Raw genomic sequence first — 72089 nt, forward strand, 5'->3', positions numbered from 1 at the left:
GCTTTGGTCAGAATGTCAGCATGTTGTTCTCCATACCTATAATGCTCCAACTTGATTGTACCAGCCTCAACTCGCTCCCTCACAAACTGATACTTGACAGCAATACGTTTAGTAAGATTATGATCCATTGGATTCTTTGCAATAGCTATGGCAGATTTGCTATCATAGAAAATCACAGTAGCATCACCTTGATCAAACCCAAAATCTTCCAGAATTCTTCTCGTCAGATTGTTTGTGATGTAGCCCTTGCAGCAGTTACATATTCAGCTTCTATAGTGGAGAGAGCTACACTCTTTTGTCTCTTTGATGCCCAAGCATAGACACCAAAACCCAAGTTGAACACAAATCCAGAAGTACTTCTTAGGTCCTCTTTGCCCCCAGCCCAATCACTATCACAATTGCATTGGTTTACCAGCTTCATAAAAGACTCCATATCCAATAGTTCCCTGTAGGTACCTCGACACTCTTTTAGCAGTGCTGAAATGAAGTTGACTGGGCTCCTGCATGAATCTGGACAGGAGACTTACTGCATATATGAGGTTAGGTCTGGTGGTAGTTAAGTAAACTACCCACCAGGCTCCTATACACATTGGCATCAACCTTCTCATTTCCATCCTCCTTCATAAGTTTTTGATCCATAATAAGTGCAGTTACAGCAGAGTTACAACCTAACAAGTCATGTTTTTTAAGCACAGAAGTGGCATAGCTGGATTGACAAATAAATATGCCTTTTGGAGTTTGCTCAACTTCCATTCCCAAAAAATATTTAAGTAAACCAAGATCAGACATCTCATATGTTTGCATCATCGTATCTTTGAACTTTAGAATTATCTCTTCATCATTCCCAGTTAGAATCAAGTCATCCACATATATGGATACGATGAGAATTGAACTTCCTTCCTTCAGTGTATATAGAGTAGTCTCATTTTTACTCCTCTATAAGCCTTTCAACATAAAGAATTTATCCACTTCTGAGTACCATGCTCTAGATGACAGTCTTAACCCATAAAAAGCTTTTTTGAGTTTGTATACTTTGTCCTTCTCCCCCTGAATTAGGAAGCCTTCTGGTCGTGACACATAAACCTCCTCCTCAAGACGACCATTGAAGAAGGCATACTTGACATCCAGTTGATGCACTTTCCACCTCTGTTGAGCAGCCACAGAAAGCAGAAGTCTTATAGTCTCCATTCTTGCCATAGGGCAAATGTCTCGTGAAAATCTATTCTTGGTATTGGAGTGAAGCCTCTTGCCACTAATCTGGCTTTGTATTTCTGAATGCTCCCATCAGGTTTCAGTTTCATCTTATAAACCCACTTAACTCCTACAACTTCTCTGTTTGTTGGCGTGTCCACGAATTCTCAGGTATTATTCTTTTCAATCATGGACATTTCTTCTTCCATAGCCCTCACTCATACTGGATCTTCCTTTGCTTCACAGAACTTCTATGGTTCTTTCATTGCTATATTTCATGACTCATAGACAGCAGCAAGAGATTTAGATCTTCTAGTATTAGACTCATCTTCACTGTCTGAGTATAGCTCTTTATCACTTTCTTCTCTCAGAACATGATTAAATTTTGCAGCTTCTTCATCCAAGACATCCTCAGTTTCCATAAGCAAGGGTTCATGCTCATCAGTGGACTACTAAGGTTGTTCAGTGCCTTGCCCATCCAGCAAATTGTATAAGCCTTCATCATCCACCCCTGTATTTAGTTCAATCCAATCCATGAAAACATTCTCATCAAAAACCACATCTCTGCTTATACATAACTTCCTAGTCTCTAGATAAAAAATTATGTATGCTTTGGAGTTGCCAATGTATCCAACAAAGATGCATCTCCTGCTTTTCATGTCCAGTTTTGATCTTTTTGCATTTGGAATGTGCATATAGCTAACACTTCCAAAAACTCTTAGATAATCCACAATAAGTTTTACACCAGACCAGGCTTCCACTGGATTCATTCCTCTAACTGTCTTAGTAGGGCTCTCAGGTTCAGAACATGAACATCAATATATACTACTTCTGCCCAGAAGTTCTGAGGCACTTTCTTCTCATGCATTATGGCCCTAGCACACTCCATAATTGTTCTATTTTTTCTCTCAACAACCCCGTTTTGTTGAGGGTTGTTTCCAAATGCCTTCTTCAACACAGAATTTCTCAAAAGCTTCAGAAGTGTATTCACCTCCCCTATCACTTTTGATCCTCTTTATCTGTTTACCACTCTGCTTCTCAGTCAAGGCTTTAAATTGTTTAAACACAGTGAATGTTATAGATTTTTCTTTTAGAAAATACACCCAAACCATCCTGGAGTAATCATCAATGAAGGTCATGACGTATTTACAGCCATTGAAAGAAGGAACCTTCATTGGCCCACACAAATCAGTGTGAACCAGCTCAAGAACTTCCTTTGCCCTTCAAACTCCTTGGTGTTGACAAGGAATCATGTTGTTTTTCCATGACGCAACTCTCACACACTTCCTTCTCTGTAGTAATCTGAGGTAAACCAATGACCATTTCTTCACTATATAACTGTTCCAAACTGCTCGAGTTTAAATGGCAGAACCTCCTATGCCACAGACTGGAGATCTTACTCTTTTCTGTCACTACTGTAAAGGCTACAAGTTCTTTAGACTTAAAATCCAGTAGGAAATTTCTATGGTCTCTCATCTGAATAACCATGAGTGGTTTTTCTTCATTCTCCTTATCATGAATAATACAACCATCATTCTCAAAAACCAACTTGTAACCTTTCTCCATCATCTGCCCTAAACTGAGTAAATTATTCTTCAGAGCAGGCACATACAAGACATCACAAATACACTTCTTTCCTTCATCAGTACTAATTTTAATTTTCGCTTTGCCTTTCCCTATAGCTTCCACAACCTTGCCATCTCCTATTCAAATTTTAGATGTAAAACTATGATCAATGAAATCAAATAAGGCCTTGTTACCTGACATGTGGTTACTGCAACCACTGTCTAGGTACCGGTACTAGGTTGACTTCCTGACTCTACCTGATTTGCATAAAATAAGTTCTCTTATGTATCATCTGAAATCTCTGCCAAATTAGCCCTATTATCAGTCTTATTTCTACAGTTATTCTGGATGTGTTCAAACTTTTTACAGTTGTGGCATTGTGGTTTTCCCTTAAACCAACAATTAGCTGCTACATGACTTAATCTCTTGCATATCTCACAGGGTGACTCAGACAGATTATTAGAATTCATACCTCTTTCATAGTTCCTTCCACTTGGTTGTTTCCCCCCTCCTAACTTCATCTTTCAGGAATAGTGGTCTTCTTTGTTGAACACCGGCAAAAGGGACGACATTCGTTCACTATTAGTTGAAGTCATTTCTCCAAACAAGGTTGCAATCATAATCTTGTAAATAACTTGGAGTTTTTTTGTTTCTCTTTTGACCTTCATTGATTAATTCTTTAACAGATTGATTTTCATTAGTTTGCTGAACAGTAGAATCATCCAATCTTGAGACTGGATTTGTCAGGTTTTTATTTTTGAAGAGATATTTGTCTTCATGAAAGACAACATCCCTTGACACCAAAATATCATTGGTGTGCAAATCTAGAAATTTATATCCTTTGACATTAGAAGTATAACCTAAGACGGCACAAACTCTAGCTCTAGGATTGAATTTTGATTCTTGAGGTTTTAAAATCTCAGCATAGCATAGACATCCAAAAACTTTAAGAACATCATAATCAGGAGCTTGTCCATAAAAAATGTGATATGGACTCTTGTTGTTTAGAATTCTGGTGGGCAACCTATTTATCAAGTATATGGTAGTAAGCATACAATGACTCCAGTATATATTCGGTAAAACTGTCTGAATCTTGATGGCTCTACATACATTTAGGATGTGTTGATGCTTTCTCTCCACCACCCCATTTTGTTGGGGTGTGTATGGACAAGTTTTATGGTGTACTATACCTTCATTATTATAAAAATCATTTAAGTTAAACCTTTCGGTCGATTTGGCAACTGTAAGTGATGTTACATCTTTTGCCATTTATGATAATATGTAAATTTGATTCACTCATTCAAGCCTGATTGATTGAGAACGAAACTTCTTTATCATTGTGGTGGTCTTGGTAGATATTCAAGTGCATTTTCCTTCACAATATAAGAATTCAAGGTACTGTTCGAGTGCATTTTCCTTCACAATATGGGAATTTAATGTATTGTTCCGGTCGTAGGACTTCGACCTATGTTGGTTATCTGTTTAAAGTTTTGCAAATGTTAGGTGTAAAATACACATATTTTTTTGAGTTTAAAGTTGTTATTTTTCTATGTTGATTAGTGCAAAATACGGTCCATATTGATTTTTTTATGAATAGGTACTGCTGGAGAATAAAGCTGTTACTGGACAAAATTTGTAACCTGTTTTGCAACTTGTTGCGACAGCGGAACGCGAGAATCAGTCTTGCACGTTTAAGTCGTTGATGTGACAAATACAGTTGGGCAATCTTAGGGTTTAAAGTATACATAAATAGGCTTATGTGAAAAGAAGAAAAGGGATGTTGCTGTTGAAGAAAAACAGAGACCTAATTTGGACAAAGAGTGGCGGCAAGAAGGAGGAGATGAGCATAAGAGCTTGGGCAATTCAACTCCACTGAAAAATCTCGAGTCTTCCATTGATTCGAACATTGTTAATAAGTATTTTTATGGTTTTTATTATGATTATGTGTAACTAAACTCTTTTTTAGCTAGGGTTTGGTAATTCTTCTACCATAAACCTTGTGCACATATTTGATTGACATTCAAACTAAGTTTAATTCTTTGTTCTCTGAATTAATTGTTTATTTCCTATCGTTATGCATGCCTGATCAACATCATAATTCTAGGAATTGTTAGTTAAACATATTCGGCTGACCATGACCCAGTGTTTGACGAGTAACAAGAACTTGCGTAAGATCCAAGTTTTGACAGCTAGGACATAATTGATTGGGTAATAGACCATTATCCTAGATTGTGCAATTATCGATTTCCTGGTGCTTATGCTTGTCTGAGGAAACTCTTAGGATATACCAACCAAGACTCCTTTGATAAAAAAAAATCTTACAACTGGACCAAAGTCAGGATCGTTGTTTAGGAAAATCTAATTGACTGCAGCTGGACAAAAGTCTTTCAATTAACATTGTTAAACTTTTAAATTATGTGATTGCGTATTAATCTGTATGCACAGGTGGAGGTAGTTGACACGCCAAACCCAAGCTAGTTTTCATCCATTGATATTTAGTTCAATTTTATTGTGAGTTGATATTTGAAGTATTTGAGATTTATTTTATACTATTATTAGTAGTTATAGTTGGTAATTAATATAGTCTTTCTGGATTCGACCTCATTCACCATTTATTGTCTTTCGGCAAGTACACTTGTGAGTGGGTTAAACCCATCGGTATTGAATTGTAAGTATTTCTTGTGATAAAAAGTATCGATCACCAAACCATGTCTAAATATTACCAATTGTTTAAGTTGACTACAAAGATTTACATTTGTACCAAATTTGTTAGGAGTTACCTTTTTTTGGTTGGTGTGACTTTCTGTACATTTTGCAAGGCCATTTCAAAATTGGAGTTCCTTGCAAGTCAGAATGGCTTCCTAAATACAATTACGTAAGGGAAACCCTCTTGCTACTCTCATCTGTCTCTGAATTTTTTATCCAACCATATTTTATTTCAGAAAAATTGCAGCTTCTTAGGATTGAAGAAGAGCTGGGATATGCAACGGTCTATGCTGAAGCAAAATTCAGAGCTCATATGGAACCCTACTAAGGCCATGATTGGCATCACTCATCGGTTTTTTAGTTACCTTCAAAAATAATTCGTATTCTGAAATATATTATTTGAATAACTTGAAAAGTACTACTAGATGGTTTGTGCATTGAGAGAGATAGTTTTTTTTTATTTTTTTATTATGTTCCTCAATGTGAGTATATGGATTCTTAAAGTATGAGATTTGGATTGATTATGTAATCATAATTCATAACCTCTTTGTAAACTGATCTTTATTAATGAATCTCATAATTTATATAAAAGAATGTGAAAATTTCATTTCTAATTGAACTGTAGTTACTTTTGTATCTTATTCACAACTTACGTATTACAATTCCAATTCTTACATATTAGATTTTTTTTTTTAACTTTCAATATAGACAAATACTATGAAGCTTCTAATTATAGTTACTTTAAAAAGCTTCACTTATATACATATGAAATTAAAGATAAATAACACCAACGCAACGCAAAGCGTGGATTCACCACAATGCATAGAAAATGGGTAGCCATATACATATATTCATTAATTTATTACACAATTATATATATACAAGAATTAATTATCCTATGAGATCCTAAAATGAGGTACTAATTTCTAGAATTCACTTTTAGTGTTGAAAATATTTTTAAAAAAATTAGAAAACCATATTTGTGTTTTGATCGGTTTTATAAACCCAAAGATTTTTTTTGTTTAAAACAAAAATCAAATGTAACCTTAAAAGTGTATTAAATGTCTTCTGTTTTATATCCAATGATCCAGAATTATCATGCACTTTTCATTTAGAATTTGTTTTTTGTTTTGGACAAAAAAAATATCATTGGGTTCGTAAAACCAATCAAAATGTTTTGAACCCTAAAATTAGGATCTCATTATTAGGACCTAATAGGAGAATTCTCTTTCTCTATATAGTAAGTTCAACATCTAACATGTCACTCACTATTAGTCCACCACACTATAAGAAATTATTGGAATGGCGGTGAATACCCTATGCAAGTTTGTTCTTCAAAAAACATGTAGAGATATATCTAAATTTTGTATCTAATAATATTTTTTGTATTTGCAATAACCATCTTATAAATATTTATCTATTTTATTATTTTATAGGGCACATGGATGCATGCTTTTGGTCATCAAAATCAAATTGATATTTATAATGCAAAATTAAAACAAGAAATCATATTTTAGATTTCGAATTTCAAAGTTGTTTCAACTAACAATCAAAAATAAAAAAAGGCGCAAGACGTATGTATATCACTGCTTTTCAATTTTCAAGATCCATGGGCATTTTGGTTCAACTGAATATGTTGGGCCTTAATCGGCGCGTTAAAGGGTCCGTTTGATAGATAATTTCGACAATAGCATATATGGTAGTGTTAGGCTCAACTTTGAATCCTTTATTACATGGTCTGGGGCTATTGACAACTAACCAATTAAGAATTCTCAGATGTACTAGCAAGTGCATCTTTGATGTAGTCATTGATTCTCACGAGAGTCCACAATTACCGTGAGCAAACATATAGGAGGACGTTTTTTCTATGCTACTACTATTTGTATTTGCTCTACCATTCTGCCCCAGCCTGGTATTTATTTATCTTTATTTTGCTGACAAATTATGTACAGTGATATTTTACATTTAATTGTAAAAGATGCAAAGAAATGGTAAAATAAATAATAAACAATTTAGAAAATAAAGATAAATAATTATATTAATTATAAAAAATAATTAAGTCATTTTTAGCCATTTTTTTTAAAAAAATTAAAGAATAATTAAATACCGTCCGTCGTAAAAGTCTGCCGACGGAATTGAGAGGCCCGACGGGAGTGAGAATCTTGTAGAAAAAATCTGGGAGGATAAAATCTGTCCAATCCATAGGAAATGGCGATTAAAAAATAAAAAAAAAATGAAAGGGCAAATATGTAATCCTTCAAAACCTCCAAATTATGAAATCTCCCAAATTTTTTGCGGGATATAACAACCAACCCTTTCAAAACCCTTCATTTTTCTCTCCAAAGCCGTTCGATCCTTTCTCTCCTTAAAATGCCCTAAACCCTGGTCTTCGTCTTCTCGGTTCGAGTCGCGTATACCTAAATATAAGTAGTCGGTCGATCGGGTGGGTCTTTGTTGATTTTAATAGTGTTGTAATTCTTGAGATGGTCTCCGCTGACGGTGGGTCTAGAGTCGAGGGAACTACGCAGATACTGTCAGCACGAGTGCGCAAGACCATCCAGTCCATTAAAGAAATCGTGGGAAATCACTCTGATGCTGATATTTACGTTGCTCTAAAAGAGACAAACATGGATCCTAATGAAACCGCCCAGAAGTTACTTAACCAAGGTCTGGTCTTTTGCTCTTTGTCCGTCTCTTCTCTAATTATACTTCCTATCTGTTGATGGGTATGCCTTTTTTAAATGTTCTTATTCAGTTTTTGCGGTGTTTAATCGGGTGCTTATGGGTAACATTTAGCTTTTTCTTATTTTTATAATTAGTTGCATATTTTGGCCTGTTCTGATTTTGGGTTTGGGAATATGAGAATCGGTTTGTTGAATGGAGGAGGGGGGTTGGAGTTCATATATGGCTACTGGGTGTTGGTTTTGAATTTTTTGCACCCCTGGTGTCTTTTAATGAAGTAAATACATTTATTTTTGTTTCTGGGCTTGCTTAGTTTGGTTGTCATAGTCTGCAGTTTGTCTAAGTTAATGGATTGTGTATGCTTTCTCTTGTGCAATTTATTGCTAATCCAAAAGTGGCCTTGACTTAATTTATTATTTGTTTTGCTCCTTTTGTTTCTAGAAGTTTTAGACTTTAGTTACTGTACAATAATGAGGTTTTGTTATTTTATCTTGATTTAGAGTCTATGCAGTTGGCTCTCAGCGTTTGTTGTGATTTTATTTTATTCTCTATTTCTTTTTGAAATTTAAGTTTACATTATTTTCAGTGTTGATTAATATTTTCATTTTTGGCTCTCTTGTGATGATTTTTGAGTTTACAAATTCAGAAATGATTGGTGAGCTTTTGTTTGAACATGTCTGAATGCAAATGGGTTTGATACTTCGATCACTTCCAGGTTTGCCATGTTACTTCGAATGTATTCTTGAACTTGAGCCTAACTTCTGTTGGTGGTTTATCATTTATAGGAATTTGAAAATAGCTTACAAGTTTCATCATTAGGAGCTGGAAATTTAATATTAGAAGGGGCCTAATGTATCCCATTTTTGGATTAGTGTTGAGCTTACGTGTACAAAAAATCAAAGTACAGTGGTCTTATCATTTTATTTTCTTTTGTTTTCTTGTATGCCTCTGTTTACTTAACATTTTAACAAATGTACAACATCCGTGGACAAGACTCTCGCAGTGGGTGGGGGGTCAGGTCCATGAAAGATGTACGCAGACTTGCCTCCACATAATATGTATTATGTGGGGAGGTTGTTTCCATGAATTTAACATGTGACCTCTAGGTTGCACCCCTGCAACTCTACCATTTAAATGACATTTTACTTACCACTTACACTCATTTTTTCTTGCTCAGATCCTTTTCATCTGGTGAAGAAAAAAAGTGACAAGAAGAAAGAGGTATGCCGTATACGCTTGTACTTATCTCTTGTTCTTTGTGGGAAATTTGAGATGGTGCATTTACTTGTTGATGAATATGATTGATACGCCTTGGTTAATGAACATATCCCCCTGTTATTTGGTTTCAAATTCTTGGGTGTGGCGGGTGTTTTTCGTTGCACACTGGGATTTTGAGAAGCCAAAGCCTTTTTCCAAAAGAAAGGTAGTAACTTTAATGTTTGGGTGATATTCCGAATATTCTTGTTGTATGCTTCAGTGTTGCATAATAGTGTTGTCAAGGCAAGGGCCACATGGGCTTGGGGCCTCTTTACCTGCTAGGCGAGCAAATTTCAAAGGTAGCGCCTTTGGTACTAGTCGCGGACCTTTTCCTTGCATTGGGCAAGAGCCTTTATGGGCTTTTTTTTTAAATTTTGTTTTATTGGACTTTATTTTGGGTTTTGCACCTGTTTTGTTTGCCTTATTTGTTGGGGGTATGGTTCACGAAGGCATTATAAGGCCTTATCTGTTAACCCTAAATAGAAAAGAAGCTATAGAAAGAGGAAGCAATACAAAGAGAGGCAAAGAGGTACCAAGAAAAGGCTAAATTTAGAAAAGGAAAGTCAAAAGTCTTAACTTCTCATTCTTAACCGACAACCATTGATGACGGTAGATGAAGAGTAAGAAAAATTTTAAATCAGAGGAACAGATGGAAGAGGGGGAGGAGGATCTGGAGATTGAGGAGGATTACACTTTGAATGATGAGTTTGAGAGCTCGGATGGTAGTGATGGTGACAATGATGATGAGGACGGAGGAATATGGTGGTCAATGATGCCAAAGATTAAATTACTTTTCACTTTGGATTTCATTATCTTAATTCTATGACTCTGTTAGTACCTTAATTCTATGTCTTTGTTAGTTATTTTGTTTATCATTTGTGCTATTGAGTACCTAACTTGTAACTTGTGTTATGGAACTTATTTTTATGTGTGACTTGGATTATCATATTTATTTTCTTAATTTTGCACCTTGCACGAAAAGGCCTCACCTTAATTACGCCTTGCGCCTTAAGCTGTAAGAGGATCTTTGAACCTCAAGTGCGCCGAACCTAAGAGGGTCTTTGCATTTTGCACCTTGAGTGCACCTTGCGCTCATGACAGCACTGATATGAAAAGATTTAGTTAGGTAATGGTTAACTAGTTTATTTTGTATAAATTAGTTATGAGATTAAAGAGCAGACATTATTGGGTCACTTTCATCAATTTCTGTGCCATTGCAATTTGAATATGAATGTAAAACTTGAGAGGATCAACGCAGATGGTAGAAACGTAATGTTAATATTGTGTTCGCTCATTGGAGAAGACAAATTATAATTCGAGGTTTGGAAGCGATAAAAATTTATGCTGCAGTTAAGCTTTTGGTTTCTAAGACTTAGTTTCTTCCGACATTTATGAGAATGTTATAATTTGAACTTTGTAATCAATGATACATTTGTTTGCGAGCTAAGTGGCTTAAGATGTCCATTAGTTTTCACTCTAAACTTGCATGTCCAACAAACTCGTTTTCACTCTAAACTTTCGTGTTTAACAAACTCGTTTTCACTCTAAATGCATGTTCAACAATCTCTTCCTCTGTTAATCTTTTTGTTAAGTAGCATGGTTCCCTCTGTATATTTGATAGGTGCAGATGTGCAGTGTATCTGCTATTTTGAACACAATGCAAAGATTGTTTGTAATTATTATCTAATTCAGTAGTGTATAACTACAGATCATGGTGCACACTGGTTCGACATATCAAAGGAAACATAATGAAAATGTAGGCCAAGGGATGAAATCTGAGAATGTTGTCAGCCTAGGAATGAAATCTGAGAATGGTTTTGGGCAAGGGATCAAAACTCATACATTCTCTAATCGTATTGCTCGAAGGGGAGGTTATGCTCGTAGCACTTTACTTGGTATGACTGTTTATTATCAGTTTATCTCTTTAGTCCATTTGTTTTGTTTTGTCTTGATATTTGTTTGTTGGTTCTTTAAACCAAGTATCATTCAATTAGAAATCCTAAATAATGCAATTGACGCATTGTCAATAATATTTATGCCGTCGCCTCGCCACATTGAATGTTTATCTGGTGCAAGGTGGGTATTGAATTGTGGAGTGAGACAAAATTGTTGATAGTCAATGTTATTTTTCTTATGTGATGATGCTTAACTCTTTGAAGGGCTTTCTTAATTTAGAGTGCATTTGACAATTTTTGGATAAATAAACATTGAATTGTGCTGGTTGATGAATGATGACTTAGCATACCAAAGTTGCAAGTTCAATTTTTTAATTGCTATTCAGTTTACATGAGTTTTTCACTTTTTCAGTTGCTGACTTTGCATGGACTTTGTTTTAACCATAGCCATAGGCGTATATTGCTTCATGAGCTGATTATTCTTTACATTTACTGGCTCTTCTGAATTACCCAAGATCTCCTGTGCCATCATCTCAGGGACTCAGCCTCTCCTACTTGACAAATTATATGTTTAAAGCTATATTTACTTTAGTTAATGCCATTTATTTTGACCTATTTAGAGGCCTTAATACAGTTAAATTATACAATTGTGTGGTATTTGCTGTTTTCTATTGCTCAGCTTTTTTTTACCTTTGTAATTTCTTATTCTTATGGGTTTTTGATATGGAAGATTTGAAATTTGTTCAGAAATTTTTATTGACTTCCTAATATCATGTTGTTAATGGTTCTGATTGTTGACTAGTGGATTCTCTCATGATGCAGGAATCAACAGAGAATTTCGGGTAGTGAGAGACAATCGTGTTAATCGGAATACAAGTATAGAAGTGAAGCCTGCTTCACAGCAGGATCCAATATCTGCCAATGAGCAGTATGTTGTCAGTGACTTTAGAATGAGGTGTGCTTACGCTCTAAAGGAAAGAAACACTGACAATGAACTACTTTCTGCAACTCCTTGGAACAGTAAAAGCAATCTTTATAACCAGTATTGCACATGATTTTAGCTACATTAACTGAAAGGAGAGATTAAACACTATAATAGCTGTAATATAAGAGCATTATTTTAAATATGAAGATAATAGCTCACTTTTTTTTTTCTTGAATGTTTATCAATTTTGTTGAATAAGGCACCAAGGGCTTGATAACCAATGAAAAATGAACTGAAGAGAACTCTGGAGTGACCGAGTGAGTAAATCTTAAACATTGAATGGTATATTGCTTTGCTAACTCTAGAGTTCTTCCCCTTTAAAGACTCTGATATTCCTTTCTTTCCAGGTTGGCCAACTTTTCATGAGAGGAATCACATTTCCCATTTATATTAGTTTCTTTGAGTTACTCGTGAATTTCCATGTTTTGAGTTCCTTCTAATTATTATTCTTGTTGCGGTGTTGCCCATGAAATGGGAGCTCTCAAATGCCCTTTGCCCATTTGCGTTGTAGTGGATAATAGATTGCGCTTCATTACCACTTTGCACTGGGAACGTATGTTGAGAATGTAGACCCCTCTTTTCTTAGATTATCATAAGAAAGTATTATCAAATCGCCACCAAGTTGCCTACCTAGCAAAGAGCACTACTTTATAGCCTTTCCCTTCGAAATCTCATCAGGCAAGATTCTCTTTTCATGCTCGTTTTGAGGGGAGAGATGGTATTGTTTCACTGTGAATTTTCAATGCTGTCATTACTCTTACGGTTGATGATGGCTTTGCGAAGTTCCAGAGAAGGCTGTACAGGCATGTTACATGTATACCTCCCAGCGCATGTTGTTGCTTCAAAATTGCCCCTCTCAATTTGATTTTTCGGTGTTATTGGCTTCTCTATGAATTGCACTCCCATTTTGAATTTTTTTTGTTGTTGGCATCTCCATGAAATTGCACCTCCAAAATCATTGTTTTATTATTGTTATTCAAGGCATCCCCCATTATGATAGCCCTTATGTGTGTTAGGTCAAACAAATCCTTGAAAGCGGGGTAGTGTCTAGGGAAACATCATGCCAATCTCACCCTTTCCATGCTTATGCCTAGAAGTATGTTTTGATTATCCACTGTAGTCTTGATGCGTTTTAGCATTTATCAGGGTTCTTGTTTCTCTTTTGGCAGCATATCAGGGACTTCAAGCAGTTTAACGCCCTCTGGCAGCAGAAATTCATCGGAAGCTTCTGATGGGTCAAATGGTCCACAACCTAGACATGCCCGAGATGCTAATTCAAATGTGTCTGACGGGAAACTATTGATGGAAAAGCCGCCTGTGGTCAATATTCCTGTGTCTCGGTCTTCACAAGTGGTGAAACTCGGTAATTCGAAACAACAACATTTGGCTACACTGGCATCAACAGATCCTGTTCATGTTCCATCTCCAGATCCCAGAACAGCTGCTGCTGTAGGTGCTATTAAGCGTGAAGTTGGGGTTGTGGGTGGTCGGCAGCAGTCTGCTGATGCTGTCAAAGATGCGTCTGCACCTAGTAGTTCATTTACAAATGCATTATCAGGGCGAGAGAATTCTTCTGAAACATTTCGACCTTTCCATGCAATTTCTAAAAGTGGCCAACTTAATCAAAGTTCTCTAGGTGAAACAATTATTCCCAGCATTCCTGCAAGTAGATCATTCTTAAACAATCAGTATGGTGGCAGGCCCCATCAACAAGTTGTTGGTCATCAAAAAGGTATATTTTGTCAATAAACTACTTCAGTTGGATTTATTTCTGCAAGGAGCATTGAAATCTTTATTGTGAAACCTGCACATGACTTAATTAAAAGTTTATTTAAAAAATTCTTTGTTTGTTTTTAGCGATTTGGAGCATTGTGATTTTAAGTGCTTTCCATATGAAAGTCAAAATGGTATTTGACATGTTAGAAAATCTTGCAGTTGTGAACTTGTGATAGATTAGTGTGTATTATGAGAAGGGTCTTTCCTTTCCTCTCTAAAAGAAGGATGCCGACTTTGAAGACTCTCAAATGCGATCATTGTTAGATCATGTCTTTTATCGAATGCACACAGCGGTCTACCTCATGGAAGATTTTTTCTCCTTTAGGTTGTCCATTATTTTGATATTTTTTTATTTGATGTTATCATGCTTAGTTATGAGGATGACTTAAAAAGTAACAATTTTTAGTGGGTATTTGGAAGTTATATATTTAGGACGATATTGACAATCCACTTCTCATGCAGTTCCTCAAGCCAATAAGGAGTGGAAACCAAAATCTAGCCAGAAATCTGCTGCTATTAGCCCTGGGGTTATTGGAACTCCTACAAAATCTACTCCTGCTGATAAGTCAAGGGGCTTTGAATCAAAAGTAGCTGAGTTGCAGGACAGTTTTTCACAAGTACATGTCTTTGAGAATCAGAATGTAATTATTGCACAGCATATCCGAGTTCCGGAGACTGATCGTTGTCAGGTTACCTTCGGCAGCTTTGGGGTGGACATAGATTCTTCAAGGAATTTTGATTCTGGATTGACAAATGGAGTTACAGAAGAATCTCATGGGGACTCGGCTGTTAGGTTTGTTTTTTTCTTAAATGATGGATAATTGTGTCATATTTCGTTCACTTCTTGATTTAGTTATTCTGGTAGAAATGCTGTTTAGAGAATTTTATTTGATTGATTGATTGTACTTTGTTGTTCATCTGCTGTGAATGTTTTTAGAACCAGACTGTAGATTTTTGAAGGAGCTTAGGAAAAATGTTGATTACTTTGAGAGTTTGAGTTAATCTAACAAGTTGCCTGACAATGGCAGCTTGTCTGCATCTTCTCGAGCTGCTTCTGGTGATGATTCTTCCGCCAACAGGCAGGAAGAGCTGCTTGATGATCAAAGTAGAAACTCTGGATCTGACTCCCCATCATTAAATGGAGCATCTGAAATTCAATTGTTGGATAAGAATGAGTCATCAAGTCCTCAGAATTTGGACAACTATGCAGATATTAGGCTGGTCAGGGACAACAGTGCTGCCTATGCTCCGGAATCTAGACAGCAGCAAGATACTCCTGAATTTCCAAGCTTTTCAGTGAGTTCAGTCTTCAATTTGTTTAAAAAAGTCTTATTATTAATTAATTTAAATCCTCTTGGCCACCTTTTGAAGCTGTTAATTATCAATTAGTCTGTATGGCCTTTGAAAACTCATGAATGCTTATTTTGATAGAACTAATATTATTGTTATTGAACACATACTGACGTGCATTGGTGTGCATCAGGCATATGATCCCCAGACTGGTTATGATATACCATACTTCAGACCTACAGTAGATGACACTATACGAGGACAGTTCCTACCTTCTCCTCAGGAGGTACTTATTAAATATTAATATTATGAATAATTTATACTATTTGGTTAAGTTGTACTCTCTCTCATGTAAAAGATCCATGAAAGTTTCATTTTGCTACGATGTTCATTGTCTCGAGCTTGTCAGAGTTGTTTTATGATACTGTGTTGCGATTATGAGAATGTTGTTTTCTACTTTTGTTAGTTTTATGAAGATGGGCTGATATGAGTGTCCCACATTGCTTAGATAGGGGACTTGTGATCTATTTATAAGGAGGGCAAATGCCTTCTTTAATAAGCCAACAAGTTTTCTAGGTAGTGGCCTATTGGGCTTGTTGGTTACAATCAGCCCATATATGGGTAGTGGTTGGGTTTGTGTGGTTGGTTAAAGAATGTATGGGCTTGCTGGGTGTGTGTATGGGCGCACACCTGGTCTGGTTCTTATCATGGGCTAATAGGGTTATGAAGATATGTGATCTGAAAGAAGGATGGCACAGTTTATTTTAGGTCTGTTCTGTAGAATTTATTGAAAAGTAATGCTACATCAGTTAGCGATATTAAAAGATTGGTCTCTGCCGTGACTGATTTTGTGTACACCAAAAATGCATGTGGTACAAACCCTAAAAATGGGTTAGGGGGGGCTTTAGTGTGTTAACACTTTCTATTAATGGTTTTGCATGGGACTTCTTTTGGTGATTGCTTCGTTTTACTAATTTGTAATTTCCCCGCTATTCAAATGTTATATGATAATTTTTTAACATAATTTTATTATTACAGGTTTTAAGCTCACACGTGACCAATAGCATACCTGCATCAACAATAGCCATGGTTCAACAGCAGCAACAACCACCGATGGCCCAGATGTACCCTCAAGTTCATGTTTCCCATTTCACCAATCTTATGCCATATCGCCAGTACATCTCTCCAGTTTTTGTCCCTCAGATGGCTGTGCCTGGCTACTCTAATAATCCTGGTTATCCACACCCATCAAATGGCAGCAGTTATTTGCTAATGCCTGGTGGTAGTACCCACCTTGGTGCCAATGGCCTCAAGTATGGAATTCAGCAGTTCAAGACAGTACCTGGAGGCAGTCCCACAGGGTTTGGAAATTTCCCTAACCCGACAGCTTGTGCTGTTAATGCACCTGGTGTTGTTGGGAGCGCAATTGGACTTCAAGATTCATCTCAAATCAAGTATAAAGAGAGCAATCTGTATGTTCCTAATCCTCAGGTAAGAGATTAAACCCTTTTCTGGCACTTATTGTGCTTTTCATTTATTGGTCAGGGAGATTTTCGTAACAATGTCTTTGTTGGACTGTGATTTTTTATGTTCAAAATGATAGGCCAAGACATCTGAGGTTTGGTTGCAGAATCCGAGGGAGCTTTCGGGCTTGCAGTCTGCTCCATACTATAACATGCCTGGCCAAACACCACATGCTACTTATTTGCCATCCCATACGGGTCATGCTTCATACAACGCAGCTGCAGCACGATCTTCTCACATGCAGTTTCCAGGCGTATATCATCCCTCTCCACAATCTGCTGCAATGGCCAATCCACACCACTTGGGCCCTGCTATGGGAGGTAATGTTGGAGTCGGGGTTGCGCCTGGTGCTCCTGGGGCACAAATGGGTGCTTATCAGCATCCCCAACCTGGTCACCTCAACTGGACATCGAACTTCTGAAGTCAAATGTCAACCTATACCCCCTTTGCTTGTAAGGGACCAAGTAGATATAAGAGGTCCCGTCTTCTTTGCAAGACAAGTTACTTACAATTTAATCACATTCAAATATTCAATGTATAATGTTGCAGTTAATTTCATTCCCTTCTACTATTAGCTTCGTTACATTGCTCTAAATTTATTCATTAAGCAGTAGGTTTAGCAGCGCTCTTCTGGCGGTGCGAAAGAAAGTACAATTACGGTTTCAGTGCTATAGCTTTAGCATATGTTACCAAAAATTTTATGCATTTGTTACTCATCTTGCTTCTTATAGTAAATGGCAGCTAGAGGCCTTAGAGCAGTGGAATGGTACTTGAAAGCTTTGGGTCTCATTATGCAGTACTTTCATTCTCTCGTAAGGTCAGTAAACTTTTCGCTCAACTATTTTCTGTAATGGAGGTTCAACTACTGATCTTGTAAAAGCGTTGTTATGGAACCATGAATTTGGTGAGTTGGAACCAAGTTTTGTTCTTGAAACAAAGTAGATGTATACTTGTTCCTACAGGGGGGTTTTCCCTTTGGTGGCAGATACTTTATCAGCTTGTTTGGATGTCTTTTGAACATGACATTCATTGATTTAATGAACCAAGTTGGTATTTCATCAGTGGCCGTGCGCTGGAAGGCCCAACTCAACTTGTCGGTAGGTAGTGAGCAGGTACTTGTGTCGGTTCGAGTTTAGGCCCAACTTTGCTGTTCAGGGCAAGTCTGGTGGTGTCCTTGCCACACATTAAAACATTCCTAATATATCCACTAGTGTCTAGTAGTAGCATGAATGTTACATGTGACGTCAGCTTATTGTGTTACAATGGTTATTAATGCCAAAACCAACCTATTAACCGACTTAACAAGCTCCTAACAATTACTCCCCGTTTGAGACATTCCGTGAAGAACACCAATGAACAAACACTACCATCAATATTTAAAAATAGTAATTAAAATTGAAAATCAAGGAATTAGTTGGTGAAATCATCATAATCTTCCCAACTAGCTTCATCTGCCCTATGATCTTGTCAATGGATCAATAATTGGGTTCCAGGCACATTGCCTTTGCGATAGACACCTTTGTAACATTGCCTTTATAAATAGAAATAGAAATGGGTCAAGACCCACTCACACACTATTCTCATGATTTTGTTCCTACCATCAAGGAACAAAATATATGTGATATATAAGTGGGTTGAGCAGTTACCAAATAACCAATCATTATCTTTTATTTGATTTAATCAAATAATTATTATCACTAGATATTATCACAAACAGTTATTAATGGATGAGGTCTCATCAATGCCACTATGTTTAATGGTAACTTCGTTATGCAGGCTCAAAAAAAGACTTGCTTCATAAGCATAATCCCAATTTAATTTGTATAAATCATTGATTAAGTTTCCAAAACCAATAGCAACATAATCTTTATATTAAATTAAATTCAAACCGAACTTGAATTCATAATCAAAGCAAACTAGTTTTGTAACAAAAACCAAATTTCTAGGACATGAAGGAACATAAAATGTATTCTCCAAATCTAGAATAAATTTATTCTTTAAAATGAGCCTAAAGGTTCCCATTCCTTCAAAATGGGAATGCATTCCATTTCCTGAATAGATGCATTGTTCACTTCCCATCGATTTTCTTAGGCTGAGAAAGTCCTGCATAATATTCACAACATGAGTCATAGCACCAGAATCGACCCACCAAGTATTATGATGAGAATCAACAAAGTTGGATTCATAACATACTGGAGAGATTGAAATAACTTTTTTTTCGAGTCACCTTTTGTATTTCAGGCAATCTTTCTTCATGTGCCCCTTTTTCTTGTAGAAAAACATAAATCCCTCTGGCCATGTTTCTTCAATGAAACTTGTCCATATTTTTTCCCTTTTAAGGTAATTAAATGTTTTCTCTTCTTCCCTTGGCCATCCTTATGAGTGACAAGATTAGCACTCTCCAAATTTTCCTTCTTCAGTCTCTCCTCTTGAACACACATATTCAAGAGTTCATTGATGGACCATTTTTCCTTTTGAGTGTTAAAGGAAATCTTGAATGGTTCATATTCTGAAGGGAGAGAATTCAATATGAAATGGACAAGAATGACTCGCTGACATCAATCTCTAGTGACCTAAGTTAAGCTGTACAGTGTGTTTGGATTGAGGGATTTGGAGGGAAGGAAAGAGAAGGAAATGGTGTTTCCTTCCAATTCTCTTGTTTGGATAGTTTATAAAAAAATTAAAGGGAGGGTATTGGAGGGAAGATTTTATTAAATTTTTTGTCAAAATTCTTCCTCCCAAAAATGTATTCATTTGGAGGGAAGTGACGATTAATTAAGTTATATGTTAAAAATCTATTTTACCCTTGTAACATAACACTCTAACATAAAAATAAGGATAAACTAGTAAATAATACTAATTTTATTTCCTTCCTTTTTTTATCCATCCAAACATGGGGAGGGGAAAATATTATTCCTTATATTCTCTCCCCTTCTCTTCCCTTCCTCCCAAATCCCTCAATCTAAACACCCTTGTAGTGTCCCCCATGCTCATGATGTGCTCACGCACACTCTTAGAATTGTCATGCTAGACTGGCAGTTTCTTCATTAAGGAGTGTTGTGAGATTTCGAACCATTAAAGTTATAGCAATTCCAAACTCGATTATACTAGCAAGCACACGAACCAATAGTTATATAGACTAGCAAAAACAAGTGTTGTACCCACAAAGATTGAGTATTAATATAATCTAGTTCCAACGTTCAGTAACAAAATCACCGAATAAAAAGATCAATAATGTTTGTCGTTGCTAAGTTTAGACTGTAATGATTTAATCACATGTTGACCGAGAAGATAAATCATGACGAAATCAATATATAATCGATATCATGATCACATATTCACCGAGGAAGACAAATCATGGTATTTTATGATTTTATCTCATGCTTTAATGAGGCAATACATATATACCAAACAACACGACAAAAAAGCAGGCTCTGATATCAATATTGTAAGTAAATATACAGCGGAAACTAGATGGATCGACATACCTTCAAGTATGATGTTTAAGTAATTGAATTGAAAGAAAGAGAGCCTCTAATTAATGAATAAATAAGCCTCAAGCAAATTGCAAACACAAAACGTTAGCATATTTGGTGGTGGATTTTCAGGCTATTCTCTCTATACGCTCAAAAGCATAAAGCGTGACTGACGAAGAATTACAGGCCTCTATAAATAGAAATGGGCCAAGACCCACTCACACACGGTTCTCCTGATTTTGTTCCTACTGTCAATGAACAAACGCACGTGATCTTTAAGTTGGTTGAGCAATTACCAAATAACCAATCATTATCTTTTAGTTCATTTAATCAAATAATTATGATGAGGACTATTTGCACGTCTCATTTAACTAAGTACATCCCATTCTAAATAAACCTCAATTAAAAACATTTCATTTAGGGGTTTTTATCCATAAGGACAAAACTTAAAAGTTGTATTTTAAATATTAAAAAAAAAACTTCAAAAAAAATGACAAAGCCTAGCAACTGACCAAAGTACCCTCTCTTCTTCCTTGTGCCACCATATCGGAAGTTGGCCATCCGACCATCATTTTCGACGAACGAACTATCAAAATGAGTTCTAGATTAGCCCGATCAAAGCTCAATCATCACCAACACTAAAAAATCACTTGAGTCGCTGAAAAAGCTTGGTGAAATCACGGCCACCGTTTGAAAAAGAGCTAGATCCGGTCAATACGGCCAATGCCGGTGATCATCAACACCTCCAATCAACTCCACAGACCAAGGCACATCACCTTTGAGTTTTTATTGCTTTTTCAAACTTTTTTTCCCATCTAAAATAGTATCTGAATCAGTAGATATTATATCTGTTTCGTATATGATATTATATCTGTTTTGTATCTGTCAATATTATATATGTTTTACATCTGTCAATATTTTTCTGAAATCGAATATGAATATGCAGATATTATATCTATTTTGGATCTATTATGATATGTTATCGGTTTTGGTTATTTTGAAACTTTAAACAGATAACATTTCATTAAGGACAGATAACATTTTAACAAAACAAGTAACATTTAGCAAGACAGATAACATTATGACAGATATCAAATTAATTGAAACAGATAACATATCATCTGCAATCTGCAAATCTCACATCAGAATCAAAAAACCACGAAAATCACCACAGAAATTGTCAAAAATAATGATGTGATGACAGATCGAAGGAAAACAACAAGATCTACAAGTCTCGTGGTGAGTATGAGTAGATCTAGTTCGAACACAACAAAAATCCGAATGAAAAATCACTAAAAATGTCATAGAACTCTCGAATAAACCACGAGGGGTGGAGACGAAGCTTCCGGCAATGAAGACAAAGCTTCTAGTAGAGGTCCAAGATGAATCATGTGTAAAAGGCATGTGCCATGTTTGAAGATGAAGATAAGGGTATTTTAGATAATAAAACCATATATTTTGACTTTTTGTTCTTCTTGGAATATTAGTTCAAACTATATGGACGTTATGGAACAAAACTTTCCAATGAGGGACTTATCCTTAATTTTCCCTAACATTTATGAGTACACCCAATTTCAATTTTTCTAACAAATACCATCTACACCCCTCAACCTAGCCGAAAAATCGGTTCAGATCGGGCGACTGATTTAGATCTCGGTAGCAGATCAACATGGAAATCCTTAGCAGTGCTCTAATGGCTTCATATCTCATTCGCAGATTTGCAAGCAATCTCAAATCCTTCTCAAACACCACCACTTCAAATCTTTCTCAAACACTAATATGACTAAGATCAGACACCACATGCATACATTCCGACCTTAGTGTCCACTCTGGGCTTTGAAAAGATCATTCTTTCTGGTCTTTGGAGAGTTTTAGGGTTTAGAAGAGGGCTTTAACGTTTTGAGAAAGAAGGAGGGCTTTAACGTTTTGAGAAAGAAGGAGGACGAAGGGAAGAAGGAGGGAAACAAGATTTGGTAGGGTCAATGGGGGTGTGGTTAGATTAAGGATTTTTTGAGTTTTTGGGGTGTACTTAACTAACTCTGGGGTGTAAATAGTCTTCTTCATAATTATTATCACAAACAATTATTATCTCTTAGTTTAAAACATGTCGATGACTTTAGTTAGAGTACTAAAGTGGGATTTAACTCTACATAATATATATGTCACAGAACCGGTCCTCTCCAACACTTCGTAGGGTCCATAGTATCGTGGATTTAGTTTGATAAATAAGTGGGAATCAAAGAGGACAATTGGTAAGGTAAAAGCTTAAGATATACCAGATCACCAACTTATTTATTGGCTTGAGTTTGCATCCTCTGTTGTGCCAATTGTAAATTATGCCCGAGTAAAGAGAGGGTCTTATCCCTCTCAATTAATGACTGTTCCAACACATTCAACTTAGCACATCCCAATTCGTAACTGATGACATGAGGTGGAGGATAGCAATATAAAGTTCAAAAGGGGTTGCCTTAGAAGCAGTGTGACAATTGTGTTGTAGCTCCATTCAACCCAAGGCAACCATTGCAACCAATAGTTTGGTTGTATACTTGTGAAGCATCTCAAATAGGTTTTCAAACACCCATTAACAATCTCAGTTTACCCATCACTTTGAGGATGGTATTCAGAGCTCATGCATAACTTGAAGAATTGTTTCCAGAATGAACTAAGGAATATATGATCTCTGCCACTCATTATTGTCTTTGGCATACCATGCAACTTAAAAACATGTTCAATGAATACTTGGGCAACAATAACAGTTGTATAAGGATGTGCCAATGCAATAACACAGTTGTACTTTGTTAATCAATCCACCACTATCATTATAATAGTATTACCTATGCAAGTAGGTAGTCTATGCTGATATCCTGTCAAATTTATCCTTGAACAGGGAGAGGTTAAAGCAATCTTGGAGGAGAAACGGTTTCATACTTTTGATGTTGACATGTAGGACATTCAGCAACCATCAATTTAATATCTTTCTTCATGTCTGGCCAGTAGAACCCTCTTTTAATTCTCTAATAAATTTAAAACTCTTTGATGGCCAGCAATCGGAGTAGAATGAAAATTTCAAATTTCAAATAACCTACTCCTCCTAGCGAAGTGAGGGCTTATAAGTTATAAGAGCATCTGCATCAGTTTCTCTTAACAGATTCCCTAAAATACAGACAAAATGTCACTTTCCCCTATTTTACAGATTCCCTATCCAATCAACACTGCATCAGATTACCTATCATATTCTCTATTGCATTAAAATAATATTTATTTCTCTTTCCTTTATTTATTCTATTCATATAAACTACTTCTATTTAAAATAATAAATTAATTACATTTAAAACAATATATTAATTAAAATAATAAATTAATGTTATTAAAAATTAGAAAAAAAAATTGAGGAGAGAGAAAGAAGAGAGAGAAAAAGTGAGGAGAGAAAGAGGAGAGAGAAAGAAAGGAGTGAGGAGAGAGAGAGGAGAGAGTGAGGAGAGAGAGAGAAAAAGTGAGGAGAGAGAAAGGAGTCAAAATGTGAGGAGAGGAGAGAGAAAGAGATGAGAGAGAAAGAAGAGAGAGAAAGAAGAGAGAGAAAGAAAGGAGTGAGGAGAGAGAGGAGGGAAAAAATGAGGAGAGAGGAGAGAGGAGAAAATAAAGTAGTAAAAAATATTATTTTATATTTAGGGAAGTGAATAGTGGTTCTCTAGATGTAGGGAACTACTGTTCATATTCTGTAAAATAGGGAACCTCTAGGTAATCTGATGCAGAGCTCTATTTTGACAAAATCTCTAAATTTTACAGACAGACTCATGTTTAGGTAATCTGATGTGGATGCTCTAACTATCTTGGACTTGGACTTGGACTTGTACTTTAGAAAGCCATTATCTTGAGAAAACTTGTTTAATACTTCTGTAGAACCAACATCTTCACCATCTTTCTCATGCGATTCCTATAACATTTTTGTCAAAAAACCGACCGTTTACACCCCTACCTTACAAGCTCTAATCTCCAAAGATCCATTCATGACTTTTTATAATTTTCTTTCTAAAAGCTTTGATATCCAAAGTTATTAGTTTCATTCATTCCTTCTTTCTGACATAAGTATTGGAGTGTCTTTCCCAAACAAAACACTTTGGGGAGACTCTTTAGTTTACGTTTGTTCATCCTTCAACCCAAAAGATTTCATCATCAGCGATCAAAGCAACCTTGTTTAGATCAACCTGGTATGTCAGCAAAACAAACAAGATTTGCACGTCATCAAAAATTTTGTGTAGAATAGAAATAACAAATTCCCCTTAACAAACTGATACGTACTCTAATCATCTGCATTTGGTGATCTTGAATTCGGTATGGTTGGAAAGAATTTCTTGCAAGCTTTTAAATGAGTTTTGTTTTTCTTCATATTTTTGGAGTTTTGTATGAAGTAATATGATTTTTCAAATATTTGCTGTTACGTGGATTAGTACTAACATGAGAAGTTGATGTCGTATATGTTGCAAATAGGACGCTAATCGTGTCCAATGCACTGATTCACATGTATGCAAAATCGGTGATATGGAGGAGAAGGCTTGGACTGAATTTGGTAGAATGAGAGAGGGAGATAGTATCACATAGCACGATGATCACAGCCCTTTCCAACTATGGGAGGTCCCAATCAGCATTGGATCTCTTCTTGAGTATGCAAAAGGAAGGAATAAAATATAAACAGGTTACCTTCATTGGTGTCCTTAATCCATGTAGTGATGGAGGTCTTGTTGAAGAAGGATGCAGGTACTTTGAGCTAAATGACTCGAGTTTACGGCCTGGAGCCCTTAGCAGAGCATCTTACGTGCATGATTGGCCCCCTTGGAAGAGCCAGACAACTTGAAAAGTATGGTCATATATTGAAAAATGAACACGTCTATTCCTATAAGTAGGCAACCGGTATATAACATTACTCTTCAACAGTGCGGGTGCACCTAGTCGCTTTCAAAAATACTGCGCAAAAAATACGACATATATCATCAAAAAATGCAATAATTCTCCAAATCATATTAATTAAACCATCTAAGACTCGGGTTACACCAACTATTAGCCAATATTATGCATCTGAGGATCTGCAACAGAACCTTAATTCTTCAAGGGAGCCTTTTTCTCTCTATCTGATATCCGAGAAGGGGCTGTTGAATGTGATTTGAATCGACCCCTCCCACCACCATCTTCCTTTTCCTGGAAAACACAAATCATAATTGCTCAATTTCATGGTAATGCAAGCACATCAAACTCAACAAATAGCATAGTATTTTCTTTAAATGATAATCAAGTGACGGAATTTGAGTTCAAGAAAAACAAGTAATGGAATTTGAGTGAGCAAACAAATAGTTTTATGCACCTTCTTCTTAACAATCTGAACCACATCTTCATCTCGAAGGCCATGAGAAAGGCCACAATTCTGCGGATAGTGCCTAGAACTTATACCCCAAACTAACACATATTTCACATCCTTCACCAAACTTCTATGTATGTGGTTACAAAAGTCCTCAACCGTGCAACCACCTCTATCCTGTCAAATACAAGAGCATAATTAAGAAAAAAGAAAATGGATCCAGGTGACAGCAACCGAACAGTATACATATTAGAAATTGATAGAAGGATAAGGAACATACAGTTGAAAGAACTACAGGATCAGAAAAATCCGGTTGCTGTCCCTGTGGCTTTGTATACACCCTCACAAGCCCCATCTCCTCCCACATTTTTGCAAGTAGTCTGTCTAAGTTCAGCTGCTCAGATAATCATGATTAATAGTTCAGAAGGGTCTTCGGACATTCATACCATAAGAACAATTCATAGATGCAATATTTGATTATAAACTAGTTTGGGTTGCGGAACTGACGTCTTGTGTAGGAAAAAGGGGATCAAGACAATATACACAAATAAAAAAAGGTACCCAAACGCTTACCTAAAAAAAAATTAAAAGTGGAAAGAAAAAAAAATCAGATCAATAATAATTATTTGGAATTAAAACAGGAGATGTCTATCACTGCTGCAGGTCACATATTCACATCAAGTTGATAATCAATCCTAATTCCCATTATCTTCTACCAAAAATCAAAAGCGCTGGACATACCTTTAAATTGCAGCTAATGACGACAGAATTTCGTTGTCGAGCGAGATTGCCCACATCATCAATACCAATAACATCGATCTTATTGTAAACATATACACACTTTATATATTTACGGTTCCCCTCAATTACATCAATAAAATCATCAACTGTTGCATCCTCACGAAATAACACCTACAACATCCATAAGCATCGATATCAGTACCCTCACACTTGAAAGAAAATAAAAAAGAAAAAAAATTGATATCACCTAAAATATATGAACGGATGTTAAAGAGTAAACAGAAGGGCGAAAACATCATCAAGGTGGTATTCAGGCAGTGAAGCATTTAATCATATACAAAAAACTAATCCAAGTGCAAAACACAGAGATTGGAAAATGAAAGAAATGTTCAGAACAGTTATCAATCCTTTAAACCCCCAGATTTTTGTCACTCAGCAGGCACTCCAGCACAAGTCAGTCCCCATTCCCCAAGGAGAGAGATTTTTCCAAGAGAAAGCTACAATGAGTACTATTATCACTTTATAAAATGAGAAAAAAAAAAAACATACGATATCACTTAAGTGAAAAGTATGACCCAAAAAAATTGGCAGCAAAATTTTGTAGAACCCCATGAACTCATTCACTTCTCTAAAGTTAATAGTTTCCTCCACAAGTGAGTTAAAAGTCTCTTTTAGCAACAGAATAGTATCTCTATTGTTTCTTTTCTTTTCTTATTTCGGTTGAATTTGCAAAGAGTTTTAACAAAAGGGAAAGACAGCAAGTCAATATCTTCCACAAATTATAGGTTATCTAACACATCCGAAATCACATATTCATCAAATGTTCTATACTCACTAAACCAACTTAAAAGAGTTCGTAGCCATAAGCAGCAGTATTGTGATCCCCATGAAAGCATGTATATTCAAAAATTGGGTACCTCTGCATTATGAATTTTGTATTCATGTAGAATTTGATAACAGAGCTTCTCATCCACATGAGTTAAAGGTAAGGTACTGTTGAAAGAAATGCCACCGGTTTTTTTCCTTTTAAAATAAACCTGCCAACAAAAAAAAAACACAAATTAAAAAACAAACAAACAAACAAAGCAGCTCAGAACAACAATAGAAATACTACATACAGAAAGTAAATGATGAAGTCTACAAAAGTAGATGGTACTACACGACACTATGCTTAAGAATTTCTAGAAGATTAGGGAACATTTTGAGGATAAAAGACTACGGGAAAGTATGAGAAGATATAGATACTTGAAAGAAGTATTATCAAGCAAGAAACATTAATCCAATTCCAAGTTTCAACATCACAAAAATTTAACTCTTCACTTCACAACATAAAGGAAATATAGTTGCAACAAGTATTCATCCCTACTCTAATGGTTTACAAGAAAATTTATAGTGGATGATGATTAATTGCCGCCTGAAGTGGCTGAGCTCTTGAAAATCGTAAATAAGGACTAACAAGTAACAAAAGGCAGTGAAGAAAGCAATATGCAACCTTAAGACTCTAGGATAATTCAATCATTTGAAATGTATATAACGTTCAAAACACACATCATCAACTCACATGAGGTGGTCTTTTGTTTAAACGCAAACCCACTGCTTCCAGCTCCTTCGTCAATATTTGCCGATGTCCCTCACTCTGAAACATTTTCAAATAATAGGGTTATGCTAACAGTTGGGAAAACCTTGAACTACCAATATCATCACAACCTCAACAATAGCATATTTAGTTATTTACATAGAGCTCATTAAATTTGCCAAAGATGCATAAATATGCAGATTTATAAAAAGATAAAAGGCAACAAGATCCAGTGCAACACAGGCCATACCACTTTTCTATTCTCTCTGGAGCCCCCTTACTACAAAATTTAAGGGCTATTTGCCAGATAAACGATACATAATATAGTAGCACACAATGGTTGCTCACTGCAAAGATAAGACCTTGAATAGGCAGGTAAAATGGAAGGACAGAACACTGAGTTATAAAAGCTATGCATCCTCAATTTAACTGAACCTGGAAAGCCTTAACCTTCATAGAAAGAATCTAAAAGGAGTACTACAAAGACAGAAAAGTGGGAAGAAAATGTGTAAGAGTAACATAATTACAAAAAGCTGCATGTCAACAAGCAACCTCATGATGTTGCAAGCATAATCTGAAGCAAACAACACATATTTTGGATCAAACATGAAAAAAGAAATTTTCATAATTTCATTCATATGCTTCTGCAAAGACACATGATATAATCCAAGTGTAGCAATATCCTTTTGGTGGTTTTCATTGAAATGCAGAAATAATGAAAAACAAACTGGTTTCTCAACTTTGGCTAGGTGAAAGCAAGATAGGCAAGCCTCCCTTCTAAGCTCGTCTTAGCCATTCTCTAATGTCTAAGTAAACACTAAACAGATACTAAAATAAGGAAACTGCTATGTTTCCCAGTGCAAAAATTTCCCAAAAACGAACCCTTTAAGTGACTCAATCAAGCATTGTTCACAATCTAGAAAGCACGGACACGGACACGGACACGGACACGGGACACGACACAACACGGACACTCCGACATGGGAATTTCAAAATTTGCAGGACACAGCAAGGACACATACAAAAATATAGATAAAATATATATAAATCAGATATAAGAAATTAACATAAACAAATAGCTGTCTATTCTCTCAATATTAAAATAAAATCCAAACACAAAGTCAAAATAGAATTAGAAATCTCACCACTTGTGTATTGCAAAAGAAAACCCAGTTGCGTGCATAAAAATGCTACATTAAGCATGGATTTTTAAATAAGCTATATTTTTGGTTCTTCTAATAATTTTTTTATTCAATGATTTTTGTAATTAAGTTTCAATGGGCTAAAACTTTAAAAATATACAAATAAACTGATTTGGGAAACAGATTGGCAATCCAAATATTTTTTACTTTGCTGTAAATGTGTGGATAAGTTTTATCTTCTTTTGCAACATTCAACATAAATAACTTGTATATTTGTCTATTGCCGTGTCCGGGAAGTGTTGGATCCGTGTCCTGGCCGTGTCGGAGCTGTGTCCATTTTCAAAAAAATTTAAAAAAAAAAAGAAAAAGGACATAGTTCGGACATGTGTCCAGACCATGTAGGTGTCCGACACCGGTATGTCACCTTTGAAGAAGTGTCTGTGCTTACTAGTTCACAATAATAAACAATCAAAACTTATGAATATAAGGAAAAAAAATACGTATATACAAACTTACCTTAGAGGCATCAAGAACCATAAGCACAATATCAGAAGACTTGGCAACTGCTATAACCTAAGGACAAACAAAGAGCCTCATCAGCACTTTCGTGATTTCATTAACAATAAAACTGTGATGGAAGAGAAGGGATATCAATGAGTTAAATAAATATTTCATGTAGAATGGCATCAAAATTTATCAAGGAACTGCAAGGAACCCATGAAGATTTCATACTTTCCTCTCACTAGGTGGGCTGGGAGGGATGGTAATGAGAACAGAGACTGAAGAGCAGATTGTCAACTATTAACACATCTTACCTGCCTCCCACGTCCCTTTCCTTCGGAAGCACCTTCGATGATACCAGGAAGGTCAAGGAGCTGGATTTTAGTATCATTGTAATGTACAATTCCAGGAATGCAGGTAAGTGTTGTAAACTCATATGATGCAGCTTCCGAGTGGGTGCCAGTCAACATTGTTAAAAGTGTTGACTTCCCTACACTGCAATCAGTAGGAATACCATTGCCTTTGTTATAATGATCATGCATGAACATGCAAACAGAGGCATACAAGTGTATTCATCCGTTTACATATTAATAATACATTTATGATGGCGGGGAGGGGGCGAACAAATCACAATCAGGGATCATAGTGAATATCATAAACTTACAAAATGAGAGGAAATATAAAAGTTCACTCATTAAAGTAAGAAAAGTTAATTAGAAGTAATTCATTTCATTACATGTAACATCAATGAAAGCACTTGATCCTGCACCATTACACCTCAAAATATGATGGAAATATAATTAGTTCGATGATAAATAATGAGGCAGGATCTTTCAATTTTTCTTCTTATTGTTATTCAATATAAAAATTGTATGTGTAAATATCCAGATACATCTAGAAATTATATATATGGAGGTGGCATCAGATCAAAAGGAAGGAGAACCTTGGAAATCCTATAAGTGCAACACGTCCATGGCCAAATTTTGTAACCTCAAAGCCCTCTCCACCTCCGCTAGAACCCTGCTTGAAAGAATTAGATAGCAATAAGTACCACGAAATGAAGAAATGCATAGACAACTGAAATCACCAATATTTAAATAGACAAAGTAATAGCCACCTCATAGGGCAACCAACTATAAAAGTTCTTACAACCAACAACTAAATGACCAGGCCACACATTATCCACACAAAAAAATGACCTCTAGCTTTTAACTGAGCATTAAATTTAAATAACTGAATAGGATCCACATTCTTGCACAGTATACAAAATTTAGAATACAATCATCTAAAAAGTGCTGATAGAAATATGTTAAGATTAGTTACTTTGCCATTCAACCCAATAAGTTAACTTGTTGGGTTGGGGCATTTCCCATCATTTATATTTTATTCTAACACTCCCCCTCACATGTGGGGGGGGGGGGGCACCTCCGACGGCCCAACAAACAACGCCCAACACTAGGGGCTCACATGCTGAAGAAGCGCATAATAAGAAACTTATCACATAAATTGCACATTTACACTCACATGCAAGCAGCTCAGCCGACAATCGTTAGAAGCCACTAGATAATATCGTTAAAATTGGAAATGTAAATGATGCTGACCATAAGAAACTCATTGCGAAAATTAAATACTAACACTCGTGCTCAGTACACACAAAAAAGACAGTGAGTATAGTTCAAGAACTCGCATACTTTTGGAGGCTCCAGCAATTGGGTCCTAAGCTTAGCTATTTTTGCCTTGAGTTGACCAAGATGATACTCTGTTTATACAGGGCAACAAAGAGGATAAAAAAAAGGGGGGGGAACACGGTCAGCACTCGAGAATAATGATAAAAAAAAAAGTAGGAACTGCAAACACATTATGGATACGAAGTTCAGCATTATCTACAAGCCCCAGAAAAAGGGCAACCATATACACACAAATATATCCAAAACACCTGTGGCCTTATTTTTCTGGGTCCGAGCCATCTCGGCTTCAATTTCTTTAATCCTCTCAATGATCCCCATTTTCTCTCTGTCTTGGCTGCCTTCTAGGATTCTAGCCCAAAAGAACAAACAGAAGGGCTCAAAGTAACCCAATTCTCAAAACCTGCAAAATTTGGAAAATTGAAGATACCAATTAATCATAAGCTCAAACTTAAAATGAACTAATTCATACATTTATGCATTAAAATTTTGACTTCTCTCAAATAATTAACTTCACAGATGCTAAAATGAATCTCGAATAATTAGTTCATTCGGTGAATTTCATAAGTTCATACGATTGAGTAATCGAGCTTTCAAAATTAACATCAACTGCATGGATTGTACTGAACCAGAAAAAAGAGAGAGGAAGAAAGTAGAACCGAGTCGGTGTATTGATGACTCACCGATACAAAGTGGAAGCAGATCCCAGAGGCTGATACCAGAGAGTAGAGCCACCTTTTGAAAGACGATCTGAGGAAACCGAAAGGAGGAGACACGGGTAGGGCTGAGAGAGGAGCTAAATACAGTTGGCGGAGTTGCTATTGATATTTGGAGGCCCATCCTCAAAAGATCCAACCCACAAAGCCCATTTCTTAGTCCCCTCCACAAAGCCTGCCCAAAAAAAAATTAGATTGATACCAATGCTTCAAAACCTAACAAGAAATTGATAATACTTACTACATATTTTTAAAAAATAATCACTATTGATATTCCTAAAATAACCCTCATAAATCAATGAAGGCCACGTGGCGGAAAGAACGCCAGAAAGGCTGTGGCTGAAGGTGAACCGAAGGGTGTACTTCGGTTCTTAGCCGAAGTATACACTTCGGTACTACAAGCAATGAGATGCTTCGGTTCAACCGAAGTGTCCATCTCAGTGTATGACGAAAGGGACTACTTCGGTAAACAAGGTTCAGTTATAGAAGAGTCCTACTCCCCTTTGGAAAGGGATACGGATGGAATTTACCATCCGAGAAACCCTCTGGAAAACCAATGAGAGAGAGTCTGACTCCTACTACAACTCAAACACTTCAAACTCATATAAAAGGGGAATTTTTGCCTTAGGTAAGCTATCTAACTCCTGCACTCTAAAATACTTACTAAGCAAGAGGCAGCGCTCGAAGCAACGAGCCATCCTCCCAAGTTTAGTACTGTACTAACTTGAGCGTCGGAGAGGTCCCCCTGAGTATACCCTCGGGGCCCTACCGAAGCTTACATTCGCTTCTTGTGCAGGGAAGAAGGAAGAGACTACGTACCAAAGAAAGAGAGATCAGTTATTCCTGCTCAGTCTGACTTGGCTGATCCGTCTAATAAGGTAGACCTGTTTCAGACGTCATTAGTTTGGCGCCGTCTGTGGGAAGAAGGTACACTTTCCCAAAGAAACTCACAATGGTCAGATCGAGAAGGAACGTCGCTACTACTTCAGAAACAAGCCGTCGAGTTGCTGACCCTAATGATCCTGACCGGGAACAGGGTGATCACCCCCGTCAGGTGGTAGAACACCAGGGGGATGCCGCTGACCGAACCAACCGGCATAACCGGGAAGCCGGACCGTCCCAAGTACCTTGCACTCAGGAACAGTTCCAACAACTCTCTCATCAGGTGCAAATGTTGACCGAACTAATCATGAACCAGCAGTCACCAGCAAATCAGCCTGGAGGTCGACAAGAAACTCGGGATAATGAGGAAGTAAGAAGTTCGCACTCCGGTAAATCTAAGGAAACAACCAGGAGAGTGAACCCCGAGGTACTGTTAGAGAAAGTACTAGAAGGGGAACAAACTACAATGAAGATGTTGGCCGACACCTAGATGAAATGAACAAAAAGATTACAGCACTACAAGGAGTGTCCCCAATGGAGGGAGTGTGGGACAGTACGTTAACACTCTTAGCTTCGGAGATACTTGAAGCTGAAATGCCACGTCACCTTATTGTTCCAGAACTGGAGAAGTATGAAGGGTTGACTAACCCCTATGACCATATCCAGGGTTTCAAATCAATGATGGAATGTCGGGGGGCAAATGCCCTCATAATGTGTAAGATCTTCCCATCAACCCTTTTCGGGCTAGCAAGAACATGGTTCAATCAATTACCAAGACATAGTATAACTAGTTTTGGGGACTTGTCCGAGAAACTTGCCCTTCACTTCTCCGCCGCACGTAGAATAGCAAAGACAAGTTTAGACCTGATGAATCTAGACCATGAGCCAGGAGAATCACTTCGATCATTTCTTGCTAGGTTCAACAGAGCATGCTTGGAGATCCCATATGTCCAAGTAGAGGTGGCTATTTCGACCCTAGTAAGAACGGTAAGGGATGAAGCATATGTACGTTCATTAATGAAGAAACGCCCGAAGAGCATCGAAGAACTCTACGCTAGGGGGGGTAAATTCATGCAGTCTGAGGACATGATGAAAATTTCCCAGTTCTATTCTTCCTCGGCCCCTGCCAAAAAAGGCTCGAGCGCCTTGGGAATGACTGAGAAAGACTTACCCCCTCCAAGCAAGAAGCAAGGAAGAGTAGAAGGAAAGAATGACAAGAGGAAGGATGATCAATCTGGTAAGAAGACTGACCAGGGTCCAGTCCCTCGGTCTAGTTCCTATACTCCTCTTAATAATTCATTGCATAATATCCTTCTTGAAATAAGTAACAGGGATATACTGAAGTGGCCTAAGAAAATGAGGGCCCCGGCAGAAAAGCGTACTTCAGATAAGTATTGTATGTTCCATAGAGATCATGGTCATGACACTGAAGAATGTAGGCATCTCAAGGATGAGATTGAAAGCCTCATTAGGAGAGGCTACCTGAAGCAGTTCACTTCAGATAGAGAAGAAAAGAGGAGAAGAACCGATGGTGATGATAGGGATAATGACCGAAGGAGACAAAGAAGAAGGGATAGGTCTCCTCGTCACCAAAGAGGGACTGCTGGGACAATTGAAGTTATTGTAGGAGGTCTAGCCGCAGGAGGAGAAAGCTCCTCAGCAAGAAGGGCTTATGCTCGAATAAATGAAGTAAGTAAGGAAAGAAAGAAGCCAAGAAGGGATGAAGAAAAAATTACTTTTTCAAAAAAAGATGCTGAAGATATCCAGGATCCACATGATGATGCCCTAGTCGTAGAAGCAGTCATCGCCAACTTCACGGTGAAAAAGGTTCTGGTGGATAATGGAAGTGCTGCAGATATCTTATTCTATCACGCCTTCAAAGGGATGAAGATCTTAGATGAAAAATTGAAGAACTTTTCGGTTCCTTTATATGGGTTCGCAGGGGAATCCATAATTCCCAAGGGAGTCATATCCCTACCTGTTACTCTGGGAACCTATCCAAGGACAGTTATGCATATGATCGATCTTCTTGTAGTAGATGTTCAATCCCCCTACAATGCCATCATTGGCAGACCATTGCTACACAAGGTTCAGGTGGTGGTCTCTACTTACCACCTCAAAATGAAGTTTCCAACTTCTAATGGGATAGGAGAAGTGAGTGGAGATCAGAAGTTAGCTCGACTGATGTACTATATGGACTTGAAGGACAAGAAGAAGACCTCCATATCAGTTGGAAACTTAGATGTTCAGGAAGAAGAGAATATACTGAAGCCAACACCGGTTGAAGCACTTTTTCCAATAACTATGGAGAAAGGAACTGGAAAGAAGTTATTTCTAGGGTCTCTGTTAAATAAAAAGTTAGCTGAGGAGGTAACCAAGCTCCTCCTCTCTAACATAAAGAACTTCGTATGGAGTGCGCACGAGATGCCAGGAATTAGTAGGGAAGTCATCTCCCACAGTTTGAGCATCATACCGGGGACTAAACCGGTCAAACAGAAGAAGCGTAACTTCACCCTAGAGAGACAAGCTGCTATCAAGGAAGAAGTGGGGAAGTTACTTGAAGCTGGCTTCATCTGAGAGGTGCAGTATCCAGATTGGTTGGCCAATGTGGTCATGGTAAAGAAGGCGAATGGAAAGTGGCGTATGTGCGTTGACTTCACAGATCTAAATAAAGCCTGTCCTAAGGACTACTATCCTCTTCCCAAGATTGATCAATTGGTGGATGCAACTTCGGGCCATGAACTCCTTAGCTTCTTGGATGCTTATTCGGGGTACCACCAAATCAAGATGAACCCAAGAGATGAGGAGAGCACCTCATTCATAACTCCAGAAGGGACATATTGCTATAAAGTTATGCCCTTTGGACTTAAGAATGTTGGTGCCACTTATTAAAGGTTAATAAACCATGTCTTTGCTGAGCAGATAGGAAAATCAGTAGAAGCATATGTGGATGACATGGTCGTGAAGAGTAGAAGGGCGGAAGATCACCCTTTAGATCTTCAAAAAGTGTTTAACACTTTAGATAAGTTTCAAATGAAACTGAACCCAGATAAATGCGCCTTTGGAGTAAGCTCAAGAAAATTCCTTGGCTTCCTTGTCACTAGTAGAGGAATTGAAGCGAACCCAGAGAAGGTAGAAGCCATTCTTCAGATGGAGCCTCCGAAGTCTCCGAAAGAGGTTCAGAGATTAACGGGAAGAGCAGTAGCACTTGGGAGATTTCTTGCTAGGTCGGGTGATAAGTGTAGACCCTTCTTCCAGGCCTTAAAAAAGGCCAAGGAATTTCAATGGACTGAAGAGTGTCAGAAGGCATTTGAGGGTTTGAAGGAATACCTCGGACATCCTCCTCTACTAATATGTCCAAAAGAAGGAGAGGTATTGTACTTGTACCTTGCTACGACTGATCATGCAGTAAGTGCAGTCCTTATACAGGAAGACAATAAAATACAGAAGCCAGTATATTATGTCAGTAAGGTCATGATAGATGCTGAGACTCGTTATACTGAAGCAGAGAAGTTTGCTTTAGCCTTGGTCACTGCTGCTCGAAAATTAAGGCCTTACTTTCAAGCTCATACTATAGTAGTTCTGACTGATCAACCATTGAAGAACATACTTCAGAAGCCGGATACATCAGACAGATTGATAAAGTGGTCCATTGAGTTGAGTGAGTTTGACATTCAATACAAACCAAGACAGGCGATTAAGGCTCAAGCCTTAGCCGATTTTGTTGTAGAATGTCTTCGACCAACCATGATAACACTGACCGAAGAGAGCTACCCAAAATAGAACCTTTTCGTTGATGGTTCTTCTAATCAAGAGGGTAGCAGAGCTGGAGTACTCCTCTTCGGTCCGGGGGGCATATGTATTGAACATGCACTTCATTTTCACTTCAAAGCGTCAAATAATGAAGCAGAATATGAAGCAGTACTAGCTGGATTGAGACTTGCTGCCGAACTTGAAATTAAAAATTTGTTGTTCAACAGCGACTCTCAGCTAGTGACTGAACAAATGAAGGGAGACTATGAGGCGAGAGGCTCAAACATGGTCAAGTACTTAACTGCGGTCAAGAAATTACTGGCCAAGATTCCCAAGGTAGAGATCAATAGAATACCTAGGGAGGAAAATGCAAAAGCAGATGTCCTTGCACGATTAGCTTCAGCCTGTTCAGCCAAAGGGCCTACTTCGGTCAGAATTGAAGTACTTCCTCAACCAAGTATTTCGGCTGAACTAGAAGTTGTTCCGGTTGAATCTGAACCAAGCTGGAAGGACCCGATCAGAGAATTCTTACTTGAAGGGAAACTTCCTAAAGATAGGAATGAAGCAAGGAATCTCCAGAAAAGGGCAGCAATATATACTCTGATTGATGGAGAATTATACAGAAGGTCCTTCACACTTCCATACCTGCGATGTTTGGCGCCCAGAGAGGCTGATTATGCCCTAAGGGAAGTGCATGAAGGAATTTGTGGAAGTCACATAGGGGGAAGAATACTAGGTTATCAGGTGCTACGTTGTGGATACTACTGGCCTACAATGGTGTCAGACGCCAAAAAGCTTGTTCAAAAATGTGATAAGTGCCAAAGGCATTCCAACGTACCCCACCTTCCTCCTAGTCAGATGGTGCCTATTCAGAGTCCTTGTCCATTTGCTCAGTGGGGTATGGATCTTCTTGGACCATTCCCACCAGCATCGGGTCAAAGGACATATCTGATTGTAGCCGTGGACTACTTCACTAAGTGGGTAGACGTGGAGCCACTTGCAACTATTTCTGAGAATAAGGTAAAAGACTTCATCTGGAGAACCATTGTCTGTAGATATGGGATACCAAGGGCCCTTATTGTTGATAACGGCAGACAATTTGTCAAAGGAAAGATGAAGAAGCTATGTGAAGAGTTGGGGGTTGATCTCAGAGTCACTTCGGTCAGTCACCCACAAGCTAATGGGCAAGCCGAAGTGACAAACCGAGTGATCCTCCAAGGTTTGAAGACAAGACTAGATAGTGCCAAAGGAAGATGGGTGGAAGAACTACTGAGTGTGCTATGGTCCTACCGAACCACAGCACGGACTTCTACTGGAGAAGCACCTTTCTCCCTGGCATTTGGCTCCGAAGCCGTGATACCTGTAGAAATTGGAATCCCAACTACAAGGATCATTAACTTCAATATTCAGGAAAATAATGAAGCACTTCTAAATAATTTAGACCTGGTGGAGGAAGTTAGAGAAGAGGCTCGAATCAGAACTGCTGCGTATAAGCAGAGGACTGCCTGGTATTACAACTGTAGGGTCAAAGAAAGAAAATTCACCCCAGAGGACCTGGTCTTAAGAAAGAAGGAGGCCGCAGGAAAGAACCCCGGAAAGTTAGGGGAGACGTGGGATGGACCTTACAAAGTAATTGAAGCATTCAAGGAAGGAACATACCGAATTGAAGACCCAAAAAACCCTGGGAAGAAGATGCGTTCTTGGAATGCTGACAATCTACGTAGATATTTTATTTAGTTGAACAATAATTTTTTAAAGATTTGTAATTTTTTCATTAGTTCAATAAAACAACAGTTTAGAAGTTGTCACAATCAATCCTCCAATTAGACCCTTCGGTCCAATCAGGCCCTTCGGTCTAAAGCTTAGAAAAATATTCTAAGTCTAAAATATAGACCCTTCAGTCCACTAAGACCCTTCGGTCCAATCAGGCCCTTCGGCCCAAAGCTTAGAAAAATATTCTAAGTCTAAAATATAGACCCTTCGATCCACTAAGACCCTTCGGTCCAATCAGGCCCTTCAGCCCAAAGCTTAGAAAAATATTCTAAGTCTAAAATATAGACCCTTCGGTCCACTAAGACCCTTCGGTCCAATCAGGCCCTTCGGCCCAAAACTTAGAAAAATTTTCTAAGTCTCAAAATAAGGCCCCTTCTGCCCATAAACACTTTGGCCCAAAGATTAATAAAATTTTTCAAGCATTTAAATGGTATGCTTAAGTCTTGAAGTGGACCTCATCCGAAGCCAACACTTCAGCCATGTAAGGCCCCACGCCTGAAGTACACTTCGGCCATGTAAGGTTTTTCATCAAAAGAAGCTACTTCAGTCAAAGGACTAACGTTAGGAAATAAAGTACTCTTCGAGCATCAAAAAAAAAAATTTACAAGTCAGAATAGAAAGAACTAAAAAGAGAAATATTATTACAAAATGGTACTAAATTGTTCATACATTAAAAAAAAAAAAAAGAGAAAGTGGAGGATTTTGTAAGTTAAATGTCTTCCGTTGAAGGGGGCAGCTCGGTCTCTGAAGGCTCATGCAGGGTAGCTTCTGGCAAGATAGGTTCAGGAGGATTTGGAGGAGGAATACCCTCTGGCGTAAAGGGACGAACTTCGCCAAGCTCGGCTGATTGAATGGGAGAATCACCTTCGATAGGATGATATGAGGGGGATCTTCATCCGAAGTAACTACGGTAAGATCAACAGTGGAAGGATGTTCATCCCCATCCTCGAAATCTTCTTCAGAATTCTCGTCATCTTCAGCCTATCGACGAACTTCATCCTCAGCCCTAGCAAGTTCAGCATATATCTCCTCTTTGGACTCCTCCAATCTGTCCTTTCCAACCAAAACCGGGCAAAGCTTGTCAAGAACACTTGGATCCTACCCAGCCTCAATTAGAGCCTTCCTGGCCATTTTAAAGGCACCACGACCACCGAAGTAGCCTTTTTGACGAAGAGTCAACTTGAACTCCTCAGAAGCTTTGAATTCTTGAACCCCCAGGGCCTTGCCTTCGGCAATAGCTTTCACTCGTTCAACTTCAACAGCTTGGGAAAGCCTAGTGACCTCAGCCTCCAGCCTGGATTTCTCCTTCCGATATTTCAGCTCCTTGGCATTGGCCGCATTTAGAGCTTCGGTCCTCTCAGTAAGTTCGGCCCGAAATGTCTCTAGTTCGGCTTCCGCCTTTACTTTGGCCAACGCAGCTGCTTCGGCTCGCTCAATAGCAGTTGTTTCGTTGTGAGCCAAATTCGCTATTCCCCCAGGCAATGTGGCCAGAACCGAAACTACCTACACGTCCAAGAACGTGGACTTAATTACTTCACATACATTTAAATTCATAAAAATGGTCCAAGTAAAGAAGACCGAACCGAAGCTAACTCCATTTGAGCATACCTTCATGGCCGCAACGTTCAGCTCAGACACTTTGTCTGACAAAGCCAGAGCCTCATATCGGCTGAAGTCAGCTGGAGTCGGGGCCTTTGCAACCATCCTACCCGCGATAGTTGGGTTACTGGCAGAGTCACTCACCAGAACATCCCAGTTTGGTGTATGAATGGTAAGGTCCTCAATGTCCATCCTTCGGGGAGGTTGGGTCACTGGAAGAGGAACATTGGCAAAATCAGAGGTTCGGGAAGGATTCGAGCCTAGTTGGGTCACTCTGACCGAACTGTGAACAGTGGTTGGAGTGTTAAGAACATCCGCTACGGCAGAAGTCTCCCCGGTTGTGTTTTTTCGGGAACGCTTTGGGTTCGGCTTCCTTCGGTTTCCCTTTCCAATGCCGTGCTTCTTGCCTTTCGAAGCCCCCGCACTGAACATATTCACATAATCTTCCATGCTCGCCATATCTGCAAAAAATGATGACCGAACATATTAGCAAAGGCAATATGGACAAGCAAATTTCTCTAAGTCCAAAAAGACCAAATATAGCACACCTCTTTGGAGAATAACCGAAGAATATGCATAAGCTGAATCAATTCTACTGAATGATAGAGGGACCGAAGGATTGGGAGGAAGGTAAGACTTCAGTCGATCTAATAGTTCTCTATCAGTTTCAAGTCTGAGTTTAAGGGGGTTATTGAACTAAAGAACGTGTGGAATACCGAAGGTTGTTCGGAATGGAAGGTTCTCTTCGGGATGAAGAGGGGCCTTCACGAAGAAGTAACCCTTCTTCCAATCCTTAATGGAAGCTTGGTAGTGAGGGGCTTCAATGGGAGGCCGAAACTGAAAGTAGTACAGCCCGGCCTCCCTACCATGTCTACTTAGTCTAAGGACGTGTTGAATGATAAAAGAATTGAAGGGTACCTTATACTTGGCACAAAGGTTGATAATGGTATTGAGGAAGAACCAAGAATTTGGGGTCAGGAGGGTTGGACAAATATCGAAGAAACGGAAGAAGCTGGTCAACGAAGGTGGATATGGAATCCTAGCACCGTATTTCAAAGATTGTAATGAGACGGCGAACTCCCCTTCCTTTGGATAATGGGGTGTTCGTCTAGAAGGATGCGACGGCATGGCCAGGGGATACCGTACTCTCTCCTAATGTTGGACACCCCATGATCATCTAATCCCGAACCCGATAAACAGGTCGGTTCAGAATCAGCCTCGTTTCCCCCTCCTGTTGATTCGGAGGAATATCGTTTGAAGCAGCAACTTCTGGGTGAGCCTACTGAAGTACCGAAGCTTCAGTAAGACCAGTCTGGGGTGAATCAATAATGTTCACCTCAGAGCCGGATGCAGTCCGCTCACTCGAAGAGGAAGAGGAAGATGTATCCCCCGAAGAGGAGGACGAGGTGGAGGAGGAACTTAAAGACATCACTTTAAAATGAGAAGGAAGAGGGGACTGACCTGATGAAGACTGAAGGGACTGGAAAGAAGTATGTTCGGTCTGATGGATGACTCTTGAAACAGTAAAAAGGACTAGTAAAAGTCTAAGAGAACAACAAATCTTGTATTTATACAGGGTAAAAGATCTGATCTAATGAACAGAAGTTTATGACGCTTCATATCCTTCGATCTTATCCGCAAAGATGAACCGACGTCTAAACATTATTACACTCATACCAAGTTCATCATTTAAGATGCCTCGGTACAAGTGTAGGGGGCAACTGATATTCTTAAAATAACCCTCATGAATCAATGAAGGCCACGTGGCGGAAAGAACGCCAGAAAGGCTGTGGCCGAAGGTGAACCGAAGGGTGTACTTCGGTTCTTAGCCGAAGTATACACTTCGGTACTACAAGCAATGAGATGCTTCGGTTCAACCGAAGTGTCCATCTCAGTGTATGACGAAAGGGACTACTTCGGTAAACAAGGTTCAGTTATAGAAGAGTCCTACTCCCCTTTGGAAAGGGATACGGATGGAATTTACCATCCGAGAAACCCTCTGGAAAACCAATGAGAGAGAGTCTGACTCCTACTACAACTCAAACACTTCAAACTCATATAAAAGGGGAACTTCTGCCCTTAGGTAAGCTATCTAACTCCTGCACTCTAAAATACTTACTGAGCAAGAGGCAGAGCTCGAAGCAACGAGCCATCCTCCCAAGTTTAGTACTGTACTGACTTGAGCGTCGGAGAGGTCCCCCCGAGTATACCCTCGGGGCCCTACCGAAGCTTACGTTCGCTTCTTGTGCAGGGAAGAAGGAAAAGACTACGTACCAAAGAAAGAGAGATCAGTTATTCCTGCTCAGTCTGACTTGGCTGATCCATCTAATAAGGTAGACCTGTTTCAGACGTCATCAACTATAATTTTTTAGTTTTCATATCGTGTTAAGTTGTTGTTCAAAATTTTTTTTTATTACAGGGGAAGGAATGGAGAAAGCTTGAACTTGAAACCTTTACGAGATACCATATATATGAGTGTTACCTGAGCTATTCGTAATTCTCAAATGTTGTTCAATCTAATAGGTAAACATGCAGCTCTTGACATACTTGACATAGTGGTAGGCAGTTATTATTATATCGGATAGGTTGAAAGTAGGAATCATCATAAACAATTAATTATAAAATTAATATTTTTCATAAAAAATATAATAAGTTAACTTATTGTGTGGGAGAATCATCGTAAATAACCAATAATAAAATCAATCTTTTTCATAAAAAAACCTAATAAGTTAATTTATTGTATGGGAGTAATTTGATTCACTAATCAAAATAATGAGTGTGTTTGAGAATAGTTGTCTTTTTTAGTTTCTAAAAAGCATTTTGAAACAAGTCTTGAAAACAAAATTTTAGCCCAATTGTTGTGACCAAGGCCCATTGTTGTTGACCAAGAGGTACATTCTAAAAAATGCTCATTCATGTTGAAACCACAAAATCCTAATACAGAAATCTGGGTCATTTTGATCCGGTTCAAGTCAATGCCGGATCTCCGGCCTTTAGTGGCCGTTCTGACCAAGCAACCTTTTTGGTGTGGTGGTGAGTGGTGACCATTGATCTACAATCATTAAAAAGTGGGCCTTTTGCAACCTGTAAGACACAAACGAAGGTGATCAAAAAAAAATTGACACCGGTGGGGTGCCAACCAAATAGGCTCCTACAATCAAGTCAATGAATTTGAAGATCGAGAAAAGTGCGTGAGATACACATGAGAGGGTCTGATCGTGGATGAAGGCTCAGCTAAAATGGTATTTGGAATCGAGAGTTCGGTGTGGACTAACCAATTATTTGTTTGTTGGGGGTAGAGAGAGTGAGTGCATCGGATTCTTGCCAAAGTAGTGGACTTACCTTCCACAAGAAGAAGGTTCCGTTCTTTGAGTTGTCTTTTGGATAGTGTACTCATACACGTGCATGTCATGATGATATATATAAAAGTAAGGTAAATAATTAGCTATTTTGGTCAAGGACTCATCGCTTTCTTTTATTGGAGCAATTACTATGTGGCCTTCTAATGTATCTGGCCCTGTTTTGGGTGTATAGCGTTGGAGGCCTCCAAAGTCTAGTTGGGTTAAATTACACTAGGACGCTTCTATTGAAAGAAGAATTTGGTTTCTGAAGCGATTGTATGCTCCCCCTCTTTTCTTCACCGAAGCAATTTCTCGGGATTTACTTGACATCAGTCTTGGATAAGTATAAAGTTGTTGTTTGGGGCTCTGTCTCGTGTGTAGTCTTTGAGCTGGTGTTGTTTATGAGGTTTGTGGTCTATCTTATGCTTTGGACAAGTGCTTACATGGAGTTGCATCAGTAGATGAAATTTTTTGTTCCTTGTTTGTATTTGGAGACTTTCACGGTCTCACGTTTTCTAATGAAGTTCAGGGTGTTAGACTGTCCACAGCAGACACTCCTAACAAAAACTCGAAATATACAGTTTTTGCACACTTTTCACAAATTTACAGTTTATCAAAAACTGCATCCACTCATCAGACACGCTAAACCACACTCTAAATCATTTAAATATTCATTTCTACAATAACTTTTAATAATTTAACGTTAATATATTTTACGACATATTATAACATAAAATATTACTATATTAAATAATAATCAATTGATATTAATATTAATAATTAAAATAATTAAATAATTAATAATATTATTATAATAATATGGTAGTTGAAATGTGTGGCTATCAAAGAATTTATTGAATTTTATGGCTACCAATTGATCTGGTGAGTTGTATGGCTACCAATGGTGTAGATGACTTGTGGTTACCAATTATGCAGGTGATTGTGTGGCTACTAAATGATTTTTGAGTTATGTGGATACGATTGAGTTGTTGATTATTGCAAGAAAATGTATATAAACAATGCACTTGTATAATAAATTTATAACTGAAATCATAATTTCTTTAGCATACTCTCATATCAATGAATTTCTTTTCAAGGCGTAGAAAGAAAAAGATCAGACTCCCCTTGAGATGACGATGTAGTGGAAACACTAGCCATTGGGTTAGTTGTGGAGTTCAAAGGATCATCTTTTGATCGTGGTTCAGGACAATCTCGAACATATATCGATCGCAATACTTTGTCAGGCCATGATCGTTTGTTCCACGATTACTATTCTGATGATCAATTTCGAAGAAGTTTTCGTATGAGTCGTACTCTATTCCTTCGAATCCAAACTGTGATTGAAGCATATTCACCATATTTTCAATAAAGGTGTAATGCGGCGAGAAAATTGGGCTTGTCGTCTCTTCAGAAGACAACAGTTGCACTTTGGATGCTTGTATATGGAGTATCAAATGATTTGATGGATGAATATATAAGAATCGGGGAGACAACAACAATTGAAAGTCTGAAAAATTTTGTCAAATGTGTAATTTATGTGTTTGGTGAGGAGTACTTACGATCACCAACTGTCGATGATCTCACTAGGCTACTTGCAATAGGTGAAGCCCGTGGCTTTCCTGTAATGTTAGGGAGCATAGACTGTATGCACTTGTGTGTGCTCCTGCTCGATTTCTTAAGATTGATACACTAAACGACATCATGATGGCATGTATCATATTACATAATATGATTGTCGAAGATGAGAGAGATTCATATCAGTAGGTCGATATCTCTAGTTACAAACAAATCAATGAAAGTCCTCCTTTAGCAGTGTCGTCAAACAACACACCTGAATTGCAGAACTTCATTAATCGTCACCATCTTATAAAAGATAGAGAAGTTCACTCTCAACTCCAATGCGACCTTATCGAGCATCTTTGGAATCGTCACAGTGAAGAATGAAGACATATGTATTGTAATTGTGATGCTTTATCAACTATAACTAGGTAGCAGCCCCGAGAGCTATTGCGGACGAATTTGTTAGTCAATACTCTTTGTTTGGGGTTGTGGATATGAATGAAATTTGAAAATCACTCCTGCTACCTATACTTCATCAAAAATAATATCTTGCTTAATAAGCATGGTTACTATGACAACTTGGGGGTTTATGTTCCTATGGATCAGGCCAGCTGCGTGGATGATGTGTGAGAGTTTAGAAGGTGGAATAAAAATTGCAAACAAACAAAAACTGAAACAAGCAAACAAAAATGACAAATCACATAACCTATTTTGCACTAACCACGAGTGCTCTATGTCAAGAAAAGTAATGAACAACATAACTCATTTGGAAAACAAACACAAGAAAAGAGTGTATTACAACTATTCGAACAATAAACAGGGTGGCGTGATATTGTAATTAATATTTCTTTCATCTCCTTTCTCGATTATAACTAATGGAGAGTTCCTTTGCAAATCTTTGCCTGACATATTTTTTTCTCTAGTTTGGATTTTGAAATGAGCATATATGATGCAATCCATGCAAATTAGAATTCCAAAAAACCCTTGTCCGATTTACTTTACGCAATTTACAAAGGCATTTCAAGTTTTGCAAAAAAACATTAATTAATTTTCAGGTAAATGATAAACCAGTTGTACTAATCATCACAAAATCCCAAGGACAGCTAATTATGCCTTAATATTTCAAAATTATGCAAACAAATGTCACAGGTGAAATGTAAATTATACAATTTCTTGAATACTCAGGTGGTGCATGAAAGTCGTGGATCTCAACTACTCAAAATCAAAAAGAAAAACCAAACATAGAATCATGCCAATAGGCCTAATAAACATACAAATCAATTCCAAACTAAATAAAACAAAATTGTTACAATACATCGTCAAACATAACCCTGGATGCATTCAAGTCATGGTACAATGGACGACCCTTGGACGACCCTCGGACGAACCCTGTATGCATTCAACTTTGAATGAAGCAGCCCTATTGCAGATCAATTCATGGCGTGGATGCATAAAATATGAATGAAACATGAAATATGAAAAGAAAATCACCAGAAATATTTCCTACATAAAGAAAAAGTATTTAGTCAAAAACCAATTAGCCAAGAAAATGGAAAACAACACCTAATTATGAAAGAATTGATTCTATGGAATGATGACAATAGTAATGCCGAAACAGAAAAAGATAGCATATGGCCATAAAGACTTTTTATAGAGATAGTTTTAATAAAATCTAAAAACACACCAAAAAAAAAATCATTAACGGGCTTGCAATAGGCAAAATCAGGGAGAGAGATATAGGAATGCATTCCGGTGATCTGAGAAGCTGGGCAGCAATCACTGATAGGAGGCATCACGCTACATCCAAAGACAAATGGATTCAAAACTTTGATAGCAAGATGGGAAGAATGGAAACCCAACACATCATAAACTACCCCAATAACCCCTGGAGATATCAAAATTGACAAAAAAGAAGGAACCCCGCCTAACACCCGCAGCCACACTGGACAAACGTCAAAGAATCCTAGCCCGTAGAAAAACGTAGACACGAGGATGGGGAAGACGACAACACAACTGAGGTCATTGATGGACAAATAGATCTCCAGACAAAACGAAGAATGTAACGTAAAATTTACAAACCCATCATATATATAAAAAAATGATCAAAAACAAAAGGCTAGGAGATTCAAATGATCAAGTCCATATAGATATATAAAACGATGTTCATAAATATTCAAAAAAAGCATCCAAACAGAACATGATTATACTCTAACTAGCGAAGATCATAGAACCTGACGTTTGGCAATAACCTCAGCTTGGATTAATAGCACATAATCGCGTTGCACATCACTCAAAATTTGTATGTCAGTCATCATTATCTAGAATTTTTTTTCTCTTTTGTTGCTCTACCATCTCTACCTTTGCCAAGGCTCTTTGTCTCTCAGCTTCAGCTCTTTGCATCTCAGTTTCCACTCTCATTTTTTCCACTTGAAGTTTCTCATTTTTTCATGTTGGAAGTATGATTTTTTTCACTCTTTCAATATGTACAATGATATAAGATTAATCACAATAACAGTTCATGTTGGCTAATAAAGATGTTGTTTAAGGTTTTTATCGTAAAACTATAATATGTCAACAACATTGCTTTTGGGCACTTGTTGTAAAGTGTAAACAACTCATTAAAAAGACTTTTATAATACAATAACAGTTCATGACATCCAAATATGTATAAATATTCGGCATAGCATATCATTGCATTGTATAAATATCATACAAAAATAAGTAATTGGACTCTCAACTAATCCTTTATTGAGTCCAAATCTGCATTTAAGTGTTAATACCACCATGATTGCTATTTTACTAATCAACTCAATCATGAAAATTACTAACAAAAATTATAAGTTCTATTACCTTATCAATCTCGGTAGTCCCAGATGGTTAGGAATCCTCCACTTGAGGTAGGAATCCACAAAACTTGTTTACCACAAGTTGGATGGCTGCCCATCAACTACTCAATGATCGATCTGTACACACTTTATGACTAGAGCCTTTTGTCGCATTATATGTCGTAATATTCTAGACCAAAATATCTTCGCTTTTTGGTCGGTACCTTGGACTGCATCAATGCACGTATTAAGCCAAGCAGATACCAAATTCTTGTCCTCTTCGATTGAGAAGTTGACACCATGATTGATAGTTTTCTTTTTAGAACCCATACATTCTTCACAAGAATTCAATATTTGAACACTGCTCTAAGTGTTGTATGCTATATCATCGACGAAATGGTCAAATTCTTCATTCAATTGGTGAGACATCCTGCTTAATATTATGAGCTATTGAAATCAGAGGAGTTGTGGCCAAAACAGGGTTCAATCACAAGAGCAATAACCCAAAAACCCCAAATTTTACAAAATCCCAAATTGAACAAAACACCAAATTGTACAAAACCCCCTACCCTAGATGTAGAAACTTGTTCTACGCTATTATCAACTACTCTCTACCTCCAAATTTTATATTCCATTCATTGATATTCGAATGAATCAAAGAGCCAAAATCAATGAAAGACCCAAAATAGAGAACTAGGGTTCAATTGAAAGAAAGAAGATCTAAATGATACTTGAGATTTCTAGATGGGTCCAATGTTGGGTTGTTGTCGTCACCGAAAAACAACCAAAGTTGGAGAAGAGTTTGGCACCGGAAAATAGCCAAAACTAGAGAGGAGATCGACGAGTTTTGAAGATAAAGATGAAGAGGTAGTTTTTTGCGTATCGTGATCTTGTGTGGGATGAGAGAGAGATGATGTTTTTTTTATTAAATCAATGAATGCGTTCACTACAGTCACACGGATTGCCCAGCGTGAGATTGTAGCAAACAACCCATTTACCGTTTTCAAACCAGTCATTGATGCGTGACTCAGTTTCCACTACAAGACAAAATACAAACTCCAAAATTCCAGTTCCGTTTTAATTTGCAGCGATTGCTATGGATTAGGGGTGTATACCGCGTCGGAAAACTCAATCCGACCCGGTGATTTTCGGGCTAACCCAATAACCTTTTTATCGGGTTGGGCTAAACCCGACCTGGACCTTTGTTAACAGGTTCGGGTTTAGGGTCTAAATTTCTTTGGTTATCAGGTTATCGTATGACCCAATAACCCGATAATCAAGTGTAACAAATAAATAATTTATAATGTGGGTGTTTGGCAGTGCGTTTGTAGTGCGTTCAGTTGCAACACACCTCACAGCACCACAGTTTTTTGTGACACGCCAAACAACTTTTGCGTTCCAACTCACCTCACAGCACCACAGCTTTTTACCTCACAGCACCTCACCACACCTCACAGCACTCCCAAACGCTTACAATGTATGTTGAATTGTCCTACGTAATCAAATTAGGTCAATTATTTTATTTTAGATTAATGTACAATATAAACATCAAGTGATTTTATATTAATATTATTAGTCATCTAATATAACCGTAATTTAGATACGCCAAACGCACCTCACAGCACCACACCGCACCGCACCACAGTTTTAAAAGTGATGCGCCAAACAGTTTTTTGCGCTCCAACTCATCTCACAGCACCATAGTTTTATAACTCACAGCACCACACCACACCTCACAGCACCTCACAGCATTCCCAAACAAGTCCAATGTATTAGTTACTACTTACTAATTAGTAATTAATGATTATTAGTTATAACAATTAATTTATTATGTTTATTAGTTATAACAATTAACAACTAAAACTAAATTAAATTTATTCGTGCAAAATTACAAGCCCTAAAATAGAACAGCTCAAAATTGCCTCCGTCTCGTGCTGTCGTCTCTCACTCTCTCATCAATCATCGCCATAGTATATCTCTGCCTCTTGGTCTACGCCGGTCATCGCCTCTACACTCTCTGTCTCCTCTTGGTCTACGCCGGTCGCCTTTACGGTGAGCATCTCATGTATCCTCTATTCCTCTGCATCTTTGGTGGGGAATTTGTTCTGTAATTGGAAATTTGGCATTGGGAGAAGCTCTCTTTGTGGAGCTTAGAATGAGTTTATTTTCTAACTTGTATGCTGGAAACAGAAAATCTGGAATAGCTTGCATTATTGCATTAATAATCATACAAATATGTAAATCTGGAATTGCTTTACTAAATTGTGCATTGTCCTTGGAGTTTCCTGTGTAATACCTTAGCATTATTGTGAGTTTGTGAATATGGCAACAGCAGGATGACTCTTCTCTCATAGTTTTTGCTGAGAGGACCTGAGACTAGCTTTTGAGAATCATCCATCGCAACTAGCGTCGTGGCATTGCTTTGCGCATGTGTGAAAGAAGGCGGACTAGCTTTTGAGAAGGCTCATGGCTGTGGAATCTGGGACTTAGCTTCCCAAAACCCATAATTCAACAACTTGTTCAATGATGGCTTAGCAAGTGTCTCAAAGGTTGTTACGAATGCAGTAATTTTACAATACAAAGATGGGTTTGATAGTGTGAAGACTTTGGTGGATGTTGGGGTTGGCATTGGAGTTGGCTTAGTTGAGATTGCGAAAGACTTTGAATTTTTTGGGTTCTCAATCAAACTGGGTAACCCGGTTTTCCTTAATAGGGTTATCAGACCGGTCTAAAGCTCTTAAAAAATACCGGGTAAGATCAGACCCGGTCCAATAACCCAGAACCCGACCCGATATTCACACCTACTGTAGATAGCCTTACACCCTTTCCAAAGAAAAATAAAATGAGCCATACCTGTAATGGGCCTGTCTAAGATGGTCTGGACTTCTTATGTCATTCGGCTTATTCTAGATGGGTCGGATTGATGTATGCACAATACCAAGCCACAGGCCCGTTAACCCATATAACTCATTTGGGCCTTAGTCATTCTTTGTGGCAATGCGTTTTTGGGCCTGCATACCATGCACTTAACTTTTCAAGCTATTTAGAGCACTATAGCAATCCAATACCATAAGGGCCCGTTTGATTCTATGTATTGCGATAGTAATTGGAATCCTTTTACAAGTAATCTAATTGCAGTAATGTGATTACAAGGTAATTTTATTAAGGTGTTTGGTTTATAAAATGTAATGATAATGTGATATATAGTATTTTCCAAAATTACCCCTATATATATTTGAAATATGTATAAAAATAAAAATGATAAATATATATCATAAAAGGCATACATAATTACATATATAATCAGATGTGGACATGTGTGTACAATCTATACCTATATATAAAGCAGAGGCTCTAACAACCCTGCTATTATTTTGACACTTAAACTGCTAAAACTGCCTCTTTCTTCCTACGTGGACTCTCTATTCTTCTTTTATCCCTATTTCAGACGCCGACAAATTCTCAAATAAAATACCTATCGAAAGCCAAGTAAAAAAAAAAAAACACTAAATACAGAAAACGAAACGTCTTCTACCTATCATGTCATCGTCGGTTCACTGATTCTCTCTCTATGTTAAAAAAAAAAAAACACTAAATACAGAAAACGAAACGTCTTCTACCTATCATGTCATCGTCGGTTCACTGATTCTCTCTCTATGTTATTATTCTCAAACATGGCCTCCGACAATTTGATCAACAACAACGCTGTCTTGAAAAAGCTTAAAGCCAATGAGGACTGCCGACGCATTCGATTTTGGTACAGATGGCTGGCGTGCTCCTCAATTTCGCGTGATTCATAGCTTGGTTGCGATCAGCCTGCTCAGGTTAGTGTAATCGTAATGTTTTGAGGGTCTTTGCCCTGTTTCCTCGATTAATTGATGTTTAATCATAATTTGTGTCTAAAATTATTGAATCTTGAGTCTTTGATTTTGGTACAGATGGTTGGCGTGCTCCTCAATTTGGTGGGGGATGGAGTCTTTGATTTGCTGTGGGGGATGGAGTCTTCGATTTGTTGTGGGTGTTTGGCCTGATTCATAGCATGGTTACGATCGTTCGGCTCAGGTTAGTGGTAATCGCAATGTTTTGTGGGTCTTTGCCCTGCTTCCTCGATTAATTGATGTTTAATTATAATTTTGTGTCTAAAATTATTGAATCCTGAGTGTGTTCCACAACAAGCGAGAGGTATAGAAAGATTTTGTTTTTTGCTTTCTTTTATTGTTAATCGTTATGAGGTGATTGTTGATGTTTTATTTTACATGGGTTTTATCTAATATGATTGTTGATGTTTTCTTTTACATGGGTTGGTCGACATAAGAAGAATGCAGTGGCCTATGATGGAAGAAACCACCGCGCACTTGGTGATATCGATAATCTTCTTTGAAGTAGTTAAATCTAGAGTTTTTAACAGATTATTTGAATTCTGTGGGTATTTAGGGTTGCTGCCACTCACTTTCCTTAGTTTTCTTGTCTCTCTTCGTGTGATGGATTTAATTTTACAATTAAGCAAATAATCTTTTATTTTGCAGATATGGATTAGCTCAACAACCTATTGTACAACAATAGTTATAATTAAACATCGCAATGCTGTGTATATAGCCCTTTTTTTGGTTGCATGGCTATTTTTTTTTTTTTGAAAAAATTAAATTTGTTGAGAAAAGCGGTAGATATGTTTTAATTTTGAAGAAATTTTTATTTTTCAGGATGGGGTTAGGCTGTCAGATCAGAGTGTGTTTGATCTTGGCTAAAGCCATTATATCAAATGCTACTACCCTTTCATTCATGCCTCTTCGACGATACATTTTTTTTATCCGAGCAAGGGGATTAAAAACTAGGTCAACAATGAATTGTAGATGGCCAGACGGTCATGCGTCATGACTCATGCCAATGGTGCTTCACTCTTGCTTTCTGGGAAAGTTCTAGGTTGCCGCTCCTCTCTTTCCTTTATTTAATTTTCTAGCATCTTTTCCTGAGAGAGATTTTATTCTGAGATAAAGCAAATAATCTTTTCCTGGGCAGATATGGATTAGTTAAACAAGCTATTGTACAACAATAGTTATAATTAAGCATGGCTGTGAGTCTAGCCTTACTTTTGGTTTCATGATGCTAATTCTTTTTGGTGAATTTATATATGTTAAGAAAATAGACTGATTTGTTTTAATTTTAATTAATATCAATTTTGCAGGTAGGAGTGAAGCTGTCAGATGGAAGGGAGTTCTTGACCAAAACCATAATATCAAATGTTACTAGATTGGCTACCTTTGGTTAGTTGAGGATGCTTTTTAAAGCTTTTTTTGTTTATTTAACATTTTATCTAAACAAGTTCAACAATGCTTTGTTTGTGCTACAAGAAAGATTAATTTCAAGAGTATGTTAAGGCCCCATCCTTTCTTTCTACTCACATTTGTGTTAAAGCTGATGTTTTGGCTCCAGCTACAGGTTGTCACCATTTTCTCTGGAGGTAATTACTTTTTTTTATCATATGCTTCATCTGTTAAGCACTTGATGATGCATTTTGTCAGGGTAGGATTTGGATTTCAATTTTCCCTATGTGATATTCATTGAAAATTGTAGGTGATTTATGATTTTTCATTTTGGCAGCTTATTTGGCCTTTGATGGTTTAGGTTCGAGCAACTGGAGGTGCCTGACATAAGGTCCTTTTTTACCATGATAGTTGCCTCAATCTCGGATATAAATTTTTCCAAGAATGGAAGACATATATTTAGTCATGACTATCAAGGTAGACTGTTTTAATATTGTGTTTGATCTGTTACTATTTTTTAATTGACTGTTGATTTCCTATATTGTTTCCTGGCTAGGTTCTACTGGTAGAGGAACATAATACCCTTGCAGCAAGTCCATCCAATCCACCGGAATTATATGGTAATGCCTCCTTTTGTCTAAGTTAATTGTTATGATATTTCGAGGGATTATATCGTCCCTACACGAGCCCTAATGTTCAGAATTATTTTGATATTCTGGTATAGTAGGTTTGTTTTATTCTCCTTCTCCTCCTTAATTTTTTTTTAAAAATATTTTGTTTACCTAGAATTGATTTTAGGTTCAGTTCATCGGCTGGAGCATTCATTGTATAATATCTTCTTCTATTGACATACTACTATTATATAATATATACATCCAATGTATATATTCGTGAAGTGAATTTTGGATTGATTTCTTTTTCTTATGTTGTTTGGTTACATGACACTTTTAATTTTCCGTTTTTATTTGAATTAATTTATAAGGGCTGTTGACAGCCCTGAAATAATGATCTTTAATCTGATATGAGTTTGGTCATGTTTTGACATTTAAGGTATGATTGTTGGTTGTTTTTTTTTTTCCTTGATCTTTCTGTCTTTAAATTGAATTGTTTAAATTGGGAAGTTATTGCATATGACAAACTTTGTGTAGGAGAAAAAAAATGTGGTGTAGTAATTGAGGTCTTACTGAAAGAAATATTGGTATTGTGCTTCTAATCTGTTGAATGTTACAGATTTTACAACACAAAAATGAAGGGTCAAGAAAAGGCTCTGAGTCCTTAATATGAGTTTTGTAGTTGTCTTTGTTGTTGGTAACTCTGCAACCGACTCTCAATTAATATAATTGGTTTATGTTTCTGAGTTGGTTGCTGGGATTGTAAAATTACAATAAATTTTTGATGTGGTCATGGTAAATTTACCTTTAAAAAAAGCTGGAAGAATAGTTTTATTTTATTTTTATTTTAAAATTAACAATTAATTATTTATTACAATACACTTCTAATGTGTTTAACATCTTAATTTTTTACAACTGCACTTAATTGTTTTAAATAGTTGTAGTCTTTTTCATTTAACGTGGCCTTCAATTAAATAACATGTCGTTTAAAAAATTAGCTTATTATTGAAAATCATATGTATTACAATAAAAATAATCAAATTCTAATCAAATTCAATTATGAAAAGTAATAGATTGTAAAATATTTGAATTAGTATAATACCAATTCACATAAATAATATTAACAATCAAATTCGACACTCACAATAATTATTTTTTTCCATATCATAATTATTTTTTTCTTCATATCATAGTGTGTGAAAGTTGACCAAAGAAATTGAAATAAAATTTATAACATCTATAAAAACAAAGAAATAAATTCAAATAATATCTGATAAAATTTATGACATCTATAAAAACTAATAAACAAATTCAAATAATATCTATACTACATATAAAAACAGAGGCTCTAACAATTGCTCTCTTCAAAACCAATAATATAAATTGCTCTTTATAAATATGTGTATTATAAGATTTTTAAAACATATTTTTTTTAATCTCATTTTATAAAAAAGAATAACAATTTTGGTATGAACACTCTTAACATTTTACTTTAATATAAAATATAATCAACACTAGCCTCTTTATAGAACAACAATAAAAAATGTAAAATATAATAAAATCAATAAAAACCAAGATAGATATTTTGAAGGGTTATAATTTTGGCCAACTAAATACGACAAAATGACAATGAAATGTGATTAAAAATATTAAAAACTCAAAGACGATTTAATAAAAATAAATAAATTTTAAAAAATAGTACAGTCTATAACAGATAATTGGATGACTTCAATTATATTTGATACAACTTCTCATAAATAATTACTAAAAATCAAATCAACAATCAAAATAATTACTCTCTCCTATAAAAAAAATTTGAGTAAAGAATTGACGCAAAACATAAAATATGAAATGCAACATAAAAAAATATGAGTTAAATCAAAAAAAAAACCGTGCGTCGCGCGGGATTTGGACTAGTTGTACATATATAATAGATACGAAAATATGTATATATGTGTGTGTGTCAGAGTGCGTGGAACTTCATTGCAAGATTAATGGGCTACCAATAAGGTCTATCCAGAAAGCCCACAATGGAATTTACACAAACATATGTCTCTCTCGCTACGTTCTCTCTCTCATGTAAAACTGAATGCGTTATACAATTATTTGTTAAAAAGTCATTATATATAATATATATATAGACACATACATACATACATACATATATATATATATATATATGTATATATCATATGCATAGGTATACATATTTGTATATGTAGCGAAACCGTGAAGCGTTCACTAGAAATTTTGATGGCATTATAGTCCAAACAGAATCACAAATACCTGCTTTTATTTGGTATTCCAATTCTTTGTCAATAAAAGGGACAAGATCTCATATGCACGAGACAATTATAGGGCTATTGGTCATTAATGGAGTGGCTCCAAAAGAATTTATTGGATATGAAGTTTTGTTCTATGGTGTTGGCATGTCCCTACTATGTCCATAGAGACATGGTTGCTCTATACTTCTCTTTAATCTTAAAGTTGTTTAAACGAAGTAATAATATATATGTACGAAGTTGCATGAGGATGAACATTATTTGCACCTTATTTTTTACTAAGTACACCCCACTCTAGTGTGTTTTAAAAGGGTTAATGGAGTGCACTTAGTAAAAAGCGGGATGCAAATAATGTTCATCTTACATTATTCCTCTGTATTATTAATATTGGAGTCGTTTAAAATAACCTCTGAAATCTAATTAAATGGAAGTGGATATAAATATAAACAAAGATACATATATATATATATATATATATATATATATATTAATATATTATATGAACCATAAGAATATCTTAGCAAAAACGTAAATGAAACAATAAAAACAAAAACATGTAAACGATCGAGAGAGCTAATTAGGCCACAGTCACAGTGGCAGTAGTAGTCGAAATAATTTGAAGATCCGATCCTAGCTTTCTCCCTGGACGTGGTGATATTGGTCGCTTATGAGGTGGATTTTCTGTGACAAAAACATCTTCCTGCATGCATATGTATCTGTGTTAGTGTATGTAACACAAACCAAATATATATATCTACACACACACACACACATATCTATAAAGTGTAATTAGCCAATTAGATTTACTAAAACAATGACTTAATTTCTGTCACTTACATGTTCAATTGAATTAATTTGAGGACCCTGCCCCCCCTTTATTGGTGGGATTTGAGGAACTTCTTCAGTTGTTGCATGGGGATCTAACAATTTTTCCTACACACACATATATAGTGTAAATATAGATCCTTATTTTACACTCTTACATTAAACCATTATGTGAGAATTCCTCTATATATATATATATATATGTAACAGTACCAAAACAGAAATTATCTATATATACACATATACATATATGTGCAGTGCTCTTTATTGAATTGACATGCATGATTAATTATCTTCTCCAGAATTCCTTTACGAAGAAAGCAAGGAAACCGAACCATGTAGGCATCACCAGTTCCCCCTGACACTTCTTTGTTTGTTGTTGTGGTTGATGATTTCGCCGTCACCACCACCACCACCACGATCATCATCACCACCACCATCATCGTCATCTTCTTCTTCTTTTCTCTTCTTGTTGTTAGCACAAGTTTTATACGGTCTTCTGGTTCAACGTTGCTACATATATATAGGTTCCTACTTTTAATGCAGGTAAGATATTGCCCTTCATTAGACTTCCTTTAAATTTTTTCATTCTTCTAATTATTTCAACTTCTGCAGAAACCAAAAAAATCAAAACCTTCCTTCATTCGCAAGATTTGAATTGTGATTTCCTATTTGTTTCCCAAATTAGCAGAGATCTTAATTTAGGGTCATCACTGTTCAAAATCTAGGAATACAAATCAATAATCATCATGCAGTAATTTGAGCATGAGACATTGTTTGAAACAGTTTCCTTCTTTAATCTTCGTAAGCCAACTGATTGTGTTTCCTTGTAAATGCTCCAGTGGTAACCTTTGTAGATCATCCCTTGATTTACGGTCTTGAGTGATTTGATTGCCAACACCAGTAATCTTGCCTTCCATATTGTCTTCTGAATGCTCCGAAGGTAACTTATGTAAATCATTCCTTGATTTATGGTGCTGAATGATTTTATTGCCAAGACTAGTAGTGTTTCCTTCTATAGAGATTTCATACTTATTTCCCAAATTAGCAGAGATCATATTTTTTGGGCCATCACGATTCAAAATCTAGGAAAGTATCAGAGATTAGCCGTAGTTAAAAAGTGTGAGAGTTTTTTGAAATGGAAGATTCGAACCCTACTCAAGGTGATACACACCATATTGACCACTCCAATTAGTGGATCGGGTGTAAAAAATGTGAGAGTCAGTATTTCATTTTTGAGATTTACAAATTAAAATGTTAAACGTAGCCTGATCTTGTTTCATGTACACCCCTCCCACCATATCTAGCCAGCTTGTTCGAGGCAAGACTCCTGGGAATGCATCTCTGCTGGCTCGATCTCTCACTCGTACCAAACAAGGTGCAGGAATTAATAGGCATCAAAGATGCTTAATTGCCTCGTGGAATTAATCTATACATGCATCATTGAAACATCAACAGGGTGCAAGAGTTAAAAAGGACTGCAAAATACATGATGAAACTAATGCATTGCCCGCGCTAAGTGTGATAAATTTTTAAAACTAATATTTCTATAATAATTCATTGAAGAGAAGTAATTGAAAGTAAAATTTGTTGAACCACAAATATTAGTGTACATGATTTTTTTTCTTCATATATTTAAATAATTAAAATAGCAAAAAAGTAATTTAAATAAAATATATGAACCTTTTCATACATAATATATATATTAACAAATAACAAGTAACACACAAGTTTGACCCTCTAACAATTATCCTAATCAAATTTTAATCCAATGCAACATGTGATACAATCTAATGAATGACAAAGTATCAAATATTCAAGAAACACAAAACATATTTTTATAACAACAATCTGCGCACAGATTTAGTAACACTAATTTCACCTAGCAAATCAAGTCAAAATACAGCGAATTTTGATATGCAATGTCAGAACATCGTAATGAACACTATATCAAAAATTCAGAGCAAAATTCAATCTCTAAGGCAGTCTTCTATTCATGGACAGATTAAGGCACTACAACAGTGATGTCTGTTACGACGCTTATAAAGCGTCGTTAATAAACAAAAAGCGTCGTTAAAGGTAATTTTTGGCGCTTTTCGAAACGCCGAACTATGGAATTTTGATCAAAAATTAGGTGCTTAATGTTATGGAAGAGTCCCGGTTGTAACAAAACTTGTTTCCAAGTTAGTCTCTAGTTAGGAATGTGAAGGAAATCATATTTGTAATTGGAAACATCTTGGGGAGGGACGCCTAGGTAGAATTGAACTAGGAGATTTTATACTACTTAAATACTAGTGGTTTACTAGGGTTTTTGGTAGAGAAAAAACAAGGGCTTTGTGCGTGAGGCTAGAGAGAGCAAAGGGTGATAACTTTGTGGTTTCTCTTGGGATTCTCGGGTTTTTCTTGGTGAGAGAAAATTGAGTGTGTGGTTGCACAAATTTTCTACATAGTGAATTTTCTCTTGGTTGTCTTTTGACAACGACCGTGGTTTTTCCTTCGGGCTTGGAGGTTTTCCACGTAAATCTTGTGTTGTTGATTGTTTCTTTTCTCAGTTTAAGTTTCTCTATTGTCGTGTTGATTTATCTGTTAAGGAGGAGAGTGGGTCTAATTCCCCAACAATTGGTATCGGAGCTCTTGGATTTAGTTTCTTGGGCGGTTAAAGATTCCTTGGAGCATATATGTCAGAGGTAAAAGTCGACATCGAGAAGTTTGATGGGAGGATGAATTTTGGCTTCTGGCAAGTACAAGTCAAGGATGTGCTGATACAATCGGGATTACCCAAGGCGTTTAAAGGGAAACATGATTCAACGGATGATAAGGGACAATCCAGTAAGAGTGATGAAGCTTGGGAGGAACTTGATCTAAAGGCGGCTAATGTAATTCGGTTATGTTTGGCCAAGAATGTTCTAGCGAACGTGCATGGAATATTGATGGCTAAGGCGATTTGGGAAAAGCTTGAAGAATTGTATTAGTCGAAGGGTATTTCAAGTCGAGTGTATCTGAAGGAGCAGTTTCACACACTGCGGATGGATAAAGGTCCATCAATTTCAGATCACTTGAGTGTTCTCAACGGGATCGTCTCGGAGTTGGAGTCTGTTGGAGTGAAGATGGATGATGAGGATATAGCCTTGCGGCTGATATGGTCTCTTCCATCTTCCTATGAGCACATGAAGCCGATTTTGATTCATGGGAAAGAAAAGGTTGTTTTTTCTGAAGTTATCGGAAAACTTTTCTTTGATGAGCAAAGACTGAATGGTGGAAATAACGGTTCGCTTGGAAACTCAGCGTTGGTAACAAGAAATAGGAAAAATAAAAGGGGTTTCTTGAAGCAAAAGCTGGAGTGCTGGAGGTGTGGTAAAATGGGACACCTCAAAAGAAATTACCAGAAAGGTGGAGCTGTTGCGGCAAACAGCTCGGGTGAAGTTAACGGTGCATTTTCATAATAAGACGCGGGCAATGCTCCTTTCTAAAGGGCATGGACATCCTCATGGCATGCTGCTAGTGCCATGAAAGAGGATGTGTTAACGGATAGTGGGTCCAGGGGTTTGCACACATGTATTGGCTTGACGGTTATGCAGGGTGTGTGATGGAAAGGATTTCAGAGGGCTGAGGAACTCCCAGGAAAAGTCAAGCATGGAGGTTGCACCTTAAATCTCAGCAGGTTTATTTCGACATATGCAGAAGGAAGATCTTGGAGAGGAAAAGGTCTGAGTGGGTATACTCTTTATGGTGGAGTATGGTTGTCGGTAAAGACAATGTTATTGCGAAAGCTATGGAGGACTATTCTCGGTGTAGAGAGTCGTGATTGTCGATGAAGACGGTGATATAGCTAATTGGCTATGGGATTTATGATCGAGGTGGAGAATTGTGGGATTTTGATCAAAATTTAGGTGTTTAATGCTATGGAAGAGTCCCAATTGCAACAAAACTTGTTTCCCAGTTAGTCTCTAGTTAGGAATGTGAAGGAAATCATATTTGCAATTGGATATTTGTAATTAGATACTTCTTGGGGAGGGACTCCTAGGTAGAATTGAACTAAGAGATTTTATACTACTTAAATACTAGTGGTTTACTAGGGTTTTTGGTAGAGAAAAAACAAGGGCTTCGTGCCTGAGGTTAGAAAGAGAACAAAGGATGATAACTTTGTGGTTTATCTCTTGGGATTCTTGGGTTTTTCTTGGTGAGAGAAAATTGAGTGTGTGGTTGTACAATTTTTTTACATTGTGAATTTTCTCTTGGTTGTCTTTTGACAATGGCCATGTTTTTTTCTCTGGACTTGGAGGTTTTTCACGTAAATCTTGTGTTGTTGATTGTTTCTTTTGTCAATTTAAATTTCTCTATTGTCGTGTTGATTTATCTGTCAAGGAGGAGACTGAGTCTAATTCCCCAACACGAACAAGAACCATAAATATTCATGTCGTTAATGATAAAGCGACGCTTTACGTGAAATGCCATTATAGTTATATTTAACGGCGCTTTTTGAACCGCCTTGAATGAAATAAGAAGCGTCGTTATCTAGAATATAGGATTGTTGTTCACAAATTAGAAACCCGTTGTTTATGTTATAAGTTATGATGCTTTTCATGCGTCGCAAAAGTATTTTTGAGTTTTTAATTTTTTTTAATTTTTAATTTAACAACGTTGGAGAAGCATCGTAATAAATAAAAATTAATTTTTAAATTTAATTTTCCAACGCTTTAAGAATGCCATAAATAGCTATACCTATAACCAAAAATAGCAGATTTAATCGTTCCCCACCCTGCAGAAATCCAATAGCAGCTGAAATCAAAATATACTGGATAAGCTTCCATTCTCCACTTCATAACAAAAAAACAAACATGTATAAAAATAAACTAAACTAGCTAGCTTGTTCCCAAAAACATACATAATACTACTAGCTTTTCCCCATGTTAATCAAAAGGTAATATTGATATGCTCCACCTTAGTGCGCCTGCCATCCCTAAGTTCTCCACTTCATCATGCAGCAAGCTAGTGCATTCAGCCTTCGCCCAATAATTGCTGAGAAAATTTAAAGCAAGTTAATTGAGTTTCATCCAAAAATTTCCACTTTTGTGAGTATTTCAACTAGGAAAATTTAAAGCAAACTTGAGCAATGAAGCCTTTGTGACTTGGACCTATGAACCTCTATGAAGCACTGATACGGATACGGGGATACAGATACAAGGATTCAGGATACGTCGATTCGTCATTTTTCCCTAAAAATAAAGTACGGGTGCGGCAAGAATACGACTAATATAATATTTAATATATATATTTATATATATAAAAAAAGATATGTCAAATAATGTCAACCATATTTCACATCAACAATGTTCTTGACTTCTTGTTAGTGGACCACTATCACACAAAGTGACAAAACCCAATAAATAATAAATAATGATACACGCAGCTACAACAATCGCCGTGTGGTATTCAACATTGGAACAGCAGACCAAAGAGAGCCCATACAACATATATGCAGTGGACCCCTCCATCGAATGGGCGTTTGAAGTGGAATGTGGATGGATCAGCTTTGGGTAAGCCAGGGAGGGCAGGAATAGGAGGAATCCTGAGAGATGGAAACGGAACATTTATATGTCTATTCTCTTGTCCAGCGGGAGTATGTGAATCCAACGAAGCTGAACTGAAAGCAGTAAAGAAAGCTATGGAAGTAACTATTTCCTCAGACGCTCTGGCAGGTAAGGAAATCATATTGGAAACGGATTCGCTTAATGTCTTCAAATGGGTTGAACAACAAAGTGTAACTCCTTGGAGGCTTACTCAACTGTCCAATTCCATTGGGGTATGCAAATCAAGGCTAAGGTTATTCTCAGTGCAGCACATTCTAAGGGGAAGCAATGGGATTGCCGACTTGCTTGCAAAGGAAGGCACAAGTCGAACAACTGATTTTTTGCTATGGTTCTGACTGTCTTTTCATCCATTATGTTCTGTAGCTATTTTGTTCTTTTACATCTTTTGATTTCCTTTGTATCTCTGGCCATCTACCCTTGATGCCCTGCTGTTCTTCTATTTCTCCTTTCATTAATATATTCTCTGCTGCTTATCAAAAAAAATAAATAATGATACACGTACAACAATCAAAAATATTTCTTATCTCACAAAAAAGAAAGAAAAGTCCAGAACAAAAATCATCTTTCTTTTATGGAAGAGAGTTGTCGAAGAGACAATCGAAGAGAGAGCTGAACCAGAGAGGCAGAGAGAAGTTGTCGAAGAAATAGAATCAGTGAACAAGAGTTGTCGAAGAAATAGAATCAGTGAACAAAGAGCTGTAGCGAAGGTGGAAGAGCGCAATCGCGAGAGATAGCAGACATCATCTCGAGATAAGACTGAGAGAATTGGGGTAAAAATTAGGTTTGTGGTTAATCTTATGTTAAATTGGTGTGGAGCCATACTTGCGCCGTATCCGAGCCGTATCAGAATTATTTTTAAAAAATAAAAAAATGTGATTCTTTTAATCCCGCACCAGGTACGTATATTGCCGCACCCACAACACACCAGAACTGAAAACGCACCGAGTGCTGGTAAGTGACCATTATTGGCTCACCAGTGCTTCATAGATGAACCGTAATACATATTATAGGACAAGGTTCACAAGGCAAGCTAGTTCATCATAAATTCGCAATAATAAAGAAATAAAGTTAAACTTATCATTTTAAAGGTTATCACCATTGCCCCTTTAAGTAAATCTCATCAAAGCATGCGTAAGCTTAGCCACATCTTCTTCTGTTTTCCTTGCTCTCTCAGTTTAAAGTTTTTTGTGCATTCTCAAGCTTCTTAGACAGCTTGAGAAGATCTAGATGTACTAGTAGCACCTTCCGAAGATGGTGTCACTCCATGTCCTCGACAACGCACACGTTCAGGTCTATCTGGCCATAGAACTTGGGTAAAGATGTGCTCATCGTCTAAGGAGTGCAATCCCTCCTCTCGATCAGCATCAGCTTAGGTATTTCTTCCTATATACAAACACAGGCTTTATTAGTTTACAAGTAAACAAAAACTTTAAACTGGGCCGACAATTAGAAAAACAAAAATAAATAGTACGACCTTTTGTGTGAATGCATTGGGAAATGATCCATCTTTCTTGGCATAGTTGAACTCCAAAATTTCGATCCGACTGGATCGAATTCCCCTTTTTTTTGTCTAGTAAAAATTAGAAAATAATAAAGGTTAACCATTATATGTACATTATATTTTGTTTAACATCGACATTCAAGACTTTACCTCTTCAAGTCCAATCTTCGCAAAGGATTTTCGACTGGTGCCATGGAGTATTTTTTTAACTTCTCAATTTTTCCTATTCTTTTGAAACATCTCCTGCATAAATAAGTTAACATTAAACCAAGGTCAGATATAAAAACGTAACTAGACAATCAAAAATGGACAATTGATTATGCATATTACTTGGCAATAAAGAGAAGAAAATATCACCTGGACTTTTCCGTCCCCCAATATTCTTTCAGCAACCAATTCCACTCACTTTTACTAACTTCTGGGGGTTGATATGCCAATCTTTCCTCATCACATTCGTGTCTATCATAGTAGTGCTTCTTCAACCGATATCGAAAGTCCCTCCATTTTTTTGCCATTGATGCCATCATCTACTTCTCTCTTCCTGGCTCATCCCCTATGTCAAACTTCTCCTAAATAAAGAATAGAGATGTCATATCAATGAGAAATTAAATGATATCAAAATATCAAATTCTAGTTTGTATTTGTACTCACCTTCACATTATCAAGCATGAGCTCCTAGCTTCTTCTCTTTCTCAACGCGATGTCAATTTTCTTTTGACGTAAGTGCAATAAGTATGTTTCGTACTATCACTCCATGGTGTGACACAAACTTGGGATGTTGTTCTCCTATGGGTCGGTGATTGTCATCGAATTCTACCGTATAAGAATAACATACCACATACTATAAGATAGACTTACGTAGTCGAAGGGATTGAATCCATCACTTGCCAATCCAAGTCTCACATTTCGTGGTGCTATACTAAAGTCAAGATACAATTGGTCAAGATGTTTCCACGCCTCTGAATCTATCGGATGCATTACATTGTCATCTCTAATACGATTGTCATTGTGCCATTGCATATCAGAAGCAATTTTAAGAAGACATGAACATTTTCTGAAGCCTTGGCTTTAGAGGAAAGTGTCGTAATATCTTTCTTAGGACTCTTTTTCTTTTAGTAGAATTATAATGCCCATCTTCATCGGAATCATCATCACAATCTCTACCGCTATTTATTTTTCACCTCAACTCTCCACAAGTGGGGCAATTATCTACATCTACGAGTTCTTTGTGAAATAGAACACAATCATTAGCGCACACATCTATCTTATTATATGAGTGCCCAAGATCTTGAAAAATCTATTTTGCCTCGTAATACGACTTTGGTAATGTTTCATCTCTAGGAAAAGTCTACTTCAATTCCTTAAGCAATATGGTGAAGGCATTATTACTCATCCCCCCCTCCCCCCCAACACATTTAATATGTAAGAGTTTTAAGATGAATGAAAGTAATGAAATCTCATATCCAGGATATATACTAGTTTTGGCATTTTCAAGAACCTTGTAAATTCATTCAGCCTCTTTTTGTGACACATTACCACTAGCATTGTCCGCATCATATTCATGGTCTACAAAAATATCTAGATTAAGACTTGGTAAGGTATCTACTATCAACTTATCTATTTCGTCACATTCCACCTTAAGCCCAAGCTCATCATCCTTAACTTCCACAACAACAGGACGTTCTTTGCCATGGAAGTTCCAAAAGATGTAAGTACGAACTATGCCCCTTATAATCAAATCTTCCTTAACATTCTCTCTACTCTTGAGATGGCCATTGAAGCACTTTTTACACGGACAATATATGAGATTTTCTACACTTGGGTGTTGAAAAGCAAAATCAAGAAATAGTTGCAGAAAAATAACGAAAAAAAACTTGAAATACGAAATTCCATGAAATGTTGTAGGTTTCTTACCTTTAGATTAAGAACTCCAACCTACAATCCCTTTCTACCTGCCACAAGGTAAGCTACAACTGCAAGCCATATTTCATAGAAATTATTAAGAAAATGAACTTATTTTTCATATAAAATACTACCAGCCAAAAAGTAAGTTAAAACTACAATCCCTTGCTCAATTTCATATATTCTTTTCCCAAGAATGCCATTACTAAACAAAGATTGGTACTACCCCATTTTCATATACTAAAATAAACAAAGATCGATGCAATTTGTACAGATATGCCCTTAAGATTTCTAGGGCTCTACCCTGTCCTTAAGATTTCTAGGGCTCTGCCATGCCCTTAAGATTTCCAAGGCTCTACCCCTTAATAATGAACCCACATAGATTGAATCAAGAAAATATGAGAGAAAATCATACCTTGATTACCAAGAACCAATAAGTCGTACAATAATCACGTAAACAACAATACTGGTCAAAGAAGTGCATTGTGTGCAGTGGCGATGAAGTGCAATGGCAACGAAGTGTAGTGGCCAAGGAGCGCAGCGGTGCAGTGTCAAAGAAGAGCGCAGTAGACGGTGTCGAAGGAGTAAACTGTGCAGATCAAAAAACTAGAGACTTAGCTTACACTTGAACACATAACGATGTCGTATTTGTGTTCAAGATATTACGGCGTTTCAAAAGCGTCGAAATATATCATCATTTACGACGCTTGTTTAATTAAGCGTCATTATATTAATTACGTAAAATACAAATAAACAAAAACGGTGTCGTTTTATTTTACATTATATTATGATCCTCTATATTACCGCCACCAATGACTATAAAGCACCTAAACCCTAAACCTAAGGGTCACCATTTGACTCGCAGGCCTAGGCCCGGCTCGAGCCAGAGCCGGGCCTGAGGGTCAAAGCCCAGCCTAACCCGAAATTAGACCGGGCCTGGATAGCCTGACCTGATCCCTTGGATGAGCCTGAGCTCCATTTTTGGGGCCGGGCCCTGCCCGAAGCCCGACACCTCTGGCCAATTTTGGCCCGACCCAAGCCCGAGCCAGAGCCCGACCCAGGCCCGACATTATTTATTTATATATATAATATGTATATATTTTACATATATTATATATACATATATATATGTATGTATATAAATATGTAAATTTAATATATTCATATATATATATATATATATATATATATATATATATATATATATATATATATATATATATATATATATTATTGCAATGTATGTGTATATATATACATAAAATGTATATATTACACATGTGCGTATATATAATACATTTTCCTCAAATAATACATATATAAATATTATATTGTCAAAAATTCAAGTCCGACCCGAGGCTCGACCCTAGGCCCGGCCCCAAAAGCCCAAGCCTTAAGGGCCCGGGTCGAGCCTCATTTTGAGAGCCACGCCCGGCCCCGGCCAGGCCCAAAGCCCTATCCTCAAAATAGGGCCCGGGCCTGGGCCTATATTTTTGGGCCGACCCGGCCCGATCCAGCCTGATGTCGAGCCCTACCTAAACCTAAACCTAAACCCTAAACACAATATACTTTAAACCCTAAACTTTTATATATATATATATATATATATACACACACTAATGGTAAACCTTAAACTCTAAACGACCCTTGTTCTTAATTAAACTGCAATTCATAACCCTTGCATATATAAACCTATAACTAAATAAACAAGTTATAACATATAGCAAACTCAGTTTAAATGACATTTTCTCTTGAACCATTCCTAGTCAAATATGTTAATTATGATGATACTAAGGTGCATGTAAAATTTTATGTCAATCAGAGTTCATTTGACTCACCACGTTCACAAAGGAACACAAATTCACAAAATTTGGGACTTACACAAAAACCTAGTTTTGGCGGAATTTAAGCATATGATCAAATCTAAATGTAATGCGCTTTAATTTCACATGATTCTTGTCCTAGAACATTATTAGACCTTCATGGATATGTGGTTTAAGTTTCAAGTCATTTGGATCTAAGTTGGTTAAACCCTAAATCCCTAAACCCTAAACCCTAACTTAGTCCATATATTTTCATTTCCAAAACTGAATTTCCAGCACCATGGAATGTGTCAAATAAGATCAATTTCAAGTATGTGACACAAGACCAACACTTAACATAATAGGCACAAACTTGCATTTAGCACATAAGGCCTTTTGGCCACACTTTACTCAGGCATATAAGATCAATAACTTGGTACATGTAAACATTTAAGCATATTTAACACCTGAATTATTTACACAAAATATGGTTCACATGTATGATAAAAAATCCAAAGCATATTATGCACAATTAAGATTAAATCAACATGTAGTTTGACAAATTACCATTTACGCACATTTTCTAGCATTTTAGGAAGTGTTCAAGTAAATAATTTTAGGATGTGCTCACAATATTGACCTAAATACTAAGTCTTGGTCCAATACCAGTATCAAGCTACACAAGGAAAAGAAGAAAATTCTTTGTTCATTGACTTAGGCATCCCGGTTCGAATTTCACGACGAGCATTCCACTAAACAAACATCACATAAATAGTAACAGATCTACTAATCGTATAAGATATTTTTATTTTTTTGCTTGTTACCTATTAGCTTTTAATAATACAAAATAATGTATGTAATTCAATTAAAATGACTCTAGTCTTGTAGACCAAGTTATATTTAATAAACTGAATGTTAACAAACGGCATATAAATAACCAAAAAAATATGAAAAAAATAACATTTTTTCAGAGCATTCAATAATATAACATTTTTTTTCCTTATTCACTTCAATTGTATTTGGAATTGATAGATTATGAAAAAAAAAAAATTGAAACGGATTATGAAAAATATTTTGGCTATGTATCGATGGATATAATATCATATTTTTGTTTTGCAAATATGATTGCACAGTTATGGTCTTGTGTGATTCCACTAACTGAAATCATATTAAAGTTAAATTTAGGAACATATAGAACATTTTTAAAAGTAATTTTGGAAGTCAGTTTAACTGTGCCCATGTGAGTGATTTCATGTTTCACACCATTAGGCTAAGAAACTTTAGAATGCATGTTATGAAATGTATCAAAAAGTGATGCATGACATACTATATGATCACTTGCTCCACTATCTATTAACCACTTATGCAAATTCTGTTTCTAATAAATGGCGAAGTTACCTTGAACAGATGCAACTGTTCCCACTTGAAATTGATTATGTATCCCTGAATTTTTATTTGCATCACCTCCTTGTTTCAATAAAGATAAGAGTTGCTAGTATTGACCCACTGTCAATTCCACTTTTGAGTTATGATTTTGCAAATTTGTAGTTGCACCATCAACATGATTGATTGATGCAATCCTACTGTTGTTGTTATTGTTTGTTCAACTCTGTCTTGATCTTTTATTGTTGGGATATCCTTGCACTTTATAGCACTTCTCTACTGTGTGATATATCATCTTGCATACCTTGCAGAATATCCCCTCTTTGTATGACTAGTAGAACTTGGAGTAATCATACTCTTTCTTTGGGTTATTTATTAATTATACCTTCGAAAGTATGCAAAATAACACTATAAATCAAGTTTATAGAATAAAAAAACACAATAATTGAGTGAATTTACAAATGTCATCAACTTACTTTTGGTACTTCTACTCCAACCAAGCATAGAAGACTTTGATACAATTTCCCGCAGTAACTCTGAATCAAATGGAGGCCTCCATTGCTAATGTATGTTATAGCCAAACCTAACAAAGACAGTGGAGAGATAGAATACAATAGAGGGATAGATAAACATTAAAAAAAACACATACATACAAAACTGGAACCAACATAAAAAGATACTTGAACCATGCATACATAATCTGGAAATGCCTTAGGAAATTCACACTCTTTGTCCCCTTGTTTTTAGCCTTCTCCTTTTTTGTTGCCTCTTGCCAAAGGTTTCCACAAACCATTCATGTTTCGATGCCGTGACTTTGAGTCCGACGACAACTCCAACAACCAGTCCACTTGCATATCCAATCGCAACTATCATCCACAAAAGATATGCTAAAGAACCACCCGAGCTCTGATCATCTTCACCAATTGAAGGCGATGGAGGTGATTCCCCTGCATTTCAGCACAAGTTCGACAATGGCTTCCCGCAGAATCCCAAGTTGTCCTTGTATGAATTGTTCTCAAATGTAGCAAATTGTTTTCCTTGTGGTATAGGACCTATGAGTTGATTACAAGACACATTAAAGTATGAAAGGAATGTGAGTTGCACGAGCTCCACTGCAATCTGTCCTGAAAGCATGTTGTGTGAAGAATCCAACGATTCAAGCTCTGTGAGGTTTTCCATAGCAAATGGGATGTGGCCTGAGAGATTGTTATTGGAAAGGTTAAGGAAAATGAGTTTCTTCAAAGTTGTAACGGATTCCAGGATCTCCTCTTCAAATTTGTTGCTTGACAGATCAATCACTACAAAGACTTCTGGTATCTTTTCATAATCCATGGAGACACCTTTGTTAACCAAAGTTAGTTTATAATAGGAAAAGATACTAATATCGAGCAAATCTACAATTTCTGACATATACGAAAACTTATCATCTGATTTTCTCATGCCATTCCAATTCTGAAAGAACTTAGATGGTAGAATGCCTGTGAAACCATTGTAGGAGATGTCAATGATCCGCAACATGGAGAATTAAAGCATGTTGCAGGGCTTCCAACTATGCCAAATAATTTGTTAGATCTCAAGATGAGGACCCGCAGATTATGTAGAGCTCCCAACCAAAAGGGGAATGTGTCACTAATATGATTCTCACCAAGATTTAGAACCTCGAACATTGTATGATTGGCCAATGACCTCAGTAATGTTCCTCGCAGTGCATTATGACCTAATTTAATCATCCTCAACTTACTACCATTCGTTAATGTGTCGGGAATGGTTCCGCAGAAGAAGTTTTGTTCGAGATTTAAAATGTTTATATTGCTCTCCTTGTCAAACAAACATTGGGGAGCATGCCACTCAAGTTGTTGAATGACAAATCTAAGACATATAGGTGAGGTAGATTGCAGATTGTTGAAGAAATTTCTCCGCTGAAACTGTTGTTTGTGATGGTATACCCGAAAATGGAAGGCGGTGGTCTAGGGACTGGACCTTGGATCTTGTTACAATCTAGCACTAGGAATTTTAGATTACGAAGGCGCGATACCAATGCAGGTTGCTCAAAGCCAGTCAAACAATTGAAAGCAAGTCCAATAAACTCCAAAGTTTCCCTACTTATGTTCCATAACCAGCTCGGAATCTCGTCGCGGATTTTATTTCCACTGAGATTCAAGTACTCTAGTTTATCTTGGTACCTAAGGAAGTCAGGGAACTCCCTCAAGTTACACAAGCGAAGTCCTAGCATGTGCCATTTTCGAAGGGTAGCATTCACTGATATATAAAACCTTTCCATGTGTTGGAGGTTGAAAAATGGGTTTAGATTAACAAAGCCGCTCAAGTGATTTTCCCTCAAATAAATAGCTTCGAGATTCACAAGTTCTGAAATTTGATGAGGAAAAGGGTCGCGGAATTCATTATGACCAAGGTCTAAGATGGCTAACCGAGTGCGGTTTGTTAGCCAATGTGAAATTTGACCACTTAAATGGTTAGAGTTGAGTAGTAATAGATTGAGTTGAGTGAAGTTTTTGAGAGAGGGAGGGATTTCACCACTTATGTTGCAATTCTCAAGGTCCAACTGAAGGAATTCGGTTTGCTTTCCAAGCCAGGACAAGGACCCACAACTAACATTATCATTGCCTGACATTGAGAAAGAGGTAAGCTGTGTAAGGTTTGCCAATGCAGAAGGTATTTCGCCAAAGAAGTTATTGTCTTTGAGTTCGAGGAGGGTGATCTTGCTAAGATTACTGAGGGAAGATAGGATTGAGCCTATAAAGTTGCATTCAACAATACTCAATTCAGTCAAGGAATGAAGGTTTCCTATTGAAGAAGGCAATCCACCTGAGAATTTTGTGTTTGGAAGCGATAAAAACTTAAGAGGTGAGCCCCAGTGAAATTCAGGAAGGTGAGCAACAAGTTAGTCATTCAGCCCCACATCAAGATACTGCAGGTTTGGTAGTTCAAAAATTCCCATTGGAAATCTGCCAAACATGCCACAACTATAAAGACTAAGAGATGATAATGAAGACAAATTTACAACTTTTCCAGGGATTGCAGCAGATAAGTCTACAAAGTCAAGATACAGTTTCTCAATGTGGGTTAAATTTTGAACTAACCGCATCAGGTCAGGACTTGTGAGCTCTGAATTTCCATT

At 37.0% G+C, this 72089-nt stretch overlaps 4 protein-coding genes across 17 annotated transcripts in view; 2 read left to right on the forward strand and 2 right to left on the reverse strand.

Moving 5' to 3' along the window:
* The first annotated feature begins 7767 nt into the window (after window positions 1-7767).
* Window positions 7768-17444, forward strand: LOC120002364. Of its 2 annotated transcripts, none has more exons than XM_038851099.1 (10): window positions 7768-8130; window positions 9323-9366; window positions 11111-11297; window positions 12120-12252; window positions 13452-14014; window positions 14521-14851; window positions 15087-15354; window positions 15542-15634; window positions 16387-16839; window positions 16948-17108. In XM_038851099.1, exons 1-10 carry the CDS (start codon window positions 7947-7949, stop codon window positions 16963-16965), a joined length of 2274 nt encoding a protein of 757 aa, XP_038707027.1. In that variant the 5' UTR covers window positions 7768-7946; the 3' UTR covers window positions 16966-17108. The 2 variants fall into 2 exon arrangements, with proteins under 2 accessions (XP_038707027.1, XP_038707026.1); XM_038851098.1 differs by having other exon boundaries at window positions 7769-8130; window positions 16952-17444.
* Window positions 17445-25246: 7802 nt separating this feature from the next.
* LOC120001318 (developmentally-regulated G-protein 1-like) lies at window positions 25247-32176 on the reverse strand. Its single transcript, XM_038849578.1, has 12 exons — window positions 32027-32176; window positions 31595-31746; window positions 31350-31417; window positions 30602-30678; window positions 29973-30153; window positions 29674-29730; window positions 28001-28075; window positions 27357-27476; window positions 26440-26610; window positions 25979-26092; window positions 25705-25875; window positions 25247-25541 (listed from the first exon to the last, which is right to left on the reverse strand). Exons 2-12 carry the CDS (start codon window positions 31662-31664, stop codon window positions 25443-25445), a joined length of 1203 nt encoding a protein of 400 aa, XP_038705506.1. The 5' UTR covers window positions 31665-31746; window positions 32027-32176; the 3' UTR covers window positions 25247-25442.
* Window positions 32177-51196: 19020 nt separating this feature from the next.
* LOC120001870 (serine/threonine protein phosphatase 2A 55 kDa regulatory subunit B beta isoform-like) lies at window positions 51197-53790 on the forward strand. 13 transcript variants are annotated; one of them, XM_038850372.1, is made up of 10 exons: window positions 51197-51616; window positions 51731-51854; window positions 52111-52214; window positions 52319-52378; window positions 52493-52712; window positions 52809-52863; window positions 52975-53053; window positions 53223-53250; window positions 53415-53530; window positions 53610-53790. In XM_038850372.1, exons 6-10 carry the CDS (start codon window positions 52858-52860, stop codon window positions 53630-53632), a joined length of 252 nt encoding a protein of 83 aa, XP_038706300.1. In that variant the 5' UTR covers window positions 51197-51616; window positions 51731-51854; window positions 52111-52214; window positions 52319-52378; window positions 52493-52712; window positions 52809-52857; the 3' UTR covers window positions 53633-53790. The 13 variants fall into 13 exon arrangements, 5 of the variants coding, with proteins under 5 accessions (XP_038706300.1, XP_038706298.1, XP_038706299.1 ...); XM_038850370.1 differs by having other exon boundaries at window positions 52111-52378; XM_038850371.1 differs by having other exon boundaries at window positions 52319-52712.
* A 16964-nt stretch (window positions 53791-70754) lies between these two features.
* LOC120002625 (receptor-like protein 7) overlaps window positions 70755-72089 on the reverse strand; it is a 1686-nt gene continuing 351 nt past the window's right edge. The window contains exons 1-2 of the mRNA XM_038851385.1: window positions 71930-72089; window positions 70755-71704 (exon numbers count right to left, since the gene is read on the reverse strand). The exon at window positions 71930-72089 is cut by the window's right edge and continues 351 nt beyond it. Of these exons, the coding sequence (XP_038707313.1) occupies window positions 70755-71704; window positions 71930-72089 (1110 nt within the window). The remainder of the gene's footprint in view (window positions 71705-71929) is intronic.

Source organism: Tripterygium wilfordii, chromosome 7 (assembly GCF_013401445.1).
Source record: "Tripterygium wilfordii isolate XIE 37 chromosome 7, ASM1340144v1, whole genome shotgun sequence".
In the NCBI taxonomy this organism is placed as follows: Eukaryota; Viridiplantae; Streptophyta; class Magnoliopsida; order Celastrales; family Celastraceae; genus Tripterygium; species Tripterygium wilfordii.

Excerpts from the sequence above, each read along its gene's own strand:
- LOC120002364 (XM_038851098.1), top strand. The coding sequence starts at position 7,947 with ATGGTCTCCGCTGACGGTGGGTCTAGAGTCGAGGGAACTACGCAGATA. Across the intron at positions 8,131-9,322 it reads CCAGAAGTTACTTAACCAAG|ATCCTTTTCATCTGGTGAAG; the intron begins GTCTGGTCTTTT and ends TTTCTTGCTCAG. Across the intron at positions 16,840-16,951 it reads TGTATGTTCCTAATCCTCAG|GCCAAGACATCTGAGGTTTG; the intron begins GTAAGAGATTAA and ends TCAAAATGATAG.
- LOC120001318 (XM_038849578.1), bottom strand. The coding sequence starts at position 31,664 with ATGGGGATCATTGAGAGGATTAAAGAAATTGAAGCCGAGATGGCTCGG. Across the intron at positions 28,076-29,673 it reads TGGTTCTTGATGCCTCTAAG|AGTGAGGGACATCGGCAAAT; the intron begins GTAAGTTTGTAT and ends AAAATGTTTCAG. Across the intron at positions 25,542-25,704 it reads TTCAGATTGTTAAGAAGAAG|GAAAAGGAAGATGGTGGTGG; the intron begins GTGCATAAAACT and ends TGTGTTTTCCAG.
- LOC120001870 (XM_038850369.1), top strand. Across the intron at positions 53,251-53,414 it reads TGTCACCATTTTCTCTGGAG|GTTCGAGCAACTGGAGGTGC; the intron begins GTAATTACTTTT and ends TTGATGGTTTAG. Across the intron at positions 53,531-53,609 it reads ATTTAGTCATGACTATCAAG|GTTCTACTGGTAGAGGAACA; the intron begins GTAGACTGTTTT and ends TTTCCTGGCTAG.